This window comes from Mus caroli, unplaced genomic scaffold, assembly GCF_978045245.1.
Source record: "Mus caroli unplaced genomic scaffold, Mus_caroli_1 scaffold_5, whole genome shotgun sequence".
NCBI classification, from domain to species: Eukaryota; Metazoa; Chordata; class Mammalia; order Rodentia; family Muridae; genus Mus; species Mus caroli.
Window position 1 is genome coordinate 114,794,760 of NW_028227260.1, and position 72,089 is coordinate 114,866,848.

At 39.4% G+C, this 72,089-nt stretch overlaps 1 protein-coding gene across 1 annotated transcript; it reads left to right on the forward strand.

The window, feature by feature from the left end:
- The first annotated feature begins 25,928 nt into the window (after positions 1 to 25,928).
- Positions 25,929 to 38,058, forward strand: LOC147004764 (X-linked lymphocyte-regulated protein PM1-like). Its single transcript, XM_085837836.1, has 5 exons — positions 25,929 to 26,003; positions 27,518 to 27,646; positions 29,760 to 29,823; positions 37,816 to 37,915; positions 38,050 to 38,058. The coding sequence occupies exons 2-5, from the start codon at positions 27,541 to 27,543 to the stop codon at positions 38,056 to 38,058; spliced, it is 279 nt and encodes a 92-aa protein (XP_085693962.1). The 5' UTR covers positions 25,929 to 26,003; positions 27,518 to 27,540.
- The last annotated feature ends 34,031 nt before the right edge of the window (positions 38,059 to 72,089 follow it).

The following is a 72,089-nucleotide window of genomic DNA, read 5'->3' on the forward strand; positions in this document are numbered from 1 at the left end:
AACAGTATTAAAGGATTGCTGGCATTAGGAAGGTTGAGGACAACTGTAATAAATGATACAAATAAGCTACCAGATTCAAGGTAATACCAAGTGAGTTTAAGTAATAGTCCTCTGAAAATACTACAGGCCTTGATACAATGGTCAAGATATGATAACATATTTCCTAATAAACAGACTTGTTTTATCTAGTTGAAGTAAGACTCCACACAATAAAATTTTCTGTACCCTTGCTTTTTGTCTTGTTGACAGTGTCCTTTGCCTTCCAGAAGTTTTGCAGGTCTATAAGGTCCCATTTATGGATTAGAGTCTCAGCTATTGGTGTCTTATATTCAGGAAATTTCTCACTATGCCAATGTGTTTGATGATATTTTCCACATTCTCTTCTATTAAATTCAGTGTATTTGGTTTCATGATGAGGTCCTTGATCCACTTAGATTTAAACTTTGTGCATGGTGATAATTATGAATCAGTTTGCATTCTTCTACAGGCAGACTGCCAGTTAGACCAGCACCATTTGTTGATGCCTTATTTTTTTTCCACTGTATGGTTTTAGCTTTTTTTTTTTTTTTTTGTCAAAGATCAAGTGACCATAGGTGTATGTGTTTATTCCTGGGTTTTCATTTTTATTTCATTGACAAACCTGTCTGTCTCTGTACCAATTCCATGTGCTTCATTATTATTTTTATTATTATTATTATTACTTTTGCTTAAGTGATTCTTCTCGATGTTCTTTTATTGTTCAGAATTGTTTTGGCTGTCCTGTGTTTTTGTTTTCCCATATGATGTTGAAAATTGTTCTTTCCATGTCTGGGAGGAATTATATTGGAATAGTGATGGGAATTGTATTGAGTCTATACATTTTCAACCTAAAATTGTTAATATCTAAAAGAAATGCAGGGGGAAATGGAGTAATAACTAAAGGAATGTCAGACCAGTGACCCGCCCAACTTGGGATCTATCCCATGGGCAAGTACCAAAGCCTGACAGTATTATTGATGCTCTGTTGTACTTTCAGAGAGGAGCCTAGCAATGCTGTCCTCTGTATGCTATACCAACAACTGAATGAGACAGATGTAGATGCTTATATCTAACTACTAGAGTGAGGTCAGAGACATGTATGTAAGAGTTAGTGGGAGGATTGAAGGAACTGAAGGGGTTGGCAACATGGAAGACCAACAGTGTCAACTAATATGTACTGCTGGGAGCTCCCAGAGATAAAGTCACCAAATAAAGAGCAAGTAAATCTAGACTGAGGCCACCAATATATATGTAGCAGTGGACTGCCTTGACTGGCCTTAGTGGGAGTGGTTCTGCGTAATCCTGTAAAGACTTGCTGGCCCAGGGAAGGAGGACCCCCATGATGATACCCATCTCAGAGGCAAAGTGAGAGGGAAAAGTGTGAAAAACTGTGCAAGGGGGTGTGGGAGCAGGACAATATTTGAGATGTAAATAAAAAAATTGGTAACAGTAATAATAATAATAATTAATAATAATATGTTCTTTAAATAAAGATGAATAAAAACATTTTTCTGACTTCACTGGTTCTCAGAACAAAGGAAAAAAGAACCAATGAAAAAAGAGTATGAAAATATTATGGTGCCCTTCTAGTCCGGCCAGCACTGGGGTAGCTAGGGTGCAGAGTGGGCTGACACCCGCCATGGGATCTTAAGACCTCTGGTGAGTGGAACACCGCGTCTGCTCCAATCCAGTCGTGCAGGACCTGAGATTGCATTAGTTAGGGAAGCAGAAAACCTGGCTTGATCAGGGGCACAAGTCCCTTCCGGTCCCGTCAGCACTTGGGTAGCTTAGGTGCAGAGTCGGCTGACACCTGCCAGCTACCCACAAGACCAGTCACGGGATCTTAAGACCTCTGGTGAGTGGAACACAGCGTCTGCAACAATCCAATTCCGTGGGACCTGAGTCTGCATTAATTAGGGAAGCAGAAAACTTGGCCTGATTCGGGAACAAATCCCTTCTGGCCCTTCCATGCCAGCACAAAGGCACCTTGGGCATGGAGTCTGCAGACAACTGTTAGGTATAAACAGGACCCTCCACTGGATCTTAAGACCTCTGTGAGTGGTTAACAACTTCACCCAGGAAGCAGGTTCAAACACCACATATCTTGGCACCTTCCCTGCAAGCAGAGAGCCTACCTGCAGAGAGTACTCTGAGCACTGAAACTAAGGAGAGAACTAGTCTCACAGGTCTGCTGATAGAGGCTAACATAAACACCTGAGGAACAAGATCTAACCAGAGACAACTACAACAACTAACTCCAGAGATTACCAGATGGTGAAAGGCAAACATCAGAATCTTACTAACAGAAACCAAGACCACTCACCATCATCAGAACACAACACTCCCACCCGACCCAGTCCTGACACCTCAACAAGCCTGAAAAACTAGACCCGGATATAAAAGCATATCTAATGATGATGGTAGAGGACATCAAGAAGGACTTTAATAACTCACTTAAAGAAATACAGGAAAACACGGCTAATCAGGCAGAAGACCATAAAGAGGAAGCACAAAATTCCCTTAAAGTATTGCAGGAAAACATGACCAAACAGGTGATAGAATTGAATAAAAGCATCCAAGACTTAAAAGGGAAGTGGGCACTATAATGAAAACCCAAAGTGAGGAAACGCTGGAGATAGAAACCCTAGGAAAGAAATCTGGAATTATAGATGCAAGCACCAGCAAAAGAATACAAGAGATGGAAGAGAGAATCTCAGGTGCAGAAGATTCCATGGAGAACATTGGCACAACAATCAAAGAAAATACAAAATGCAAAAAGATCCTAACTCAAAACATCCAGGAAATCCAGGACAAAATGAGACGACCAAACCTACAGATAATAGGAGAAGATGAGAATGAAGACTTTCAACTTAAAGGGCCAGCAAATATCTTCAACAAAATTATAGAAGAAAACATCCCAAATCTAAAGAAAGAGATGCCCATGAATATACAAGAAGCCTTCAGAACTCCAAATAGACTGGAACAGAAAAGAAATTCCTCCCAACACATAATAATCAGAACAACAACTGCACTAAATAAAGATAGAATATTAAACGCAGTAAGGCAAAAAGGTCAAGTAACATATAAAGCAGGCCAATCAGATTACACCAGACTTTTCACCAGAGACTATGAAATCCAGAAGATCCTGGACAGATGTGTTACTGACCCTAAGAGGACACAAATGCCAGCCCAGGCTACTATACCCAGCCAAACTCTCATTTACCATAGATGGAGAAACCAAATTTTTCCACCAGAAAACCAAATTCACACATTATCTTTCCACAAATCCAGCCCTTCAAAGGATAATAACAGAAAAACAAACAAACAAACAAACAAACAAAAAAAAACAATACAAGGACGGAAACCACGCCATAGAAATAGCAACAAATTAATCCCTAAAGAAACCAAAAAGAAGACAGCCACAAAAAGAGAATGCCAACTTTAAAAACAAAAATAAAAGGAAGCAACAATTACTTTTCCTTAATATCTCTTACTTTCAATGGACTCAATTCCCCAATAAAAAGCCATAGACTAACAGACTGACTACACACACAGGAGTCAACATTCTGCTGCTTACAGGCAACCCAACTCAGGGAAAAAGACAGACACTACCTCAGAGAGAAAGGCTGGAAATCAATTTTCAAAGATAATGGTCTGAAGAAACAAGCTGGCGTAGCCATTCTAATGTAGAATAAAATCGTCTTCCAACCCAAAGTTATCAAAAAAGACAAGGAGGGACCCTTCATACTCATCAAAGGTAAAATCCTCAAGGAGGAACTCTCAATTCTGAATATCTATGCTCCAAATGCAAGGGTAGCCACATTCACTAAAGACACTTTAGTAAAGCTGAAAGCACACATTGCACCTGACACAATAATAGTGGGAGACTTCAACATACCACTTTCATCAATGGACAGATCGTGGAAACAGAAACTAAACAGACACACAGTGAAACTAACAGAAGTAATGAAACAAATGGACTTAACAGATATCTACAGAACAATTTATCTTAAAACAAAAGGATATACCTTCTTCTCAACACCTCACGGGACCTTCTCCAAAATTGACCATATAATTGCTCACAAAACAGGCCTCAACAGATTCAAAAATAATGAAATCGTCCCATGCATCCTAGAAGACCATCATGGACTAAGGCTGATATTCAATAACAACATAAATAATGGAAAGCCAACAATCACGTGGAAAATGAACAACACACTTCTCAAAGATACCTTGGTCAAGGAAGGGATAAAGAAAGTAAAGACTTTTTAGAGTTTAATGAAAATGAAGCCACAACATACACAAAGATATGGGGACACTATGAAAGCATTTCTAAGAGGAAAACTCAGCTCTGAGTGCCTCCAAATAGAAACTAGAGAGAGCACACAGTAGCAGCTTGACAACACACCTAAAAGCTCTAGAAAAAAGGAAGCAAATTCTCCCAAGTGGAGTAGACAGCAGGAAATAATCAAACTCAGGTGTGAAATCATCCACGTGGAAAGAAGAAGAACTATTCAAAGAATCAACCAAATGAGGAGATGGTTCTTTGAGAAAATCAACAAGATAGATAAACCCTTAGTCAGACTCTCTAGAGGGCACAGGGACAGCATGCTAATTTAAAAAATCAGAAATGAAAAGGGAGAATAACAACAAACCCTGAAGAAAACCAAAACACCATCAGATCCATGTACAAAAGGCTATACTCAAAAAAAACTGGAAAACCTTTAGGAAATGGACAAATTTCTAGACAAATACCAGGTACCAAAGTTAAACCAGGATCAAGTTAACGATCTAAACAGTCCCATATCCCCTAAAATATAGAAGCAGTCATTAATGGACTCCCAACCAAAAAAAGCCCAGGACCAGATAGGTTTAGTGCCAGTTCTATCAAACCTTCAAAGAATATCTAATTTCAGTTCTTCACAAACTATTCCACAAAATAGCAGTAGACGGTACTCTACTCAACTCATTCTATATTCATTACTCTGATACCTAAACCACAGAAAGATTCAAAAAAGATAGAGAACTTCAGTACAATTTCCCTTATGAATATAGATGCAAAAATACTCAATAAAATTCTCACTAACCGAATCCAAGAACACATCAAAACAATCATCCATCCTGACCAAGTAGATTTTATTCCAGGGATGCAGGGATGATTTAATATACCGAAATCCATCAACGTAATCCATTATATAATCAAACTCAAAGACAAAAAACACATGATCATCTCACTAGATGCGGAGAAAGCATTTGACAAAATCCAACACACATCCATGATAAAAGTCTTGGAAAGATCAGGAATTCAAGGCCCATACCTAAACATGATAAAAGCAATCTACAGAAAACCAGTAGCCAACATCAAAGTAAATGGTGAGAAGCTGGAAGCAATCCCACTAAAATCAGGGACTAGACAAGGCTTCCCACTTTCTCCCTACCTATTCAACATTGTACTTGAAGTCCTAGCCAGAGCAATTCAAACACAAAAGGAGATCAAGGGAAAACAAATTGGAAAAGAAGAAGACAAAATATCACTTTTTGCAGATGATCTGATAGTATATATAAGTGACCCTAAAAATTCCACCAGAGAACTCCTAAACCTGATAAACAGTCTCGGTGAAGTAGCTGGATATAAAATTAACTCAAACAAGTCAATGGTCTTTCTCTGCACAAAGGATAACCAGGCTGAGGAAGAAATTAGGAAAACCATACCCTTCTCAATAGTCACAAAGAATATAAAATACCTTGGCGTGATGCTAACTAATGAAGTGTAAGATCTGTATGATAAGAACTTCAAGTCTCTGAAGAAAGAAATAAAAGAAGATTTCAGAAGATAGAAAGATCTCCCATGCTCATGGATTGGCAGGATCAACATTGTAAAAATGGATACCTTGCCAAAAGCATTCTACAGATTCAATGCAATCCCCATCAAAATTCCATCTCAATTCTGCAACGAATTACATATAACAATCTGCAAATTCATCTGAAGTAACAAAAAATTTAGGATAGCCAAAACTCTTCTCAAGGATAAAAGAACCTCTGGTGGAATCATCATGCCTGACCTAAGGCTTTACTACAGAGAAATTGTGAAAAAAAAAAAAAAACAGCATCGTACTCTTTATAACGAAAGACAAGTAGACCAATTGAATAGAATTAAAGACCCAGAAATGAACCCACACACCTATGGTCACTTGATCTTCGACAAGGGGTCTAAAACTATCCAGTGGAAAAAAGACAGCATTTTCAACAAATGGTGCTGGTACAACTGGTGGTTATGATGTAGGAGAATGCGAATTGATCCATTCCTATCTGCTTAAACTAATGTCAAATCTAAGTGGATCACGGAGCTCCACATAAAACCAGAGACACTGAAACTTATAGAGGAGAAAGTGGGGAGAAGCCTCAAAGATATTGGCATAGGGGAAAATTTTCTGAATAGAAGAGCAATGGCTTGTGCTTTAAGATCGAGAATTGACAAATGGGACCTCATGAAACTGCAAAGTGTCTGTAAGGCAAAAGACACCGTCAATAAGACAAAAAGGCCAACAACAGATTGGGAAAGGATCTTTACCTACCCTAAATCAGTTAGAGGACTAATATCCAGTATATAAAAAGAACTCAAAAAGGTGGATTACAGAAAATCAAATAACCCCATTAAAAAATGGGGCTCAGAGCTAAACAAAGAATTCTCATCTGAGGAATACCAAATGGCTGAGAAACACCTGAAAAAATGTTCAGCATCCTTAATCATCAGGGAAATGCAAATCAAAACAACCCTGAGATTCCATCTCACACCAGTCAGAATGGCTAAGATCAAAAATTCAGGTGACAGCAGATGCTGGCAAGGATGTGGAGAAAGAGAAATCCTCCTCCACTGTTGGTGGGATTGCAAGTTTGTACAACCACTCTGGAAATCAGTCTGGCAGTTTCTCAGAAAATTGGACATGGTACTGAAAGACTCTAAGACTCCCAAAGGGGAGACACTCACTCAAGCCTCGGGACAGCCGCGCACCCAAGAAGACACTGAGACCGAACTTAAGATGTAGATGTAGAGGGTAAGATTTAATAAAGCGACAACAAGAAAGCACATAAAAAGCACATATACCAGAGGCTCTGGGGTCGAAACTCATACACCCAGCATGGTGTAGAGGAGAATCGACGACAGCCCAGAATTTTTCACAAGCTTTTATAGGAAAAAGCCAGGGGAAAAGTACAAGTTTTACGTCACCAAGGGGTCGTGTCCTATATTTTGGCAATGTACCTGATCTATTGGAACATTCTGGGGTAGTACCAGGAGGCCCCTATCTCAAAAATGTTCTTGGAACAGTCCTCAGTTAGGAGGGGTAGGACTAGGTTTGTTCCAGGAGACCCTTATCTAAAAAATGTTCCTGGAACAGTTTTCAATTGGGAGGGGGTCGGACTCTGGGTGAAGAGTTCAGGAATGTACTCTGGGGTGAGAAGTTCAGGAGTGTTCCGGGAACTCTCCAGATGGGAGGGGTAGGAGGACTATGAGTTGAAGAGTTCAGGTGTCCAGTAATTTTCCTCTTTCATTCCCCACTCCTTCTAGTAAATAGCTCTAATCTTAGAGCGGGGTTTTGGACTCCTGGAGGACCCGATATTGTTGCCTTAGTACCATAACCTGCACTGCATTTATTCTTTCTCTAATAAAAGCTACTAACTTATTGAATATGCAGGGGCCAAAAATAAGCAAAAGCATAAGTGTAATTAAGGGTCCTGGTATGGTGGAGAGGAGGGTGGTGAGCCAAGGGGACTTATTAAACCAGCTTTCGAACAATCCTTGTTGGCTTTCTCTTTCTCTTTTACGCATATCTAGGCGTTCTTTAAGTTTGGCCATAGAGTCTTTGATTACTCCTGAATGATCAACATAAAAACAACATTCTTCTTTTAGGGCAGCACAAAGTCCTCCTTCTTTAAGGAATAATAAGTCTAATCCCCTCTTATTTTGCAGCACTACTTTAGACAGGGAAGTTAAAGATTCTTCTAATTTAGTTATAGACTGTTCTATAGTTTTAAGATCAATATCCATAGCTGTACGTAATTCTTCATTGTATTGGGGGGTCTGAATTAAGGCAGCGGTCCCTGTACCTACTCCCGCTGCTACTCCCAATCCTAAAAGTACTGCCAGAGTTAAGGTAATGGGCTCTCTTCTCCAGCGGACCCGATGATCAAACTTGTCTAAAAAGGAGCTATCATCATGATACAGGAGTCTAGGAATAAGTTGAACTAAAATGCAGAAATCTTTGGAACTATTAAAAACAGATATAGATACACAAGGAGTGAGACCGGTATTGCAAGCCCATACTGTATCTATGGGGGGCACCAGATACCGACCACTTTTGTTAGACTGGATGTTCTGGGTCTGATTACAAAGGTGCCGTTTATCTTGAGGCGCCTGGCCTAAACAGAGCCCACTTCCTGAGACTGCTGCCAGAGTCAGCTTTCTGTTTTCTCCCCAAAGGCATTGAGAATGATCTGAAGTAGTATTATAAGTCCTGATCTGAGCAATTCCTTCATAATAAGGGGGCCTAGAGGCATAGCATAACCAACATGATTGAGTCATATTAGGATTAGTCCTATTTAACACCAAAAAAGCTCCTTGGACTAGACTGACCAGACGGCTCTCTGTGTCTAGGGGCGGTGGGGAAACTAAGGTCGGCCTCATGAGGGAAGTATTAGTCCCTAGGGAAGGTCTCACTGTGTTGGGCTGTGGAGTTGGTGGAGCTGGTACGGCCGGGACTTGTGGGGGAGCCGGTGCAACTGGGGGACCCTGTTCCATAAGGACTTTGTTGGGCCCTATGGGTGTTATTGCTAGGTCTCTCATTGTTAGCCTGATCGTGAAAATGAGCCCAGGGTCTCTTGGTGGACTAGATACACGCCAACCCCACTTATTTCCTTTAAGCCAACTTAAATGATTTTGTTTCCCTTTTTCAGTGAACTTTATAAGTAGGGGGTTGCAGTATTTAACTTTGCATGGTCCTGGGGGGCTGTTTTCAGTAGCACACCCATAAGCTCCTACGGCGGCCTCATCTGAATCCAGGACATAATGGAGGTCGCCATCGTTTGGATATTTATGGGGATCTCTTTCTCCTTGGTATGGCTTATCATAACCACTACCTCGCTTAACCGTGATTAGGTCCCAGGCAGAGGAAGGTTTCCAGTAGGCTTCCCCTGTTGTTTCACATGTCCATTTACCACAAAAATAATCTGATGCCCCTCCACATTCTTGTTGAAGCTTTTTGCTTTGACCCTGACCAGGGCAAACATAGAACTGTGCAGCTCTAAGATTAGCTCGGTAGAACTGCCCTGAACATCCATACGTGTTCCCTATTCCACCTGGAACACACCGCTGTTCAGGGGGTGGGTTACTAAGATCAGTATGGTCGGGGAGGTCCCAATTGGGAGATCCTGCTGCTAACTTACAGATGTCAGGGGTGAGATCAGGCCACCAAATCCAAGGGGGAAGGACTGCAGTGATTGCCCATACAATGTTTCCCTCCCCATTAAGCACTTCCCAAGACTGTTGAATTGGGGCATGAGGGTTGTGGTTCCCCAAGCTTAGGGTGGCACCCGCGACACAAGCGAAGTTTAAGAGGATTGTCAGTAGTTGCCACTGTCCAGTTGTCTTCATGGTTGCCTCTACCCTGGCTAGGAGCCTTCTTGACGTGGGAGGCGTGGATCCAGGCGGCGATTCCGTCTACTTTTACTGCCGTGGGAGTTGTTAACAGTACCAGATATGGTCCTTTTCACCGAGGCTCAAGAGTGCTGGTGCGATGTCGTCTGACAAGGACCGAATCTCCAACCTGGAACCCGTGGGGCACTGCCGTAGTCCCCGGTGCATAAGCTTCTTTGATCTGGTTCCAGATCTGTGTTCTGACAACTTCCAAGGCCTTTGAATGGGTAAACAAAGCAGAGGGTGAGGAAGAGTCAACACAGGGATCCAATATCCCGCCAGACTCAGTCAAGGGGGGCAGTCCCCCATGTAGAATTTCATAAGGGGTAAGGCTGAAACGTCCAGGTGTGTTTCGGACTCTGAGAAGCGCAAAAGGAAGGAGGGTCACCCAGTCTTTACCGCCAGTCTCAATAGCTAACTTAGTTAGGGTCTGGGCATGATGCAGGTGCACGTCATAGAGGATCTTAAAAAGAGTAAAACTGAATCAAGAGGGAGTATTTTTAGTACGTTTGAATAGGGCATAGGGAAGGAACACCACGTCTATGCCAGTCTCCACGATTAATTTTGTCAAGGTCTGTCTTAGAATTTTAAACTAATTTTTTATCTGTCCTGAGCTCTGAGGTCTATACACACAATGTAATTTTTATTTGACCTCTAAATACTTGGCCACACCCTGACTTACCTGGGCAACAAAGTAGGGCCATTATCTGACACTATTGCTTTTGGCACTCTGAACCTTGGAAAAGTTTCTTTAATTTTTCTTGATGACTATGTGAGCAGTCTCATCAAAACCACAAATTCAGCTTTCTGGGCTGAAGTCTCTTTAGGGAGGCTGCTGGCCTAGATCACTTGCTTTTTGTCCACCGCTGCACTGCTGTCCCCGCCTTCCGCTTACCTTTAACCATGAGGCTACTGCCATCCATGTACCAGTTCAAACTTTCAGGCCAAGGCTGATTTGATCTTTACCTGCCGAGGTAAGTAGCCCCCTCTGTTGGTAGATGGCCCCATGGATATGAGCTGCTTTCCATCTACTACTGCCGCTCCTGTGACAAAGCTGCTGCCATCTGTGTACCAGGCAGGCACACCTGGCCAAGGCTGATCAGTCAGATCCCTCCTTGTTCCAGTTTTTTTCAGCCAGGACATCAGCACATTGATATACAGGAGTGGAGTCATCCGCCAAGGAGCAGCAAACTCTGGTAGTGGGTATAGTCACATGTTGACCCAGAGTAAGCTTGTCAGCGTCTTTAACAAGCAGGGCTACTGGCTTTTTAGATAGGTAGGCCATTGGCCGCTTTCAGGGCCCCAGAGTCTGAGTCAAAACGCCGCGGGCTACTCTAGCCCGCTCATCAACATATAGGGTAAAAGGCTTAGTCAGATCTGGCAAAGCCAGAGCGGGGGCTGCAAGCAGGGCTGCCTTTATACTGACAAAGGCTTTTTGGTGTTCCTCAGTCCAGGTGAATGGGACTTTTTTTTTTTTAGTAAGTGGATATAGAGGGGCCGCCAATGTTGCGAACCCTGGTATCCAGAGTCTGCAAAAGCCCGCCGTCCCCAGAAACTCACGTACTTGGCGCGGGGTGGTGGGGGTTGGGATCAGCATCACAGTCTTTTTTTCTGGCCTCGGTGAGCCACCGCTTTTCCGTCTACGACATAACTGAGCTTTCTTGGCTGATACTCGGTACCCCAACTCACCCAGTTCATTCAGGAGCTTCTAGGAGGGCCAGAATTTTTTCTTTGTTTTTAATGTCTTTGCCTTCAGCCAACCGCAGGGCTTGGGTTAGTGCCAGGAGTTCAGCCTTCTGAGCCGAAGTTCCTTCTGCCAGAATGTCAGAGCAGTGATGAGTAGGTGAAGACTCAGCAGGTTAGCAGGGGAAGCGAAGGTCACTTGTTCTGTCAACAAAAAGCTCTGATAATGTATCCATCAGTCAGGGGAACAATTGGATCATGTGCCAAGTTTTGTCTCAGAGTCAATTTATCTGCGTCCTTGACCAGAAGCCACTATGTGCAGACAAGCAAGCCATTTTACAGGTATGCCACCGGTCTTTCCTAGGGTCCCAATCTCTGAGTAAGAACCTCTTTGGCAATACCTTTGTTCTCAGTCACATCTAGGAGTCCCAAAGTTGGGGACAACATTAGGGCAGTCTCAATAGCATCTAAGGCCATTCAAGGTTGTTCTTTATTTTTTATACGAAGGGCTGCTTTTTAATTCAGCAAAACCTGGAATCCACAGTTTGCAAAGGCCCGCAGTGTCCAGGAACCTTTTAAACTTGCTTTGCATTGGTCAGTGGAGGAATATGAAACACAGTCTCTTTTTAGCTGCTTCAACAGGTGAAGGGTTTAGTCATGAGGGGGGCTCCTCTTCTTTTTTTTTTTTTATTAGGACAGTCTCTCACCCAGTGTTCTTCTTTTTTAACAGTAAACACTTTGATCTTTAGCCAAAAGCTTTTTTTTTTTTTTTTTTTTTTTTTTGCCAGGTACTAAGTTTTCTAGTTTCCCTGACTTTTGTGGCCAGCATTTTATTTCTCTTTGCTCCTGTTTCCTAACTGTAATGGAGATCTCATATAATGTCTCTCTATATATATATATATACATATTTTTGTTCCTCTTCCTTGTCTTTGCTTACTTTGAATGTTATCTAATTATTATATTTATATTCTGTCACTTAACTTTTTTCATAGTTCGACTACCCTGGTTTATCTTTCTGTCTCAGCACATCTCTGATTCTGACTCTGGTCTCTGTCTTTGTCAGCCTCATTTTACTGGTTCCTCTTTTAAATATTTCTCATTTAGAGTATCTCTCTCATTTCAGACCTAATTTTTTTTTCTATTTTTACCTCTTTTTCACTGTTAACCTATCTTTTCTGAGTCTGCTGAAGCTTTGCTCTCAGCTCTTTTTTGCAGAGCTCTATCCTTTTCTTAACTTCTGTAACTTTTTATTACCTAGGTCAGATTGTTGGGGTACTTTCTAGTCCCACAGAGACGAGACCCTCATCAGAGCCTGGCAGTTAGACTCGCAGTGCTCCTTACCTTGGATGTCTCCCTCACCGGAGCTTAGTACAGACTTACTGCCAGCAGCTCAGGGCGATGCCTGAGAAGAGAAAACACATGGGGCAGAGAAGGGAGTGCAGCTCTCACATCTGGCTGCACCAGACCACTGATATTTCAAAATGAACACAATTTTTTCTGTTAACAAGAGACAGGATACAGGGGACAGGGGAATGAGAAGCAACTAGGGAACCTTGTGGCGTCCTCAGATCAGATGTGGCGACCCGCTGAATTTAAGCATATTAGTCAGCGGAGGAAAAGAAACTATCCAGGATTCTCTCAGTAACAGCGAATGAACAGGAAAGAGCCCAGCGCCGAATCTCCGCCACGCGCCGCGGCGGCACGGGAAATGTGGCGTAAACTCCTGGGAGTGGCAAACAAACACTGACAGGGAGGGGGGAAGGCAGCAATTTAACCATTTAATAGACACCCGGTGCTCTCTGCACTGTCTTTCCGCATGGCTTGGAGGCGGCGGCATGTGGGCATGCACCTGTGCGCAGACTCTGGGAGGAGCCAAATGAGGGGCAATTTAACCACTTGAGACACCCCCGTGCTCCCTGCACTGTCCTTCTTGGGGAGGGAGCACGCAGCCAGGCAGGCACAAGGGAGTGCGGGTAGACTCTGGGGGGGGAGCCAAAGGAGGGACGGCGGCCGCAGTGGGCCCCTCCCCAGTTGTGGCAGGCTTCACGGCCACTCCAGGGCGCCAGGCGGGACCGGCAGGCCGCCGCACTCGCCACCAGCATCTCACAACTCGCTCGCGGGGCACAGACAGCCCCTGTCGGTCGCCGCTGCCGTGCCTGCAGAAACCAGAACCTCAGCACCACTGCTGCCATCAAAGCCCCAACTGCGCCGCCAAAGCCCGAAATTTTTAGCCCAGCTCTGCATTTCAGAGCTCTTTTGAGCAGCCCAGGGCTCCCCAGCCGAGTGCGGACCGTGCGCCGCCTTTTTCGCCCCGCGATGGCCCCGCAGCAAGGCCGGCCGGCGCTGCCCGCCCGCTGCGAGCCGCCGGTACCGCCTCACCGAGAGCGCGGTGGGCAGGACCGGCCTGGTGGTTTTTTTCTTTTTTTTTTCTCCTTTTTTAAAACCATTGCTGACAAATTCTGTCCTGACGTCAGTCTAAGTCTACAGTCGACAAAGGGTTAACACACACACACAATCTGTCACGTGACCAAAACACAACCAGCCAAACGCCACTTTCTGACGGGGTCGGGTTCCACATTGACTCCCTTTCTTGACGGGGGTGGGACTCTACATCCACTCCCGCCCTGGCAGAAAGAACACTGTCCTGACGGGGGTGAGATTTTACATTTACTCCCGTTCTGGCAGATTGTCCTATTTCTAGAATAACAGCAGACACAACAAGAGCGGACACAAGACTGAGACAAAAAGAAACCAAAAACAGCGGCGACTTTCCGTCGCCCACAGGCAACTTACAGAATCAGATGGCCTTCCAAAGGCCGACAGATTGAGACCTACCTGGTCTCCAGAGGGGTCCACTAAGCGTCCTTAGTACTCCCCTTGTCCTCCTGGGACGTCTCCCAGGGCGAGCGGACGGTGGACACCTGGGCACGTCTACCCTTATCCACCCCGCACTCCTACCCGGAGTACGGTCTCAGGTACTTGTACCAAGCACTGAGCGTCGCGCAAAACCGAAACTGCGATCGCACCAGATACAGAACGGCCTACCTGGCCTCCAGATTGAGACCTACCTGGTCTCCAGAAACAGAACACAGACACCAGACCAAGAGAGAGCAGAAAATCTTACCTCTGAGTGAGTCCAGGACTTCTGGGTGGTCGCGCTGATTCCCGGCCAATGCACCAAATGAAAGACTCTAAGACTCCCAAAGGGGAGACACTCACTCAAGCCTCGGGACAGCCGCGCACCCAAGAAGACACTGAGACCGAACTTAAGATGTAGAGGGTAAGATTTAATAAAGCGACAACAAGAAAGCACATAAAAAGCACATATACCAGAGGCTCTGGGGTCGAAACTCATACACCCAGCATGGTGTAGAGGAGAATCGACGACAGCCCAGAATTTTTCACAAGCTTTTATAGGAAAAAGCCAGGGGAAAAGTACAAGTTTTACGTCACCAAGGGGTCGTGTCCTATATTTTGGCAATGTACCTGATCTATTGGAACATTCTGGGGTAGTACCAGGAGGCCCCTATCTCAAAAATGTTCTTGGAACAGTCCTCAGTTAGGAGGGGTAGGACTAGGTTTGTTCCAGGAGACCCTTATCTAAAAAATGTTCCTGGAACAGTTTTCAATTGGGAGGGGGTCGGACTCTGGGTGAAGAGTTCAGGAATGTACTCTGGGGTGAGAAGTTCAGGAGTGTTCCAGGAACTCTCCAGATGGGAGGGGTAGGAGGACTATGAGTTGAAGAGTTCGGGTGTCCAGTAATTTTCCTCTTTCAGTACTACTGGAGGATCCCGCAATACATCTCCTGGGCATATATCCAGAAGATGTGCCAACCGGTAAGGAGGACACATGCTCCACTATGTTCCTAGCAGCCTTATTTATAATAGCCAGAAGTTGGAAAGAACCCAGATGCCCCTCAACAGAGGAATGGATACAAAAATATAGTACATTTACAGAATATATTACTATCAGCTATTAAAACTAAAGAATTTATGAAATTCCTAGGCAAATGGTTCGACCTGGAGGGCATTATCCTGAGTGAGGTAACCCAATCACAAAAGAACTCAAATGATATGTACTCACTGATAAGTGGATATTAGCCCAGAAACTTAGGATACCCAAGATATAAGTTACCATTTGCAAAACACTTAAAAATCAAGAATAACGAAGCCCAAAATGTGGAAACTTTGCCCCTAATAGAATTGGGAACAAAACACCCATGGAAGAAGTTACAGAGACATGTTTGGAGCTGAGACAAAAGGATGAACCATCTAGAGACTGCCATATCCAGGGATCCATCCCATAATCAGACTCCAAACGCTGAAACCATTGCATACACTTGCAAGATTGTGCTGATAGTAACCTGATATTGCAGTCTCTAGTGAGACTACGCCGGGGCCTAGCAAACACATAAGTGGAAGCTCACAGTCAGCTACTGGATGAATCACAGGGCCCCCAATGGAGGAGCTAGAGAAAATACCTAGAGAGCTATAGGGATCTGCAACCCTATAGGTGCAACAACATTATGAACTAACCAGTACCCTGGAGCTCTTGACTCTAGCTGCATATATATCAAAAGATGGCCTAGTCGGACATCACTGGAAAGAGAGACCCATTGGACTTGCAAATTTTATATGCCCCATCACAGGGGAAAACCTGGGCCAAAAAATGGGAATGGGTGGGTCGGGGAATGGGGGTGGCATGCTAGACTTTTGGGTAGCATTGGAAATTTAATTGAGAAAAATACGTAATAAAAATATATTATAGAAACATAAAAAGACAGACTATGTGTGAAAGAGAACTTGGTTGGCAAGCTGGAGATATTGAAGTCTCAGTATATTTCTACTGTGTCAAATTTGATCATCTGTGGGGTAATCTATTCTTCACATTTGTCCATCAGAGTCCGTTGAAAATATAAAAAATGATCCCTTTTGATGGGCCATCTCGAGACGACCTTATCCGGGGATCCATCACATAATCAGCTTCCAAACTCTGACACATTTGCATACACTAGCAAGGTTTTGCTGAAAAGACCCCGATATAGCTGTCTCTTGTGAGACTATGCTGAGACCTAGCAAAAACAGAAGTGTTTGCTAACAGTCAGCTATTGGATTGATCACAGCGCCCCCAATAGAGGAGCTAGAGAAAGTACCCAAGGAGCTAAAGGAATCTTCAACCCTATACTTCGAACTATATTATGAACTAACCCTTATTCCAGAGCTCTTGACTCTAGCTACATATGTATCAAAAGATGGCCTATTCGGCCATCACTGGAAACAGAGGCCCATTGGACTTGCAAACTTTATATGCCCAAGTACAGGGGAACACTAGGGTGAAAAAGTGGGACTGGTTGGGTAGGGGAGTGGGGGGGGGAGTGTATGGGGGATATTGGGATAGCATTGGAAATGTATATGAGAAAAATACCTAATAAAATAATTTAAAAAATATGGCTTTTGTAATAATAATGATAATCATATAACATACATGCACAGTGTGTGTATAAATAGAACAAATTGATATGATTAATGATTATTAGTTTTTAGGCAGATAAGGTAACAAAAGCCCAAATAGATAGAATAGCATGTTCCTGGAGACATAAAAACCTGAGTATCATTGGCCTTAGGAGGATTGTATCATAATACATTGTGACTGGTACAAAAGCTATAAGGGGAATTCGGCTTGGTATAAAATAAAAATAGAAGATAAAAAGATAGTAGGGGATAAAGATGGCGTATCCACATACCACTCATGCCTTTTGCTTACTGAGAGATTAGACCATGATTGATAGAGTTTACACATGGAATGTCAATCTTCTCCAATTGTTAAAAAACACAACAGAAATAAGTAGGATTTAGTGGACTATTCATTGATAACCTCTGAGTTTGGAGATTTGATGAAATTTACTTTGGGAGTTGAATGTGTACTGCACACATACTAAGTGTATAGTTCCATGAGAGAGAAGAACAAATAATGCAAGAATAAAACCAAAGCTCTTGAACAACAAACTATATTACCTATTCTGCTTCTAAGTAACTAACAAAGTACACAGGCTGGATCTAGGCCTCTCAGCTTAAAGGTAGTAGATGTACAGCTTTGTCTTCATGTGGGTCCTGAAGAACTACAGTGGGGGTTATCTCAAAAGAAAGAACTATTTGAAAATTCATTGATAATAACAAGAAACCTAGGATAGTGGAAACTATTCTCAACAATAAAAGAACTTCTGGTGGAAACACATTCCCTGACCTCAAGTTGTATTACAGAGCAATTATAATAATAATAATTTTAAAAAAACCTGCATGGTATTGGTACAGAGACAGGCATGTAGATCAGTGGAATGGGATTGAAGAACCAGAAATGAATCAAAACACATGTGGTCATGTGTTTATTGACAAAGGTGCTAAAAAAAAAAAAAAAAAAAAAAAACCCAGTAGAAAAAAGAGAGTATTTCAACATACTTTGAATAAGAAGTTAGCTTGTAGAAAAATGCAAATTGATCCATTCTTATCTCCTTGAACAAAGCTCAATTCCAAATGGATCAAGGACCTCCTCATAAAACCAGATATATTGAAACTAACAGACAAGTACATTGGGAAGAGCCTTGGGCACTTGGGCACAGTGGACAATATCCTGAACAACAAGAGTTAACAAATATGACCTCATAAAATTGTAAAGCTTCTGTAAGGCAAAGTACATTGTCAGTAGTACAAAATAGAAACCAACAAACTGGGAAAAGAATTTTAACAATCCTACATCCAATAGAAGGCTAATATCCAATATATACAAAGAACTAAAGAAGTTAAATGCTAGAGAAAAATGACCCTATTAAAAATGGGGTACAGAGCTAAACAAAAAATTCTCACCTATTAAAAATCTAGTGGCTGAGAAGCGCCTAAAGAAATGTTCAATATCCTTAGTAATCAAGGAATTGCAAATCAAAACAAGCCTGATATTCCACCTCACACCATTCATAATGGCTAAGATCAAAACGCAGGTGACAGCAGATGCTGGCAAGAATGTGGAGAAAGAGGAATACTCCTCCATTTCTGGTGGGGTTGCAAGCAGGTACAACCACTCTGGGAATCATTTTAGTAGTTCCTCAGAAAATTGGACATAGTACTACCTAAGGACCCAGCTATACGACTCTTGGGCATTAACCCAAAAGATGTTCCCATTTGTAGTAATTTCACATACTCCACTATGTTCATAGCTATCTTATTTGTAATAGCCAGAAACTGGAAAGAACCCAGATGTCTTTCAACAGAGGAATGGATAAAGAAAATGTGGTATATTTACACAATAGAGTACTACTCAGTTATTTAAAAATTAATTTATTAAATTCTTAGGCAAATGGATGGATCTGGAGGATAACATCTTGAGGGAGGTAACCCAATCACAAAATATATGATATGCACTCACTGATGAGTAGATATTAGCCCAGAAGCTCAGTATGCCCATGAAAAAATTCACAGACCACATAGGTGTAGATGAGAAGGAAGAATTTCAACTTAAACATCCAGCAAATATCTTCAACAAAATATATAAGAAAACTTCCCATACCTAAAGAAAGAGATGGCCGCGACCATCCAAGAAGCATACAAAACTCCAAATAGACTGGACCAGAATAGAAATTCCTCCTGACACATAATAATCAGAACAACAAATGCACTAAATAAAGAAAGAATATTAAAAGCAATTAGAGGAAAAGCTCAAGTAACATATACAGGCAGACCTATTAGAATTACTTCAGACTTCTCACCAGAGACTATGAAAGCCAGAAGATCCTGGACAGATGTTATACAGAGAGTAAGAGAACACAAATGTCTGCCTAGTCTACTGTACCCAGCAAAACTATCAATTACCATAGATGGAGAAACCAAAGGATTCCATGACAAAAAAAAAATTCACACAATATTTTCCACGAATCTAGACCTTTAAAGGATAATAATAGGAAAACACCAACAAAAGATGGAAACTGCACCCTAGAAAAAGCATGAAAGTAATCCTTCAACAAACCTAAAAGAAGCAGCCGCAAGAACAAAATCCCAACTTCAACAACAAAAATAACAGGAAGCAATAATTACTTTTCTGTAATTTATCTTAGCATCAATGGACTAAATTCCCCAATAAGAAGACATAGACTAATAGACTGGCTACAAAACCAGGACCCAACATTTTGCTGATTGCAGGAAACCCACCTCAGGGACAAAGACAGACAGTAATTCAGAGTAAAAGGCTGGAAAATAATTTTCCAAGCAAATGGTCCCAAGAAACATACTGGAGTAGCTATTCTAATATCGAATAAAATTGACTTTCAACCAAAAGTTATCAAAAAAGACAAAGGGGGGAAATCATAGACATCAAAGGTAAAATCTACCAAGATGAAATCTCAATTCTGAACATCCATGCTCCAAATGCAAAAGCATCCACATTCATAAAAGAAATTTAGTAAAGCACAAAACACATATTGTACTGCACACCTCATGATGCCTTCTCCAAAACTGACCATTTAATCAGTCACAAAACATGCCTCAACAGATATAAAAATATTGAAATAATCCCATGGATCCTATCAGATTACCTCAGAAAAAGGCTGATATTCAATAAAAACTATAGATAACAGAAAACCCACATACACGTGAAAGGTGAAAAACAATCTACTCTATGATAACTCGGTCAAGGAGGAAATAAAGAAAGTAATTAAAGACTTTATAGAGTTTAATGAAAATGAAGCTACAACATACCCAAACTTATGGGACACAATGAAAGCAGTCCTAAGAGGAAAACTCATACCTTTGAATGCCTCCAAAAAGAAACTGGAGAGAGGATGCAGGAGCAGCTTGACAGCACAACCAAAAGCTCTAGAACAAAAGGAAGCAAATTCACCCAAGAGGAGTAGAAGGCAGGAAACCATCAAACTCAGGGCTGAAATCAACCAAGTGGAAACAAATAAACTGTACAAAGAATCAACCAAACGAGGAGCTGGTTATTTGAGAAAATCAACAAGATAGATAAACCCTTAGCCAGGCTAACTACAGGGCACAGGGACAGTATCCAAATTATCAAAACCAGAAATGAAATGGGAGACATAACAACAGAAATTTAGGAAATCCAAAAAAAATCATCAAATCCTACTACAAAAGCCTATACTCAACAAAACTGGAAAATCTGGATGAATTGGACAAATATCTAGACAGATATCGGGTACCAAATTGAAACTAGGAGCAGATAAACCCTGGAAATACTCCCATAACCCCTAAAGAGATAGAAGCAGTAATCAATAGTCTCCCAACAACAACAACAACAACAAAAAAAAAAGCCCAGGATCTGATGGGTTTAGCGTAAAATTCTATGAGATGTTCAAAGAAGACCTAATACCAATACTATTCAAACTATTATGCAAAATCAAAAGAGAAGGTACACTATTCAATTTGTTCTATGAAGCCAGAATTACAATTGTACTCAAACCATACAAAGACCCAATGAAAGGAAACTCAGACCAATTTCCCTTATGAATATCAATGCAAAAATACTCAATAAAATTCTTGCAAACTGAATCCAAGAATATATCATGATCAAGTAGGCTTCATCCCTGTGATGCAGGAATGGTTAAGTATACAGAAATCTATCAACTTAATCTACTATAGAAACAAACTCAAAGACAAAAACCACATGATCATCTCATTAGATGCTGAAAAAGCATTTGATAAAATGCTACACCATTTATAATAAAAGTTGAGGAATTCAGGAATTCAAGGCCCATACATAAACATAGAAAAAGCAAGAGACAGCAAACCGGTAGCCAACATCAAAGTAAATGGTGAGAAACTTGAAGCAATCCTACTAAAATCAGTGACTAGACAAGGCTGCCCACTTTCTCCCTACTTATTCAACATACTAGTTGAAGTCCTAGCCAGACCATTTCAACAACAAAAGGATAAAAAATGAATACAAATTGGAAAGGAAGATGGCAAAATATCACTATTTCCAGAAGATATGATAGCATATATCAGTAACCCCAAAAATTACAACAGAGAAATCCTAAACCTGATACACAACTTCAGTGCAGTAGCTGAATATAAAATTAACTCAAACATGTCAGTGGCCGTTCCCTACACAAAGGATAAAGAGGATGAGAAAGAAAATAGGGATTCGACACCCTCCACAATAGTCAAAAAATATAAAATTCCTTGGTGTGACTGTAAATAAGGGAGTGAAAAGTCTCGTATGACAAGAACTTCATGTCTCTGAAGAAAGAAATTGAAGAACTCAGAAGATAAAAAGATCTTCCATATTCATGGATTGGTAGGATTTATATAGTAAAAAATGTCTATTTGCCGAAAACAGTCTACAGATTCAATGCAATACCCATCAAAATTCTAACTCAATTTTTCACTGAGTTAGAATGGGCAATTTGCAAATTCATATGGAATAACTAAAACAAAAACAACAAAACAAACCAACAAAAATAACCAAAAAACAAAAAACAAAAATACAACAAAAAAACTAGGATAGCAAAAACTATTCTCAATAAGAAAAGAACCTCTTTAGGAATCACCATGGCTGAACTCAAGCTGTACTACCTGATAAAAACTGAATGTAACTGGTACTGCAAAAGACAGGTAGATCAATGGATTAGAATTGAAGACACAGAAATGAACCCACCCTGATATTCCACCTCACATAAGTCAGAATGGCTAAAAAATTCAGGTGACAGCAGATGCTGGCAAGGATGTGGAGAAAGAGGAACACTCCTCCATTGCTGGTGGGATTGCAAGCTTGTCCGACCACTCTGGAAATCAGTCTGGTGGTTTCTCAGAAAATTGGACATAGTACTACCAGAGGATCCCGCAATACCACTTCTGGGCATATATCCAGAAGATGTTCCGACCAGAAAGTAGGACACATGCTGCACTATGTACATAGGAGCCTTATTTATAATAGCCAGAAGCTGGAAAGAACCCAGATGCCCCTCAACAGAGGAATGGATACAGAAAATGTGGTACATTTGCACAATGGAGTACTACTCATCTATTAAAACGAATGAATTTATGAAATTCCTAGGCAAATGGATGGACCTGGAGGGCATCATCCTGAGTGAGGTAACCTAATGACAAAAAAACTCACAGAATATGTACTCACTGATAAGTGGATATTAGCCCAGAAAGTTAGAATACCCAAAACATAAGATACATTTTGAGAAACACATGAAAGTCATGAAGAACAAAGACCAACGTGTGGATACTTTTCCCCTTTTTAGAATTGGGATCAAAACACTCATGCAAGGGAGTTACAGAGGCAAAGTTTGGAGCTGAGACGAAAGGATGGACCATCTAGAGACTGCCATATCCGGGGATCCATCCCATAATCAGCCTCCAAACACTGACACCATTGCATATATCATCAAGATTTTGCTGAAAGACTATGCCCAGACCTAGCAAACACAGAAATGGATGCTCACAGTCAGCTTTTGGATGGATCACAGGGCCCTTAATGGAGGAGCTAGAGAAAGTACCCAAAGAGCTAAACGGATCTGCAACCCTATAGGTGGAACAACAATATGAACTAAACAGTACCCCCCAGAACTCGTGTCTCTAGCTGCATGTATATCAGAAGTTAGCCTATTTGGCCATCAGTGGAAACAGAGGCCCATTGGTCATGCAAACTTTATATGTCTCAGTACAGGGGAATGCCAGGGCCAAGAAGTGGGAGTAAGGGGGTAGTGAAGGGAACTTGTGGGGGACTTTTGGTATAGCATTGGAAATTTAAATGAAATAAATACCAAATAAAATAAAAACATGAACCCACACACCTATGGTCCCTTGATCTTTGACAGGGGAGCTAAAACCATCCAGTGGAAAAAAGACAGCATTTTCAACAAATGGTGCTGGCACAACAGGTGGTTATTATGTAGAAGAATGAGAACTGATCCATTCTTATCTCCTTGTACAAATCTCAAGTCTAAGTGGATCAAAGACCTCCACATAAAATCAGAGACACTGAAATTTATAGAGGAGAAAGTGGGGAAAAGCCTCGAAGATATGGGCACAGGAGAATATTTCCTGAACAGAACAGCAATAACTTGTGCTTTAAGACTAAGTATCAACAAATGGGACCAGAAAAAATTGCAAAGCTTCTGTAAAACAAAAGACACTGTCAATAGGATAAAAAGGCCACCAAGGGATTGGGAATGAATTTTTACCAAACCTAAATCTGATAGGGGACTAATATCCAATATATACAAAGATCTCAAGAAGCTGGACTCCAGAAATTCAAATAACCCATTAAAAATGGGGTACAGAGCTAAAAAAGAATTCTCAACTGAGGAATACCGAAGGGTTGAGAAGAACTTGAAAAAAAATGTTCAACATCTTTAACCATCAGGGAAATAGAAATAAAAACAAAACTGAGATTCTACCTCACATCAGTCACAATGGCTAAGATCAAAAATTCGTGTGACAGCAGATGCTGGCAAGGATGTGGAGAAAGAGGAACACTCCTCCATTGTTCATGGGATGGCAAGCTTGTACAACCACTCTGGAAATCAGTCTGGTAGTTTCTCAAAAAATTGGATATAGTACTACCTGAAGATCCAGCAATTCCTTTCCTGGGCACATACCCAGAAGATGGTCACACTGGTAGTAAGGACACATGCAGTAGTATGTTCATGGCAGCCTTATTTATAATGGCCAGAAGCTGGAAAGAACCCAGATGTCCCTCAATAGGGGAATGGATATAGAAAATGTGGTACATTTATACTTTGGAGTACTGCTCAGCTATTAAAACAATGGATTCATAAAATTCTTAGGCAGATAGATGTATCTGGAAGATATCATCCTGAGTGAGATAACCAAATCACAAAAGAAGTGACTTGAAATGCACTCACTGATAAGTGGATACTAACCCAGAAACTTACAATACCCAATATACAATTTGCAAAACACAAGAAAATCAAGAATGAAAATCATCGCGTGGATACGTCATACATCCTTAGAATAGGGAACAAAATACCCATGGAAAGAGTTACAGAGTCAAAATTTGGAGGTAAGGCAAAAGGATGGACCATCCTTAGACTAACCCACCTAGGCTTCCATCCCATAATTATCCACCAAAAGCAGACACTATTGCACATGCCAGCAAGATGTTGCTGAACACACCCTGATATAGCTGTTTCATAGGAGGATATGCCAGTGCCTTGCAAATAAAGAAGTGGATGCTCACTGTCATTTATTGGATGGAACACAGGGCCCTAATGGAGGAGCTAGAGAAAGTATCCAAGGAGCAGAAGGAGTCTGCAACCCTATAGGTGGAAAAACAATATGAACTAACCATTATCCCAAGAGCTTGTGTCTCTAGCTTCATATGTAGCAGAAGACGGACTAGTCGGCCATCACTGGGTAGAGAGGCCCCTTGGTCTTGCTAACTTTATATGCTGCAGTACAGGGGAGTGCCAGAGCCAAGAAGTATGAGTGGATGGGTAGGGGAGAAGGACAGGGAGGGGGAGCGTATAGGGAACTTTCGGGATAGCATTTGAAATGTTCATGAAGAAAATATCTAGTAAAAAATTGAAAACAATCAAAAAACAAAGAAAGAAAAGGAATACACCTCACAATAAAGTTGGACAAGGCATGAAATAGTACAAAAGGAGTTATAGAGAAATATGAAAATTAAAAATTATCATTGGGCATATGTGTATGTACAGTGTGTGTGTGTGTGTGTGTGTGTGTGTGTGTGTGTGTGTGTGTGTGTGTGTGTGTGTGTGTGAATGTGTGTGGGTGTGTGTGGGTGGGTGTTGGGTCACCATAAATTTAAACACACAGGATGCATGCCTGGTACCAGAAGAGGCCAGAGGAGTGCAAATAAGTGCACAAAACAGTGCTTGGAAAAATGACTCAGCTGTTAAAATCACCTGTTCTATGCAGATGACCGGGCACAAAACACCCATATCTTGGATCACAATTTATGCACAGCTAAAGTTTCAGAGAATCAGTGCACACTTCCAGACTCTATAGGCAACAGAGGCATAAGTGAGAGAGAGGACCAGAAGGGTCAGGCACATTCTTGTAAGCAAGGTCAGTACTAGGAAGGTGGAGACAGGAGGGTACCAGGGGATAGAGGGGATAAGGATGCTCCCTTCTGATCCCTTAGGACAGAATAAACTCTTGTGGTGTGCGTAAGTACATTCAGAAAAAGTCCACACACATTAAATGTTATGCACATTAATAAATAGAAACAGAAATTGCATACAAGAGCCTCTACATTTGAAATAAAGTAGTGTCATTTGCATTGTTTCGTATGTTTCACGTTTGTTCAAGTTTTTCAAGTCTGTATGGACTTATGAACCTAGAAAGTGTCTTAAAGCCAGTAGTAGTTCATTCCCACCTCCTGAAAACTCCCTTTGAAGCAATGGTGCCTGGTACTCCATGTACACATGCGCAGGATATATTCAGCCAATCAGGACAGTCCCTGGGTGAGACCTGTTTACTCCAGCTTGCGTCACAAAGGGTCCTCAGAAGCCTCTGTCCAGGCATCTCTGCTGACAACGGTTTTTTACCGTTGAGGAGCTGAGCACGGAAGGGTGCTGTTGTGAAGGAGTTCACCTCTGAGATAACCTGTAAGTGATAATTTGCTCTGATCAGGGTTGTTGGACAGTTAATCGAGGTGTGTCACGGTGTGGCATATCAGGCCCAGGTGGTTACTATGTGAGGAAAAGCCTCCTGGTCCCCATTTCCTATGGCTTCTGATTGTTAAATGAAGGTGGAGGACCATATTCATGGCAGAGGATTGAATAGGTCAGGGCCTTAGAGGATTGTGAACCCTTGGAGGACACAATCTTGGGTCCTGGGGATAGGATCAGCGAGCTGGCTGCAGGATTGAGGGTCGAGGGAGCATGGGTCTGTGAGTGAGGAGCCTTGGAGCTTGTCCTGTGTGCTGTAAGGAGCCTTAGGGTCCAACTTGGTGCTTGTCCTGTGTGCTGTCCGGGATCCATTAGAAATACACTGAGGATTCCTCCCTCTTCATTGTCTTCTCTATGGTGTGTTCCTTTGGTATACACTCTATGGACATTGCAGAGAAGGGAGTGGTGTAGGAAGAATGAATGAAAAGAAGAAGAGGAGACATTGCAAGAGATTAATAAGTAATCTGGGAAGGATTCTGAGCACCGATCCTCCTGTCTAAGTCGCCCAAGTATTGGGATTAAAGACTTGCACCACCAAGTTCAGCGTTTTCTCTCAGTTTTATTTCTGTAGAAAGGGATCTTCCTTTGTAGCTCAGGCTGGCCTGGCTTGGGCAAGCCTTGAACTAAAAATCTGCAGATGTTTGAAATCCTCGGCTTCCCCCAATCCCACGTTTCTCCAATATAAGGATTTTCTGTGTGGGTGGTGGCGGCGAGTGTTTGTTGTAGACTGAGCATTGGGTCTTCTTGACATGAATATATAGTTACCATGCTCGTTATCTTTCTGAATAGTACTGTGAATTTACTTTAAAACTGAGATACACTGAAAAACGTAATTGCTGATGTTTTGTTTAAAAAGAATCTTTGGGATATAGGATCAAAATTCAGATGCCTCAAAGTTTAAATGCAAACACATTTTGCTCATCATTTTTGGTGGGAAGGGGAGGACTCACACATTAAAGGCTGGCCTGTTTTTGCCTTTTTTTAAACTGAGAAATGGTAGATTGTTAACTTGGGTTCTAAAGAAGGTTTTTAAATACGTAAATTAAAGAAGATTTTAAAACAAAGTTAGGAGGGAGAGGGACATGATAAATGGGATACATGGAGGAAATTGTAAGGGAATACATATATATATATATATATATATATGTATGGGTATATATATATATATATATATATAAATATATATATATATATATGTGTGTGTGTGTGTGTATGTGTGTGTGTGTATACATATGTATATATATATGTCATTATATTGAATATGTATTCAAAACTCTATGATAAAGACAAATTATTAAAAATATAAGTGTTAAAAAACAAAAGAAACAATCTTTCAATGAGCTAAGATAATTATTTGACTTTTTGACATTTTTAACTATTTAAATGATACCTTTGGATTCAGATTGCTATGTTTTTATTCTTTTTTCCTTTTTATTTTTGTAACTGAGAAGACAACTGAGTGCTTAAGAGAAAAATGGCAAAGAAAATGTGGGTGGTACCAAAGAACGGTTACTTATTACTTCTTGACTATGATGAAGATGAAGATGACATAAATGTTTTGGATGAGGCTCATTCTGAAGGTATAGTATATCCAGTCTTTGGTATTGATTGTGTCCTGCAGTTTCTTAGACTTTTACCAACTCACCTGCAATGGAACAAGTCTTTTCTAAGAGATTTCATATACTTAATTTCTAATTTTACCTATATCTATATATTCCTATACCTGAGTTTTAGCCGTGCATATACCTACTCTTGGCACTGTAGTCACAATATGTTGAGAAACAATAACTTGCTATGATTTTACCCCAGGAAAAGACCTGAACATTGTTCCTATATGTTAGCAAAACATGAATTTATTTCATATAACCTGCAAATGAATTGTTTCATTCCTTTTTTTCTATTATATATTTTCTTTATTTACATTTCAAATATTATCCCCTTTTCTATTTCCCCTCTGAAAATCCCCTCTCCTCTCCCTTCTCCCCCTGCCTCCAACACGCCCACTCCCAAATCCTGGCCCAGGCATTCCTTAATACTGGGCATAGGACCTTTACTGTACCAAGGGTCTCTCCTCCCATTGATGACCTACTAGCCCATCCTCTCCTACATATGCAGCTGGAGCCATAAGTCCTAACATCTGATTTATTTGATTGGTGTTTTAGTCCCAGGGAACTCTGGGGGTACTGCTTAGTTCATATTGTTCCTCCTCCTATGGGGCTGCAAACCCCTTATTCTCCTTGGGTACTTTCTCTAGCTCCATCATTGGGGACCCTGTGCTCAGTACGATGGATGTCTATGAGCATCCATTTCTGTATTTGTCAGGCACTGGCAGATCCTCTCAGGAGACAGCTATATCAGTCTCCTGTCCCCAAGCTCTTGTTGGCATCTTCAACAGTGTCTGGGTTTGGTGGTTATTATGGGATTTTTCCCTGAGTGAGGCAGTCTCTGGATGCATTCAGTCTCAGCTCCAATCTTTGCCTCTGTAACTCCTTCCATGGGTATTTTGTTTCCCATTCCATTCCCGCCAGAAATTCATAAAAACAAACTGAAGACCAGTCTTCATTTTCCTCTACCTGGTGTTGAAAGGCCAGATTGCCCAAATTTGTCTATATAGGATCCAAACAGCCTCAAAATCCTGAGGCTCCTCTCAGCCTCAGAAGTACTGGGACTTCAGACATAATTCAGGACAGGCTGTGTTTATTTGTGTGTTGTTTTGGTTTAGGGAAGTAAGCTCTAACTCTCTATCTCAGGAGTGTCTGAAACCTCGTGTGCAGCTTGAACTGGCCTTGAAACTGAAGTCCTCAGCCTTACAAATGTACTGGGGCCTGAGGATACATGCCTGTTTTATTTTTTTTTTTAATTTTTTTCTTAACTGAAGATTAAACACAGAGCTTCTTGCTGTAGCAGTAAAATATATGTCCAGACAGGCAGAACTTTATAATTTAGATTAAGGAAGCCCAAGATACTTTATTCAACTTAATTCTTTTTTTAAAAAATGTGTACATATTAAAGTTAAGGTTTATAATGGCTATCTTTGAAGCCAACTATTCTGTTCCATGTTTAAATACTAAAGTCTTTAGTATTAAATCAGAGGGTAATAGAAATATGGTTTTATCTTTAAACCCTTCATGCAATTATGAAGTGCTGCTTTTGTAAAATTCATTCCTTAATGTTATTTTATATTTCAATTTTATTAGTTTAAGTGATTTTTTTGATTCAAATGGCTTGAGAAAATTTATTTTTTTATTTTAAATCTGAAAACGTAAGTTTCTCAGTGGAATGGCAGCGTTTTGCACGTTCTGTAGAGACACCAATGGAAAACTGTAATTTGTTAAGTGGTGAACAGCAAGATGGGAATGCTTCAGAATTGGACCTTATGGAAGATACCAGATATCTTATGTTGGGCATTGATGTTACACTTCCTTTTTTCTAGTTATTCTTCTTAGGACTGTAATGAAGATCAAAAATCTCATATTGCATCTCTTGTCTTTAATCACAACATGTAAATAAATAGCTTAAAATATATTTCTAGATGACAATTAGACATTACTTGATTTTGTTTAACTTCTAGACAAATCATAGATCTGCTTTAAAACCTAATGTTGGCACTATGCCTGAATGATCACAAAGCATTTCATTAAAATTTTCAAAATAACATAATTGTTTTAATATCTTGTTTTATTACCAACCCAGTACAGAATCCAGTAACTCATGATGATGGGAATGCAAATCCTGAAAGAATAGTTGGAGATACACGGTAATATGTTCAAACTTATTATTTCCTTCTTAGTGTAAGTTCTTCCAGAAAAGTTTTATTGATTGTATAGCAAGTAATCTATATTAATAATTAGAATATGATATATATTATAAACAATATTTCCGTAAGATTAATCCTTAATTTGAATGGTTTTCTTGGAGGGTGTATTGCTGTGGGTCAAACTCTCATCGTCCTGCTGTAGGACAAAAGCTGAGCCGTCAAAAGGTATCCTTACTTTTTAAAGCTTTAATTACTTCATAGATCTCCAGTATAAAATATTCTGGGAAAATTTGAAGGTACGTTTTTTGGATATATAATGTGTTTAAAACTATATAGTATTAACATAATTTACATATTAGGAAATATTAGTTAATATACTATATGACATCTTAATGAATTATTCCTATTTATATGTAGTATTTTGTGAATATTTTTATTTTAATTTATTTATTATTCTCTATCATCTTCCTTTACATTTCTAATAATAGCCCTTTCTTGGTTTCACCCCAGAAACTCCCTATTCCATAACCCATCCCTTTGCTTCTATGAGGGTGTTCACCCCCCACCCACTCCCACCTCCCCATCCTGGCATTTGCCTACACTGGGGCATTGAACCTTCACAGGATCAAGGACTTCTCTTCCCACTGATGTCTGACAAGGTCATACTCTGCTATATATGCAACTGGAGCCATGGGAACCCCTCTTTTGTTGGTGGATTAGTCTCTGAGTGCTCTGGGGGGGTCTGGTTCGTTCATATTGTTGTTCTTCCTATAAGGTTGCAAACCCCTTCAGATCCTTCAGTCCTTCCTCTAACTCCTCCACTGGGAACCCATTGATCAGTCTGATGGTTGGCTGTGACAATCAGCCTCTGTTCTTGCCAAGCTCTGACAGAGCCTCTCAGGAGAAAGCCATATTAGGCTCCTGTCAGCAAGCACTTGTTGGCATCCACAATAGTGACTGGGTTTGGTGTCTGTATATGGAATGGATCCACAGGATGGGCAGACTCTAGATGGTCATTCCTTCAGTCTCTGCTCTGTACTTTGTCTCCATATTTCCTCCAAGGAGTATTTTGTTCTGCATTCTAAGAAGGACTGAAACACCCACACTTTCCTCTTCCTTCTTCTTGAGCTTCATGTGGTCTGTGAATTACATTTTGGGTATTCTGAGCTTTTAGGCTAATATCCACTTATCAGTGAGTACATACCATGTTTGTTCTTTTGGGATTGGGTTACCTCACACAGGATGATATATTTTAGATCCATCCTTTTGCCTGTGAATTTCATGAAGTCATTGTATCTGTACCATTACCATACATTTTTATCATTATTTCTCTATAATACAGCTTGAGGTCGGGGATGATTCCCCCTGAAGTTCTTTTATTGTTGAGAATAGTTTTTTTGATATCCTGGATTTCTGTTATTCCAAATGATTTTTCAAATTGCTCTTTCTATCTCTATGAAGAATTAAGTTTGAATTTTGATAGAGATTGCATTGAATCTGTAGATTGCTTTTGGCAAGATGGCCATTTTTACTAAATTAAGTGTGCCAATCTATGAGCATGGGAGATCTTTCCATCTTTTGAGATTTTCAATTTCTTTCTTCAGACTTGAAGTTCTTGTCATACAGATCTTTCACTTGCTTGGTTTGAGTCAAACCAAGGTATGATAATTTGTGACCTTGTGAAGGGTGTTGTTTCCATAATTTCTTTTTCAGCCTGTTTATCCTTTGAGTAGAGGAAAGCTACTGATTTGTTTGAGTTAATTTAATATCCAGCCACTTTGCTGAATTTGTTTATCAGGTTTAGGAGTTCTCTGATGGAATTTATGGGGTCACTTACATATACAATCATGTCATCTGCAAATAGTGATATTTTGAATTCTGCCTTTCCTATTTTTATCCATTTGACCTCTTTTTGTTGTCTAGTTGCTATGGATAGAACATCTAGTGCTATAGAATACTACTATATTATATACTACTGTGAATAGGTAGGGAGATAGTGGGAAGCCTTATCTAGTCTTGTCTTGTCTGATATTAGTGGGATTGCATCAAGTTTCTCTCCATTTATTTTGATGTTGGATACTGGTTTGCTGTATATTGCTTTTACTATGTTTAGGTATGAGCCATGAATTCTTGATCTTTCCAAGAATTTTATCATGAAGGGTTGTTGAATTTTTGCAAATGATTTCTCAGCATCTAATGAGATAATACTGTGGATTTTTTCCTTGCCATTGTTTACATTGTGGATTTCCATATATTGAACCATCTCTGTATCCATGGGATGAAGACCACTTGATCATGAAGGATGATCATTGTAACATGTTCTTGAATTGGGTTTACCAAAAGTTTATTGAGTATTTTTGCATCTATATTCATAAGTGAACTGGTCTCAAGTTTCCTTTCTTCATTTGGGTCTTTGTATGTTTTGGGTATAAGTGTAATTGTGGCTTCATAGAACAAATTGAATAGAGTTCCCTCTCTTTTTAATTTTGCGTAATAGTTTGAAGAGTGTTGGTATTAGGTCTTCTCTGAAGGTCTGATAGAATTCTGTACTAAACCCATCAGATCCTGGGTTTTTATTTTGGGTGAGGGGGTTGGGAGACTATTAATGATTGCTTCTATTTCTTTAGGGGTTCAGGGAGTGTTTGCAGGGTCTATCTGATCCTGATTTAAATTGGTACCTGATATCTGTCTAGATAATTGTCCATTTCATCCAAATTTTCCAGTTTTGTTGAGTATAGGCTTTTATAGTAGGATCTTTTTTTTTTTTTTTTTTTTTTTTTGATCTCCTAAGTTTCTGTTGTTATGTCTCCCTTTTCATTTCTGGTTTTGTTAATTTGGATACTGACTCTGTGCCCTCTCTTTAGTCTGGATAAGGGTTTATCTATCTTGTTGATTTTCTCAAAGAACCAGCTCCTGGTTTGGTTGATTCTTTTTATAGTTCTTTTTGTTTCCACTTGTTTGATTTCAGTCTGGAGTTTGATTTTATCCTGCCTTCTACTCCTCTTCGGTGAATTTGCTTCCTTTTGTTCTAGAGCTTTTAATGGTGCTGTCAGGATGCTAGTGTATGCTCCCTCCAGTTTCTTTTTTGGAGGCACTCAGAGCTATTAGTTTTTCTCTTAGGAATACTTTCATTGTGTCCCATAAGTTTGGATATGTTGTAGTTTCATTTTCATTAAACTCAAAATAGTCTTTAATTTCTTTCTTTATTTCTTCCATGACCAATTTATCATTGAGTAGACTGTTTTTCAACTTCCACGTGTATATGGGTTTTCTATTTTATTATTATTATTATTATTATTATTATTATTATTATTATGGGGGTTAAGACAGGGTTTTTCTGTTTATCCATGGCTGTCATGGAACTCATTTTGTAGACCAGGCTGGCCCTCAAACCAGAAATATGCCTGCCTCTGCATCCCAAGTGCTGGGATTAAAGGCATATGCCACCATGCCTGGATTATTTATATTATTATTGAAGATCAGCCTTAGTCAGTGATGACTTGATAGGATTCATGGGATTATTTAAATAATTTTATATCTTTTGAAGCCTGTCTTGTGACACATTATATGGTCAGTAATGGAGAAGGCATCATGAGGTGTTGAGAAGAAGGGACATTCTTTTGTTTTATGATAAAATGTTCTATGATATCTATAGATATAGACCTCTGTTAAATCCATTTGTTTCAAAACTCCTGTTAGTTTCACAGTGTCTCTGTTTTGTTTCTGTTTCCAGGATCTGTCCGTTGTTGAGAGTGGGGTGTTGAATTTTCCCACTATTATTATAGGGTACAATATGTGCTTTGAGCTTTAGTAGAGTTTCTTTTATGAATTTGGGTTTCCTTGCATTTGGAGCATAGATGTTCAGAATTGTGAGTTCATCTTTGTTGATTCATCCTTTGACAAGTATTGTGACAGTCCTTATCTTTAAAAAACAAAAACAAAAAAGAACAACAAAAAATTATTTTGGTTATAAGTTGATTTTATTCCATAGTAGAATGGCTATTCCAGCTTGTTTCCTGGGAATATTTGCTTGGAAAAGATTTTCCAGGCTTTTCCTCTGAGGTAATGTCTGTCTTTGTCACTAAGGTGGGTTTCCTGTATGCAGCAAAATCCTGGGTTCTGTTTATGTATCCAGTCTATTAATCTATGTCTTTTTATTGGGGAATTGAATCCATTGCTATTAAGAAATATTAAAGACCAGTGACTGTTGGTTGTTTCCTGTTACTTTTGTTGTTTGAGGTGGAATTATGTTTATGTTGCTACCTTCTTTGAGGTTTGTTGAAAGAAGATTTCTTTCTTGATTTTTGTATGGTGTAGTGTTTCCCTCCTTGTGTTGTAGTTTTCCATCTACCTTTGAAGGTTTGGATTCGTGGAAAGATATTGTGTGAATTTGGTTTTATCGTGGAATATTTTGGTTTCTCCATCTATGGTAATTTTGAGTTTTGCTGGGTATAGTAACCTGGGCTGGCAATTGTGTTCTCTCAGGGTCTGTGTATCATCTGTCCAGAATCTTCTGGTTTTATAGTCTCTGGTGAGAAGTCTGGTGTATTTCTAATAGGTGTGCCTTTTCATGTTATTTGACCTTTTTTCCTTACTGCTTTTAATATACTATCTTTATTTAGTGCATTTGTTGTTCTGATTATTATGTGTCAGCGAGAATTTCTTTTCTGGTCCAGTTTATTTGGATTTCTGTAGGCTTCTTGTTTGTTCATGTGCATCTCTTTCCTTAGATTGGGAAAGTTTTCATTTATTACTTTGATGAAGATATATGCTGGCCCTTTGATTTGTAATCTTTTTTCTCCTCTATACCTATTTTTCTTAGGTTTTGTCATCTCACTGTGTCCTGGATTTCCTGGATGTTTTGGGTTAGGAGATTTTTTCATTTTGCATTTTTTGACTGTTCTGTCAGTGTATCTATGGTATCTTCTGTACCTGCGATTCTCTATTCTATCTCTTGTATTCTGTTGGAGATGCTTGCATCTATGTCTCCTAGGTTTTCTTTCTCCAGGTTCATCTGTCTTTGTGAGTTTTTAAACTCTATTTCCAGTTTTAGATCCTAGATGGTTTTTGTTCAATTCCTTCACCTGTTCTGATGATGCCGACTAGTTTTGGTTTCTATATTTATATTCTTGCACTTAACTCTTGCTATCTAATTTTCTTTGGTGCTACCTTCCCTTGCAGTCTCTGACTGGAGCCTGTCCCTTCTGTAATCCTGGTTGTGTCAGAACTCATTGGAGTCCAGCTATCTGGGATCCTGGGATCCTGCGATCCTGATATTCTGGGTGTGTCTGAACTCCTGGAAGTCATGCTGCCTCTTGGATCCTGAAATCCTGGTGTGAACAATCTAGTGAGATCCTGCTGTGTCAGAGCTCCTGGGAGTTAAGCTTTTTCTTGGTGTTGCAAGATTTGGTGGGGTGCCAGAGCCCTATGTTTTCTCTAGACACAGTTGCAAGCTGCAAGGAACCCGTGCCTCTGGCTGGGAGGATGATTTTGTTTCCCTGGTTCTTGTGGGGGTCCCACATACACAGGGTGTTGGGAAAGATGTCGTGCCCTCAGCTGTGATCTTCTGTCAGAACTCCAGTGTTCCTGGGTGTCTCTGATCTCCTGGGAGTTGAGCTTCCTCTGTAATCCTGTGATCTTGGGCATTTCAGAATACCTGGGAGTCATGCTTCCTCTGGGTGTTTTAAGAGTGGGTGCAGAGCCAGTACCCCAGGTCTGATCCAGGTGCAGTTTCAGACCAGAAGGAATCCATGCCACTGGCAAGGCAGGAGTTCCTGTGTCCCTGGATCCTTAGGGACTCAAGTTACTCCTGATGTTGATGCCATTGCTGTGATCCTGGGTGTGTTAGAGCACCTGGGAGTTGAGCTTCCTCTGGGTATTGTAGGACTAGTTGCAGAGTCAGCACCCAAGGTCTACTCATGACACAGACTCTTGCAAATATTTTTGATTTAGCATCATGGACTTACTTTTTCCTGTGGTACAGAAGTGAAAATGGTGCTTTTTGCAGAGGTGTGACATTAATTAAACTTAATTTTTATTTTTTTGTATGTGTGTGTGTGGTGCATAAATACAAATGTGGAGGGCAGAGGAGGATGTTGGTTTTCGCTCTATTACTTTCCACCTTATTCCCTTAAGTCAGGTTCTGTCACTGAACATCCAGTTAGACAAGCAGCCAGCAAGTCCTAGCAATTCTCACTTTGCCTACCACAGTGCTGCTATTGTAGAAGCAACCATCCATGGTTGGTTTTCAAGATGGGTACTAGATTCAAATTTGCAAACCTCCTCCTTTCACAGTAAACCCTCTTAACTATTGAGGTATCTTCATAACTGCTTTGAAGGGATTTTAGAGGAAAAAAAAAGATGTAAACTTTTTTATACTTCCATGTATTCAAACCTAAGTGATATGTATACAAAATTCTGTACATTCAACAGTTTTTCATTGACCTAGTATTAATTTTATATTAAGTCATTTTCTTTTCTAGGACTCCTCTGTGCTTCTTTATTTGACACAGTGCAAAACTGAATTCTTTAATGTAACCCTTATTACTTTTTTTAAAATTTTATTTTATGGGTATGTTTGTTTTGCTTGCACACAGCTTGTATGTCTGGTACCTGAGGAGGCCAGATGAAGGCATTGATTCCCCTGGAACTGGAGTTATAGGTTGTGAGCCATCTTGGAGGTGCTGGGAATCCAATCTCAGATCTCTGGAAGGGAACCAGTGCTCTTAACTGCTGAATCATCTCTCCAATCCCCTCACTGGTTTTTGTTTTGTTTTGTTTTGTTTTTTCATAAAATGAATTATGTAACTGAAAGTAAAAGATAGCTTTACTAACCAGTGAGAGAATGATACTCAGATCCAAAAGAATCTGTTTTAAATTATATGTAATTGAATGTTACATTAGCTTTCTTAGAAGACAATAATTTTTCTTTGAGATATGGTCTCACTATGTAGTTCAGGCTGGCCTGAATTTTGCTATGTAATCTATGTTGTCCTATACACTGGAAAACTCCTGCTTAAGCTTCCTAGACTAGGATCATAGGCCCAAAATATCTTACATGGCTTAGGAAATAATGCTCTTAATACTTATTTTTCAGACATATTTGTATATTAGTGTTTTGCTTATAGGTATATATGTGCACCACATATGTGCCTGTTGCCCATAGATATCAGATGATTATTTGAGATACCTTGGACCTGGAGCCACATAAAGAGAAAACACATGGAAACTTATATCAAAGATTCTTTCAAAGAAAGCAACCAGAAATTAGAATGACTTTGGCAAATGAACAAATGGGAGAGGTAGAGGTTTTAGTTTGGTCGGGTCACATTTGTATCATTTAAAAAATTATAAATGGCTAAGTTTAAAAAAAAAGCCATGTGTGAGATTTTAGTAAAAAATATGTGTCTTTGATTTTGTCTAAGCATTTAACCCTATAACTTCATGCCTTCGAGGAAACTAAACCTAATTTTCAGAAATCTGTGAAAATTTTTATTTTCTACTTTAAGTACCTGTTAATTAGATTTTAAAATTGATTTAATTTCATTGTGGAAACACAGAAGTCTTGCAAAAATCTTAGAAATGTAATTTATGGTTTATTATAACAATATGGAAAAGGATCAATTATATATGCAGACAATTTATATATTTTAATTGACTTATGTTTTGCAGTATGTCTTAACTGAATAAATATAGGAAAATAAATTAGACCTTATATTTGGTAGAAATTAATGAAAAAATACTTTGAAATACGATTAATTTCCTAAATTAAGATGTATATGTATTAAAACCTCTTTAATTTTAAAAAGCTAAAACATAAAAGAAGATGTCTCTGATAATCTGTTAGGGAAAAATCTGTAATGATTTCCCATTAGATAATTTTGTACTGCTGTTTTTCTTTTTATAGTATGAAATGGTCTATTTAATTTGTTTTGAGTGTTCTTTTTTCATATTGGTATGAAATGTGACTGCTTTCATTACTTTGCTTTACAGCGAGGTGATCAACCACAAATTGTGTGAGCAGAATATAACTACATTTCAGAAGTTTGATATGGATATACAGAAATTCAATGAAGAACAAGAAAAATCAATGGTTAGTATCATAACTAACTTTATAATTAACCTAGTATAACTAAGTATCAGGTAGGAATGGAGAAACTAGCCTTGTGTTGGGCACATGAACCTAAATTAAGTTTCATTATCTATCTATCCTTTGTTCTGTTCTAGTCCTACTGAATTGTAAACCAGAGAAGTATGATCACATACTACTATATCAATGAAAACCACTAGGTATTTTATGGTAGTCAAGATCATAAATTTTCAAGAGGCAGACATTTGCTGAAAGATGAAAAGAGGATTACCACTTTTTACAAAAGTGAGCACAGTATGTCAGCCTCAGGTACAGTTGATAGGAGAGTGAAAGCTTAGTTACTGGTGTCATCTGGACTCTGTTGTTAATATTAGAAAGCCAATTCAAACTGGTAAATCAGTTCTTACCATCATAACTTAGTACAGATTTAGTAACAACAGTGGATGGAAACAACCTGTTTCCATCAGGCTGTCTCAACGACCCTAGCAGAATATTCCTGTGGAAGAATATCACCAAACTATCTTAGATCATCTCTCCATTACTGTACCAATGACTGTAGTCATCACATGGTTTCCAAGTAAGACCTGAGATGATGACCATATTAACTACATTTTTATTTGATGGTTTAATAGTTTCAGAAGTATTAAATATGAAAGGAACAGGAGATCCATTCCTGCCTGGGAAGGCATTGAGGAAGCTGCCATTATATGTCAGTTCAAGAAAGAGATAGGGACTGAAGATAAAAAAAAAAAAATACTCCAATTGAAGGCAATTTTTATACCTTGATCTCTGGATGAAATTTCAAGGGGGAGTGATCATCAGTGTAAATGAGGAATCTAAAGACAGACCCCCAGAGAACTTAAATATTTGTAATTCTGCATGTGGCAAGGGGGGGGGTTGAGAGGGAACCAGCAAGGGAAGAGAACAATTGGTAGAAAGAATACTACCATAAGTGAAGGAAAACTTTTAAGGAAGAAAAGTTCACTAACTGTGTCATATGTTGCTAATGGGCCAAATAAGATAGATTTGCAGGGCTGGAAAATGGTTTATTTGGTAATCTTTCTCAGTGTAGGCATGGAGACCCGAGCTTATATTCCCTGAGTAGGCATGCATGCACAGACCACCACCACTACCACCACCTACACAACCACCACCAACAAACTAGCAAAACTAAAAACAAACCACCACAACAATAAAAGTTAGTGTGGTGGTGAGCATTTTAGAACCACCAAACTCAGATTTAGTTCAGAGATAAGAAGATTCCCAGAGCTTCCTAGCCACCAGGTGTAGCCTAATGGATGAGCTCTAGGTTCAGTCAGATCCTGTCTCCCAAACAGTAGGGTGCAACCAAAGAAGACACCCAATATTAATCCTTTGTCTCCATATATATGCATGTGTATGATTTTTAAATGGAAAATACGCAAAGTGGAGGTCATTGTACTTAATCAGGATGATTTGAGTGGAAGTGTGAGGTTAAACTGATCACAATATATAAAGGACAAAATAGGAATGTAGTGTCCCAAGGAGAAAAGGTATAAAGAGCTTGTCTTAATTTTTTATAAAATGCAAATTACCATGGTTGTGTGCCAACATAAAGAATACAAAGAGAAATGTATATTACTACTTCCATGTGTTACTTGAGATTGAAACCTAGAGAAAACCAATCTACCACTAAACTTTTTCCCCAGACATCTCTTTACACTTTATTTTGAGGCAGGATGTCTTTAAGTGATCAAGACTAGATCTTGTGATCATTGTAACTCAAACTTTATAAAAGTTAGTTTTATAGGCATTACATTGACAGCCAGCTGGAGTCATAAATTTAAAATAGCAGTTACAATTGCTGAAACTCTTGACAATAGTTGAGACAAGTGAAGATGTTGGACTTAGAAAAGAATAGTGTAAGGCATCCTTAAGAATGGAAGAGAAAGTTGAAGACGTGGAACATACACTTTAGGTTGGGGGTACATACAGAGATGAGGTAGTGAACCAACTCTTGGGATTGCTTCTGCTATTTAGTAAAAGGAGGCCATTGTATGATAAAAGCATTAACACTAGCTAGAGTTAAGCTTCCAGGGTTATGATTTTACCAAGTTCATGTTTACATGGTGCATGCCTATAAACCTAAGTACTTGGAGGCTAAGGCCAGTCTCTGCAGCATGGCAAACACTTTCTCATAAAAAAAAAAGTTTTATTAACCCACAATTGGTAGTATATTTGTATTTCATGTTACTTAAAAATATAAGTATATTTAGTCATAGTTGTTAAAATGTTAAATCACGTAGAAAACTATTCCTTTTAAGTTTCATATTGAATTATTTTTGCTCACGTAAACATTTTAGTATTGGAGATATATTTAGTGGTTGAATCTTAGCCTAGCATTCATGCTGCATGGCAGTAACAACAAAATGAACAGAATTGTTATAGTAATGTTTTCCTTTTACATTTGTAGAGCAATTATCAAAAAGAACAACAAGCATTAAAACTGTCCAAATGTAGTCAGAGCCAGACCCCGGAAGCAATTAAAGACATGCATGAGAAGTCCATGGAGGTGTGCATGGAGGTATGCGCATAGTCAATAAAATGTCCTTAGGAAACTAAATATGTTTTAGGAATCAAAAAGTTTAACTACTTGCTATTTTGAATTATTTCTGACTGAAGTGACTGATATTATCTGTAAAATCCTAATGACTTTGTAGGAATTATTGAAGACATGAAATGATAAACTGGGAATTTGTCCTCAGATGTACCTCATAGTTTATTAACAGTATAATTATCTGGCTTAACTATATATAGCACGTCTATACATCATTTGCACAGAATCTTTCCTATTTGTATGCTTGGGAGTTTGTTTAGTAAGAAGTGCTTTTCTGTTTTAGGGTTTGATGAACTTGGAGAACAACAACGATGATATGCTTTTTGATGTAGATGGTGAACTGAGAAAATAAATGTCTGTGTTTAAAAGAGACATTATGAAGCATACTCTGAAGTACTCATCTACTTTCCCATCTTCAGACTAATGAAGCATACATATTTTTTACTTGCTGGTACATTTGTAACCAAATAAAAAAATTGCTAACTTTTTTTTCCCCTATGTAACTGAGTTTGAAAGACTCTTTAATCCTTGTTATTCTGATGATTCTAAGAAGGAAGTTAAACCCCACTGATGTGATTATAAAGTCAACTAGGAGGTATACCTCTAGAGTCAAAATAGAACTCCTTTATTTTTAAACATCTTTAATCATTTTCTTGTTTAAGTGTAAGAGCCTCTTTATATTAACTTCCAAACAAAATCTAAATGAATAAGTGAGTGGCAAATATTCCTTTGTACCGAACTTTCACACACTAATGTAGTGAATTGTTTAAAATTTATTCTTTAATCTTTTTTTAAAGTCCAGACTTTATCCCCCTCCTTGTCTGCCCTCTGACTGTTCCACATGCCATAACTCCTTCTGCCATGCCCCCCACGCCCCCACTCCCCATCTCCAAAAGGATGTCCCCACCATCCTACCCCCACCCCACCAGACCTCCCTACTCCCTGTGGCCTCAAGTCTCTTGAGGGTTAGATGCACCTTCTCTAACTGTGTCCAACACGGGAGTCCTCTGCTGTATATGTGTTGGGGGCTTCAAATCAGCTGCTGTATGCAGTCTGGTTGGTGGCTCAGTGTCTGAGAGATCCTGGGAGGTCCAGGTTATTTGAGACTGTTGGTCCTCCTACAGGGTCGCCCTCTTCCTCAGCTGCTTCTAGCTTTTCCCTAATTCAACCACAGGGGTTCCCATCTTCTGTCCATTGGTTGCATGTAAATTTCTGCATCTGTCTCTTTCACTTGCTCGTTGGGTCTTTCAGAGGGCAGTCATGATAGGCCCATTTTTGTGAGCACACCATAGCATCAGTAATAGTGTCAGGCCTTGATGCCTCTCCTTGAGCTGCATCCCAATTTGGGCCTGTCACTGGATCTCCTTTTCCTTAGGCTTTTCTCCATTTTTGTCCCTGTCCTTCTTTCAGACAGGAACAATTCTGGGTTAAAGCTTTTGACTGTGGGATGGCAACCCAATCTTTCCACTTGATGTCCTGTTTCTCCACTGGAGGGCTCTACAAGTTCCCTCACCCCACTGCAGGGCATTTCATCTAAGGTCCCTCCCTTTGAGTCTTGAGATTCTCTCACCTCTCAGGTCTCTTGTACATTCTAGAGTGTCCTGTGCTATTCCTGTCCCGCAGGAATGCACACAGAACACAAGTCAAGACATTTCGTGGTTACACTGTATTCATAATCGTGAGGTAGAACAAAGAAGGATAGAAAAGTGTTGCTATATATACCCACAGGTGTGACATGTTAATACTACTGGCGGTTCCACCCACAGTCTCAAATGTCCCAGGGGACAGACTAGTGACTTGGCAGGCATTTGCTCCTGCACATGCGCACAACGGAGCTTAGCGCCATCTAGTGACGGCATGTATTATCACGGCTTCCTACACTAGAGGGTTTTATAACCTCCTACCTATCAAACATGCCTCTTTCCATTCTTTTTGCTGGTCCTAAGCGCTTCAGTTCTTTTCCCCACCCCCGCAATACCTGATCATTTTCCTCTCTTCCCCTCCTTGTCCCCTTTCACACCCAGGTCCCTCCCCCCTCCCTGTTGTGATTTTTTTTAACCTTCATAACATTTCTAATTATTTTTATTGATAAAGATAATTGAAATTTATTTTTAATCATTATCTTATTAGTTCCCAAAGGTATGAGATACAAATATAGAAGGTTCATTGGTTTGATTTTATTTCATTTCATTTCATTTTTGTGATAGCCACTTAGTCTGTTGTTTATTGTCCAGGAAGGTCTAGAATGTTTAGGTTCAAGGTGATCCCAGCATTCCATGTAGGTGCTATTACAGGTATGTGACAACATATCTGGCTTACACTGTTTTTAAGAAAATAGTCCCACAAAAATCTCCTATAAACATTATAAAATTAACACTGTCAGCTCTGAGAGATGAGAATATTTCCTGTTCACTTACAAAATTCATTGAAAGAAAGTGTATTTGTTTCTTGAAACAAACTAAACTGCTAACTGTGAGGCAGGATAAAAGGACTGATTAGTCCCCTCTCACTGTTTCAGGCCCAGCCCCTTCTCTCTGTTCCCATTGTTCTTCTTTCTGAGATCTCTGTCTGTCTTTGTTCCCAGCTTCCCCTCTATCTGTTCTCTGCCCTACATTTTCTGACCTAATGGCTTTGCTTCTGTCTGTCTGCCTCTATCTCTTCCCCAGTTCCTCACTCCTCTCCCCTCCCCCAATAAATCCATTTTATACCAGGTCTGTTGCATGGTATAATTTCTCAGGGGAACACCTGGCATTAGCCCTCCAAAGGTACTCCCTTGCCATGTTATATTTCATAACACTAACACATTAAATGTAACTGAAAAAATGTATAAATATTAGTTTGAGACATGGATTTTTGTATTCTCATAAAGGCATCAAAACATCATTTCATTGTGCTTGGCCTTCAGATAAATGACACCTAAACTTACCTAATGATTAAGAATGCTTCACATGTGTCTCAAACATAAATGATCAAGAATGCCTTCTATTTTGATGGTCAGCAATCATATAGAAGTTTGATTTTTAGATTCATTCTTTTTTTTTTAGTATTAGTATTTTGTTTATTCAGGCATATTCAACATCTTGCAAACTTTATATGCCTCAGTATTTGGGGAACACCAGGGCCAAGAAGTGGGAGTAGGTGGGTAGGGGAGTGGGGGTGCAGATTTGGGGGATTTTGGGGAAAACATTTGAAATATAAAGGAAGAAAATACCTAATTAAAAACTGAAATAAAAAACTAAAAAAAGAATGCTTCACATGTGTCTTCAAACATAAATGATCAAGAATATCTTCTATTTCGATGTTCAGCAAACATATAGAAGTTTGATTTTTAGATTCTTTTTTTTAGATTTAGTATTTTATTTATTCAGGTAGATTCAACATATATATATATATATATATATATATATATATATATATATATATATATATTCCAACATACTATTATGTGTATTGAAAATAAATCATAATTAAAACTCACAAATATGCACATACTGTGTCAGTGGCCTGTTCATTGTGTTTAGATTCATTCTTAAGCTGTTAATCTTTATTCCTCATTATTTCAAATATTCATTTATAGATAGAAAGAATTGAAATATTTGTTTTACCAAATATTCAGTATTTCAACATTTCTTTTAAATCAATCATACTGTTTTTCTAAATTTACTTAAATGAATTAATCATTCCAGATAAGCTGCTGAGTGACTTTCTCCATTTCTGTCCATCTTATTTTGAGATAGTTGTTCTCATTGAACTTGGAGCTGGCCCTTTCAGCTACACTGGTACTTCAGCAAGCCCCGGCATCTATCTCTCTCCACTCCTCCAGGGCTGGGTTACACACAAGTGCTGGCACACTTAGCATTTACTGTGAGTGCAAGCACTTTACCCAGTTAGCCAACTTCCTAGCCCCTATCCAACTATTTTTTAATTAACATTAAACAGTTTTTATATTAAGGTAATACCCTACTTTGTGAGCTGAATTTTGGAATTGTTTTTCTTCTTGAAACAATGTATATCTATCATTGCCCTTTGACACACATAAATGCACAACCTTGCTCCAGTGGCTAGAGCACTGTTCATTTAAACCAGCGATAACAAGCAGATGCAACAGGAGTAGCAGCAACTGCCCCAGGTCCTCTCAGGAGCTCTTGCATTTATACCCTCTCAAGAGTCCCTAGAATTTCAAACATAAACTATGTGCAGCTGGGGACACACGTGAGATTAAAACAAAACAAAACAAAAAAGTACTCATATAACATTACTGGGTTTTTAAAGAAAGCGAAATTCTCACACATTGCTGTTCATCACTGAAAGAAGTCAGGACTGGAACTCATGCAGGTGAGGGAGCAGGAGCTGATGCAGAGGCCATGGAGGGATAGTCCTTACTGGCTTGCTTCCCCTGGCTTGCTCAGCCTGCTCTCTTATAGAACCCAAGACTAACAGCCCAGAGATGATCCTACCCACAAGGGGCTTTTCCCCCTGGTTCACTAATTGAGAAGATGCCTTACAGTTGGATCTCATGGAGGCATTTCCTCAACTGAAGCTTCTTTCTCTGTGATAACTCTAGCTATGTCAAGTTGAAACAAATCTAGCCAGTACAATTGACCCCTTGTCAACTTGACACACAAACACATCACTAGTAAGCCTCAACCCTTGCATTCTTATTCATCCCCAAGATATAAATAACTTTAAAAGTCCCATAGTCTTTACATATTCTTAAAATTTCAATCTCTTTAAAATATCCATCTCTTTTAAAATCCAAAGTATTTTTACAATTAAAAGTCTCTTAACTGTGGGCTCCACTAAAACAGTTTCTTCCTTCAAGAGGGAAAATATAAAGGTACAGTTACAATCAAAGCAAAAATCAATCTCCAACCATCCAATGTCTGGGATCCAACTCACAATCTTCTGGGCTCCACCAAGGGCTTGGGTCACTTCTCTAGCCATGCCCTTTGTAGCACATGCGTCATCCTCTGGGCTCCAGACAACTGTACTCCACTGCTGCTGCTGCTCTTGGTGGTCATCTCATGTAACTGGCATGTCCAAAACACTGCATGACCCCTTCAGTCCTGGGCCTTCAATTGCAACTGAGGCTACACCTTCACCAATGGCCTTTCATAGCCTCTCACAGTGCCGAGCCTCAGCTGCTGTGCGTGATCCCTTCATGCCTTCAAAACCAGTACCACGTGCGAGACCCTTACATATTACCAAGTCCCGCTTCAGCAGGAGTACAATCTTGGCTATCTCTGGAGCACACCCTCTTTGTGCTTTCAGAAAACACTTCCCAGAAGATGTCACCTCAATAATGCTGGTCTCTTCTTAATTACCACTAAATTCTTAGCTCCAGCTAACCAGCATCAATAGTCCCAGTAATGGAAAGTTTTTGCTTTAGTAGTTCTAGTATCTTCTTAACCACAGCTGATTCTTCAGCCCCAGCTAACCAGAGATACAAAATCTTCACAATCAAAACAGCAATGGCCCTGAAAGTGTCTTTAATATTCCCTCTGAAATTTCACAATCCAGACCTCCATCTTCTGTACTTTTCTCAACATTATCTTCCAAGCTCCTATACAACATCTGACAGAGCTCTTAACAACAAATGGATCTTCAAGTCCAAAGTTCCAAAGTCCTTCCACAGTCCTCCCCAAAACATGGTCAGGTTTTCTCAGGAATACCCCACTCCCAGTACCAATTTGTCTTAGTCAGGGTTTCTATTCCTGCACAAACATCATGACCAAGAAGTAGTTGGGGGAGAAGGGTTTATTCAGCTCACATTGCCACATTGCTGTTCATCACTGAAAGAAGTCAGGACTGGGACTCAAGCAGGTCAGGGAGCAGGAGCTGATGCAGAGGCCATGGAGGGATGTTCCTTACTGGCTTGCTTCCCCTGGCTTGCTCAGCCTGCTATCTTATAGAACCCAAGACTAACAGCCCAGAGATGGTCCTACCCACAAGGGGCCGTTCCCCCTTGATCACTAATTGAGAAAATGCCTTACAGTTGGATCTCATGGAGGTATTTCCTCAACTGAAGCTCATTTCTCTGTGATAACTCTATCTGTGTCAAGTTCACACAAAAGTAGCCAGTACAGTTTAACTCCCTAAAACTTCAATTGGGGCTAGGTGTGGTAGTAGCACATGCCTTTAAACCTAGCACTCCAGAGTCAGAGGCCTCTGTTAGTTTGATGGTAGCCTGGACTACTACACAGTGTGTTCCTGGTTACACTGATCTACATAATGAGACCCTGTCAAAACCAAAACCAAAACCAAAACCAAAACCAAAACCAAAACCAAAACCAAAACCAAAACCAAAACCAAAACCAAAACCAAAACCAAAATAATACTTCAGTTGTTGTGGAAAACTGACTTACCTAGTGGAAGTGTGATTTAAACTTCTGCTGGAAGCACCACATACCTGGGCCAAAGATTTTATAATGCAGTGGATTAGGAAATCCAATGCTTTGGTTCCCAAACCACTTTGAACAAAACCTCTATCCCTTGTCTAGTTTCTCTCATCTCTGACTGGCCTGAAACAGTGTCAATGCAGATATCAGGTACCATGCCCTCTGTGGACTATATCAGATATGTGAGGGACACAGCCTAGATTATACTTCTGCTCAACCCATCAGGATTGTGTGTGTTAGGGTCTAGCTGTACAGTTTTCTTCCTGTTCCAACTTACCAGAGGGGACCATTTAGAAATTATAAGTACAGGAAATCTCAAAGTAAATGGTGTGCCCTACAAATTGGCAACTATAAATAAAATTAATGGCCATCTGAGTATAAAATCCATTATCATGGTCCAGCTACCTGGACAGAGGATGGGTCCGGAGGCTACCATACTCCCATGGATATGTGAAACCATGTTATCAGGGTAAGGCACAGTTGAAATTATTATTATTATTATTATTATTATTATTATTATTATTATTATTATTACTTCTACTATATTATAATGTGACATATAAAATTATTATTAACTGTACAATCCAAGTACAGTTGAATTTATTACTAATATAACTCCCAAAGCCCTTAATATATTGTTGTATAATAGTGTCCTCAGAGGATCGAAACCTTCCACCCTGCAGGAATCTCCTTAAGCAGGGAGATAAACAACTCAAAAGAGCTTCAGGAAGCTCTTTAAGCAGGAAGGCAAACACCTCCAAACAGCTTCAAGGAGTCCCCCAAACTTAAAACAGTCATTAGGCTCCTCCATGCCAGAGGAAGGACTAAAAGCTGAGAGTCCTTCTCAGATGCAGAAAGCTGAGCTACAATTGAGGAGTATCTTGGAAGATGAGACTAGTTTCCCGAAAGAAGTAGAAACCAGCAGAGCTGGAGCTACCTTGCCTGGAAGAGGTATAGACCCACTGAGGCACGTGGAAGACTCTCTCCAAACTGTTGTGCTGCCTGCAGGCCGTGCAGTGTGCTCCAGGTCCCCGGCTTTGTGAGCTCTCGCCCATGCTGTGGTGGGCTTTGGTGATGCAGCTGCCTTTGAGTCATTTCTGCTCCTGTAAGTAACCCCTTGCACATATTCCTTTAAGGAATCCCAGTAAAATTCATTGGTCCACCAAGTTGGACTTCAGTGACATTTTTAATATACTCAGGAATTCAAGGCCCATACCTAAACAATAAAAAATATACAGCAAACCATTAGCCTATATCAAACTAAATGGAGTGAAACTGGAAGCAATCCCACTAAAATCAGGGAATAGACAAGGCTGCCAACTTTCTCCCTACCTATTCAATATAGTACTTGAAGTCCTAGCCAAAGAAATACCACAACAAAAGGAGATCAAGGGGATAAAAATTGGAAAGAAGTCAAAATATGACTATTTGCAGATGATATGATTGTATATATAAGTGACCCTAAAAATTCCACCAGAGAATTCCTGAACCTGATATACGGCTTCATTGCAGTAGCTGGATATAAAATTAACTCAAACAAATCAGTGGCCTTTCTCTACACAAAGGATAAATAGGCTGAGAAAGAAATTAGTGAAACAGCACCCTTCACAATAGTTACAAAAAATATAAAATACCTTGGTGTGACTCTAACTAAGGAAGTGAAAGATCTGTATGGCAAGAACTTCAAGTCTCTGACGAAAGAAATTGAAGATCTCAGAAGATGGAAATGTCTCCCATGCTCATGGATTGGCAGGATTAATATAGTAAAAATGGCTATCCTGCCAAAAGCAATCTACATATTCAATGCAATTCCCATCAAAATTCCAAATCAATTCTTCACTGAGATAGAAAGGTCAATTTGCATATTCATCTGGAATGACAAAAAACCTAGGATGGCAAAAACTATTCTCAACAATAAAAGAAACTCTGGTGGAATCACCATGCCAGACCTCAAGCTGCACTACAGAACAATTTTGATAAAAACTGCATGGTACTGGTACAGCGACAGACAGGGAGATCAATGGGACAGAATTGAAGACCCAGCAATGAACTCACACACCTATGGTCACTTGACCTTTGACAAGGGATCGATCTAAAACCATGAATTGGAAAAAAAGACAGCATTTTCAACAAATGATGATGGCACAAAGGGAGGTTATCACTTAGAAGAATGCAAATTGATCCATTCTTATCTTCTTGTACAAAGCTCAAGTCTAAGTAGATCAAAGAACTCCACATAAAACCAGACTAAATTTTATAGAGGATGAAGTAGGTAAAAGCCTGGAAGTTATAGGCAAAGTGGAATCATCCCTGAACAGAAGAGCAATGGCTTGTGCAGTAAGATCAGGAATCAGCAAAAGGGACCTCATAAAATTGCAAAACTTCTGTAAGGCAAAAGATACTGTCAATAAACAAAAAGACCACCAACAGATTGGGAAAGGATTTTTTTCTAATCCTAAATCTGATAGGGAACTAATATCCAATATCTACAAGGAGCTCAAGACACTGGACCACAGAAATTCAAGTAACCCCATTAAAAATGGGGTACAGAGCTAAACAAATAATTCCCAAGTGAGGAATACTGAAGGGATGAGAAACACCTGAAAAAATGTCCAACATCCTTAATCATCAGGGAAATGCAAATCAAAACAACCCTGAGATTCCACCTCACACCAGTCAGAATGGCTAAGTGTGAAAATTCAGGTGACAACAGATGCTGGCATGGATGTGAAGGAACACTCCTTCATTGCTGGTGCCATTGCAAGCTTGTACAAACACTCAGGAAATCAGTCTGGCAGTTCCTCAGAAAAGTTGACATTGTCCGACTGGAAGATGCAGCAATACCTCTCCTGGGCATATTCCCAGAAGATGTTCCAACTGGTAATAAGGACACATGCTCCACTATGTTCATAGCAGCCTTATTTATAAAAGTCAAAAGCTGGAAAGAACCCATATGTTCCTCAACAGAGGAATGGATATAGAAAATGTGGTACATTTACACAAGAGAATACTACTCAGCTATTAGAAACAATGTATTTATGAAATTCTTCAACAAATGGATGTATCTGGAGGATATTATCCTAAGTGAGGTAACCCAATCTCAAAAGGAACCACTTGATATGCACTCACTGATAAGTGGATATTAGCCAAGAAACTTAGAATATCCAAGATTCAATTTGCAAAACACAAGAAAATCAAGAAGTAGGAAGACCAATATGTGGATACTTCATTTCTCCTTAGAATTGGGAACAAAATACCCATGGAAGGAGTTACACAGACAAAGTTTGGAGCTAAGATGAAAGGATGGACCACCTAGAGACTACCCCATCCAGGGATCCATCCTATAATCAGCCACCAAATGCAGACACTATTGTACATGCCTGCAAGATTTGGCTGAAAAGACCCTGATATAGCTGTCTCTTGTGAGGCTATTCCAGTGCCTGGCAAATACAGAAGTGGATGGTCATAGTCATCTATTGGATGGAACTCAGGGCCCCAATTGTGGAGCTAGAGAATATACCCAAGGAGCTGAAGGGGACTGCAACCCTATAGGTGGAACAAAAAAATAACTAACTAGTGCCCTCAGATCTTGTGTCTCTAGCTACATAAGTAGCAAAAGATGGCCTAGTCAGCCAGTATTGGGAAGAGAGGCCCCTTGGTCTTGCAAACTTTATATGCCCCAGTACAGGGGAATCCAGGGCCAAGAAGTGGGAGTGGGTGGGTTGGGGAGCAGTGCATGGAACATGGTATAGGGTACTTGCAGGATAGCATTTGAAATGTAAATGAAGAAAATATCTAATAAAAATTTAAAAAAATTAAAAACTATTGTCTTGAGTGGGGTAACTCAGTCACAAAAGACCATGCATGTTATGTACTCACTGATAAGTGAATATTAGTCAAAGAACATGGAATACCCAAGATACAACTCATGGAGCCAATGAAGCTCAAGCAGAAGGAAGATCAGTGTGAATGCTTCAGCCCTACTTAGAAAGGGGAACAAAATACTCATGGGAAATAGAGGGTGAAAGGGACTGGGATGTAAGAGAAGAGGGGTAGGTGAAAAAGAGGGAAGAATCATATATCAGAGGAGATGGAGGAAATGTAATGTGGGTCGGGAACCTGAATAGCAGTGTATAGCAAATGGGGATGGGGAACTGGATGTAGCAACCCGAAAGTCCCCAATGCCAAAAAGCAAAGGACTCACAGGACTCCAACAGGATTACATTAGCCAAAATACACCACAAAAGGGGAGAGAGAACCTTTAAAGATCATATCCAGAGGTTGGCATGGTTGAGGGATGGGACCCCACACTCAGTTCCAAAATTTTAATCCATAATTCCTCCTTTCTATAGGAAATACAAGAAAAAAAAAAAGAGTGGATCAAGACTGAAGGAAACGTTATCCAGAGACTACCCTATCTGGGGATCCATCCCACATGCAGACGCCAAACCCAGACACTATTGCTGATAAAGAAAGAAGTGCTTGCTGACAGGAGCCTGATACAACTGTCTCCTGGGAGGGTCTTCTACATCCTGACCAATACAAATGTGGATTCTCACAGCCAACCATTGGACAGAGCAAAGGGAAGCCAGTGGAGGAGTAAGGAGAAGTACTCAAGAAGCTGAAGGGGCCTTATCTGGCATCAATGTGAGAGGAGGCCCTTGGTTTTGTGAAGGTTTGATGTCCCATTGTAGAGGAATGCTAGGGCAGTGAGGCAGTAGTAGCTAGGTCAGAGGGGGAGCACCCTCATGGAAGTAGGGTAAAGGGGGTTGGAAGAGGGTGTTTGCAGAGGGGAAACCTGGAAAGGGATAACATTTGAAATGTAAGTGAATAAAATATCCAATTTTTAAGAAAATCAGAATGACACAAAAAGACACTGTCTCCACACTGGGAGCCGGATTAAGCATTTTAACTCCAGTCTGCTTATCATAGGTTTCCTTCCCTCTGGGTCAATGTCATAGGAACACCCTTTGATTATAGGACATTAGAGGTCTCATTTTTTTCTTGACAGGTAGAAAAACAATAGTTATCACAAGTTCAGGGCAAATAGAAGCCAACAAAGCTCTTAGTTATCCTAGATTTAAGTGGGGCAATTCCAACTGGAATTATATTTCTATTAACAGGAGTATAGTTAATAATATTTTTATGAGACAGGGTCTAATGTATCTCAGGGTGGGCTTCAAACTAACTATGTAGCTGAAGATGACCTTGAGTATTGTATGTATGTATATATATATATATATATATATATATATATATATATATATATATATATATATATATATATATATATATATATCAATCCTGGCTTTGTTTCTGCCCCTGGTACCCCCTCACAGTTCCTCATCATATTCCTCCTCCCCCTTGCCCCTCTTCCAAGAGAATGCTCCCACACATACACTGGAACTTCACCCTCCATGGGGTCTCAAGTCATTTGAAGATTAGGCCCATATTTTCCCAGTAAGGCCAGACTAGGCAATCCTATGCTATATGTGTGTCAGGATACTCCAGCCAGCTCTGGCATGCTGCCTTGTTGGTGGCTCAGTTTCTGGGAGCTTCTAGGCATCCAGATGAGTTGATACTGCTGGTATTCCTATGGGGTCACTCTTCCCTTCAGCTTCTTCCATCCTTCCTCTAATTGCACCATAGGGGTCCCGACTTCAGTCCAATTTCTAGGTATAAGTATCTGCAACTGAATTATTCAGCTGCTATTTGGGTCTCTAGGAGGCCAAACAATGCTAGGCTCCTGTCTGTCAGCAAACCATTGCATCAGTAATAATGTCAGGATGATGCCCTCCAGGTCCATCCATTTGGCTAGGAATTTCATAAATTCATTCTTTTTAATAGCTGAGTAGTACTCCATTGTGTAGATGTACTATAATTTCTGTATCCGTTCTTCTGTTGAGGGACATCTGGGTTCTTTCCAGCTTCTGGCTATTATAAATAGGGCTGCTATGAACATAGTGGAGCAGGTGTCCTTCTTACCGGTTGGGACATCTTCTGGATATATGCCCAGGAGAGGTATTGCTGGATCCTCCGGTAGTACTATGTCCAATTATCTGAGGAACCGCCAGACTGATTTCCAGAGTGGTTGTACAAGCTTGCAATCCCACCAACAATGGAGGAGTGTTCCTCTTTCTCCACATCCTCGCCAGCATCTGCTGTCACCTGAATTTTTGATCTTAGCCATTCTGACTGGTGTGAGGTGGAATCTCAGGGTTGTTTTGATTTGCATTTCCCTGATGATTAATGATGTTGAACATTTTTTTCAGGTTCTTCTCTGCCATTTGGTATTCTTCAGGTGAGAATTCTTTGTTCAGTTCTGAGCCCCATTTTTTAATGGGGTTATTTGACTTTCTGGAGTCCACCTTCTTGAGTTCCTTATATATATTGGATATTAGTCCCCTATCTGATTTAGGATAGGTAAAGATCCTTTCCCAATCTGTTGGTGGTTTTTTTGTCTTATTGATGGTGTCTTTTGCCTTGCAGAAGCTTTGCAGTTTCATGAGGTCCCACTTGTCAATTCTCGATCTTACAGCACAAGCCATTGGAGGGCATCATCTTGAGTGAGGTAACACAATCACAAATGAACTCACACAATATGTATTCACTGATAAGTGGATATTAGCCCAAAACTTAGGATATCCAAGATATAAGATACAATTTGCTAAACGCATGAAACTCAAGAAGAATGAAGACCAAAATGTGGACACTGTGCCCCTTCTTAGAATTGGGAACAAAACACCCATGGAAGGAGTTACAGAGACAAAGCTTGGAGCTGTGATGAAAGAATGGACCATCTAGAGACTGCCTTATCCAGGGATCCATCCCATAATCAGCTTCTAAACGCGGACATCATTGCATACACTAGCAAGATTTTGCTGAAATGACCCAAAGATAGCTGTCTCTTGTGAGACTATGCAGGGGCCTAGCAAACACAGGAGTGGATGCTCACAGTCAGCTATTGGATGTATCACAGGGGTCCCAATCGAGAAGCTAGAGAAAGTACCCAAGGAGCTAAAGGGATCTGCAACCCTATAGTTGGAACAACATTATGAACTAACCAGTACCCCGGAGCTCTTGTCTCTAGCTGCATATGTATCGAAAGATGGTCTATTCGGCCATCACTGGAAAGAGAGGCCCATTGGACTTGCAAACTTTATATGCCCCAATATAGGGGAATGCCAGGGCCAAAAGAATGGGAATGGGTGGGTAGGGAAGTGGGGGCGCTATGGGGGAATTTTGGGATAGCATTGGAAATGCAATTGAGGAAAATATGTAATAAAAATATTAAAAATTAAAAAAAAGAAAGTTGCCTTATACAATGTCACATCATAAATATAGTTAAAATATTTCTTCTGATTTTAGTTGTTACTTTGTCACTTAATAAGCAACTTAATAAAACTTCAAAATATATAAAAAAAAAAAAGGTAATAATGTCAGTTCTTAGAGCTGGCCCTTGAGAGGAATTCCAATTTGGGTCTGTCACTGGACCACCTTTCCCTTCATCTCTTCTCCATTTTTGTCCCTCAAGTACTTTTACACAGGAACAATTCTGGGTCAGAAATTTTAACTGTGTTTTGGTAACCCCATCCATCTGCCTGAAGCCCTATCTATCGAATGGAGGTGGATGCTTTTTAAGTTCCCTCTCCCCATTGTTGAGCATATCACTAAGTCCTGAGAGTCTTAACTCCAAGGTCCATGGTACTTTCTAGAGTGTTCCCCCACATGGAACCCACCCCCAAACCTGCATATTTCCACTCATTCTGCTACTGCTTTGGGCTTCGTTCCTGTCCCACCTAACTGATCCTGTCCCATTTCTGTTCCATCTCCCCACTCACACCCAGGTTCCTCCCTCCCCCTGACTCCTATGATTATTTTCTTCACCCTCAAATGTTATTGAAGTATCCTCATTTGTGCCTTTCTGTTGTTAAACTTCTTAAGTTCAGTAGGTTGTATCCTAGGTATTCTGTATTTTTTGGCTAATATCCACTGACTAGTGTGTACATACTATGAATGCCCTTTTGGGTCTGAGATACTTAACTCATGATGATAATTTCCAGTTCTAACCATTTGCCAGAAAAACTTATGATTTCCTCATTCTTAATAGCTGAATAATATTACATTATGTAAAGAAACCACATTTTCTGTCTCTACTCTTCTATTGAGGGACATCTGGGTTCTTTCCAGCTTCTGTCTATTACATGTAAGCCTAATGTGAACATAGTGGAGCACATGGTGTGGCATATTTTGGATATATGCCCAAATTAGTCGAGCTGGTTCTTCAGGTAGAACTATTTCCATTTTTCTGAAAAATAGCCAGATTGTTTCCCATAGTGTTTCTACCAACTTGCAATCCTACCAGCAATAAAGGAGTGTTCCTCGGGTTCTACATACTCACCAGCATGTACTGTCACTTGAGCTCTTGTTCTTAGGTATTCTGATTGGGTTAGAGTGGAATCTCAGTGTTGTTTTGATTTGTAGTCCAATATAACTAAGAACTTTGAACATTTCTTTAAGTGTGACTTTGACCCCATTCAGAAATACATCAAGAATATCATCCATGATGATCAAGTAGGCTTCATCCCAGGGATGTGGGGATGGCTCAATATATGAAAACCAATCCACATAATCCACCATATCAATAAATTGAAAGAAAATATTCACATGATCATCTCATAATATGATGAAAAGGCCTTCAACAAAATTCACCACCCCTTCATGTCAAAAGTGTGAGATCAGGAATATAAGGCACATACCTAAACATAATCCAAGCAGTATATGGAAAGTCAATGGACAACATAAAATTAAATGTAGAGAAATTTCAAACATTTCCACTAGATTGGAGACAAGTGAATGCACCCCACTCTTGCACTATTTATATAATATAGCATTAAAAGTTCTACCCAGAGGAATAAGACAGCTGATGGAGTTCACAGAGATGCAAAGTAGAAAGGAAGAATTCAATGTATCACTATTTGCAGATGATATTATTGTAAACATAAGCAAGTTTATAAACACCTCCAGCAAAACAGCTGAATATAAAGTTATTTCAAAGTAATACATAGCCTGCCCTCCTTTGATAAATGATAAATGGGACAACAAATAAATTAGGAAAATACAACTCTGTACAATAGACATGAACAATATAAAATATCTTTGTGCAACTCTAATCAAGCATGTGTAAGGACTTAAAAGTGAAGAACTTCAATTCTCTGAAGAAAGAAACTGAGGAACATATCAGAATTGGAAAAATCTTCAATGCTCATGGGGCACTAGGAGTAACATATTGAAAATGACCATCTGAACAAAAGCAATTTATAGATTTAATGCAATCCCTATCAAAATTCTAACACAATTCTTTCCAGACATTGAAAGAACCATTCTAAGATTCATACAGATAAACAAAACCCAGGAGAGCTAAAACAATCTTAACCACTAAAAGAATTTCCAGAGGTATCACCATACCAGTCTTCGATTTATAATACAGAGAAATAATATTAAAACTGCATTCTATTACTATAGAAATAAACTGGTGGATCAATTAAATTGAATGGATGATCCTGAAATGGCCCCACAAACCTACGGACATTTGATTTTTGACAAAGAAGGTAAAAGTATACATGGAAAAAGGAGGCATCTTCAACAAGTTTTGCTGGTCTAACTGGATGTCTGTATATAGAAGAATACAAATAGATCCACATCTGTCGTGCACAAAACTGAAGTCCAAATGGACCAAAGACCTCAACATAAATCAGATACACTAAATCTCATAGAAGAGATAGTAGGAAATAGGTTCAACACATTGGTATAGGAAACAAATTCCTGAACAGAACACCAATACTTCAGTCTCTAAGATCAAGAACTGAAAAATGGGACCTCATGAAACTGGAAAGCTTCTGTAAAGCAAAGGACATAGCCCATAGTACAAGTCAGCAACCTACACATTATGAAAAATTTTTCACTTACCTGACATCCCATAGAGGACTAATATCCAAAATTTACCAAAAACTCAAGAAGTTAACCTCCAGAAACCCAAATAACGTAGGTGAAAAATTAGGTACAGATAGTTCACTGCAGAAGAATCTTGAATGGCCAAGAAGCACTTAAATAAATGTTCAATGTGCTTTGTCATTAGGGAAATGCAAATCAAAACATTTCTGAGATTCTATCATACTATAATCGTATGGGCTAACATCACAAATTCAAGTGGTAATACATGTTAGTGAGGATGTGGATCAAGGGGAACATACCTCAAATGCTGGCGGAACTGCAAACTTCTGCATCAACTTTGGAAATCAATTTGGTGTTTCTTAGCAAACTGTAAATAGTTCTATTCAAGAGCCAGCTTAACACTCCTGTGCATATACCCAAAAGATATTCCACTGTCCCCAAAAGAACACTTGTTCAACCATGTTCATAGCTTTATTCATAATAGCCAGAAACTGGAAACAGCCTAGATGTCCCTTAACCGAAAGATGGATAAAGAAAATGTGACACATCTACACAGTGGAGTACTATACAGGTATTAAAATCAGAGACATCATGGATTTTGTAGGAAAATAGATGGAATGGAGAATATCATCCTGAGCTAGTTAACCCAGACCCCAAAGGACATGTATGGCATGTAGTCACATATTAGTTGAAATTAGTCTTAAAATACAGGACAAACTTGATGTACTCCAAAGACCCAAGGAAGCTAAACAAGAAGAAAGGACAAATTGAGGATGCTTGAATCTCACTTAAAAAAAATTATGGGAAGCAGATGGGCAAAATTAACTGGGTGAGAGAAAGAATGGGTAATGGCATGGCAGTGTTCAGAATCCAGTGTGGGAAGGGGCAGGGTAGATGTCTAGATGACCATGAGAATGGAGGGAAAACTGAAACTTGCAGGGGTATAGAGTGTAGGGGTGTGACATGTTGAGGATGAGACTGAGACCTGGGAAAGTGAAGGTACTCAAATATCAATGTGAGTGATCTTAACTGTGACTCACAATATTGTGCTATGGAATCTGAATGGTCCACCTCTTGTAACTATGTAGGAACTCCAGTGAAGCTATCGTCACACCAACACATCTTCAAACTTTGGACCTAAAATTTATTCTGTCTATGAGAAATACATGGACAAGGGATAGAGAAAACACTAATGCAATGGCAAAGCAATAACTTCCCAAACTAGAGACCCATCCTATGGGCAACAACCAATCCCTGACAGCATTAATGATACAGTGATAGGATTGCAGACAGAAGCATGTTGTCCTCTAGGAGAATCTACTCAGCAGTTGGCTCAGACAGATACAGACACCCACAGCCAAATATTGAATGGAGCTTGGGTCTCTTATGGTAGAGTTGGGGGAAAAATTGAGGGCCCCAAGGGGGATAAGAACTCTAAAGGAATACCAACACATTCAAACAACTTGGATCAGTGAGATTCTCAGATACTGAAATAGCAACCAAGTACCATACACAGGCTGAACCTGGGGCTTGCACACATTTGTTGCAGAGTGCAGGTCCAACATCAGTATAGATTCCATGGTGTTTTTTGCAAGATAAATCTGTGATATCATCGTAGACTCAGAGGGTAGAAGAGATCATGCAAATAAATTTCTTCTCCAGTGGCGGGATGGATCATTGACATCAATAGCAAATCTGGTGTCAAAATGGGTATTTAATGAATATGGTCTGCATTGAGGGCTGCATGCATGCATCAAGGAATTCACTATAGTCACCTGTGGCAGGTAGGATCTCAATAATACCTATGTACACCATCTTTTTTGCTGGTGAAAGCTGATATTATTGATATCAGTATAGCTTCCAGTTGCAAGTAGGATCACACACATATCTGAGGTGGAACTCAGAACACTCCACATGAAGTAGGTAGCAGCATTGTTCATGAACTTCAAGATAGATTCTTATGACAGTAGGGCACACAGACATCACCAAGCTCTTGAGAGCAAACACTGACTTGGGATATCAACATGTTTACCACAGGCAGCAAGATTATGTGACATCAAGATATTTTCCTATGCAATTGAGATCAATGGTATAATCAATAGGGTCCAAAGTGACAGCAAGAATCCCTAATCTTCTTGTGGCTAATGGCAGCCATCATCTGGGATAATCCATGTTGTTTGTTGCCAGGAGGTATCATTGGCTTGTACACATTTTCAGAGGACATATAAAACCATAGACAGTAATGTCTAGTCCAGTGGCAGGATAGGCCTTTGACATCAAATTGGTTAGAGCTGGCAGTACACATCATATACTTAACATGGTGTCAGATGGCAGAAGTGTGGATTGATGATATCAGTATATATTTTGGTGGCAATTGGAGTAGCTTGTATTAATGTTCCAAGTGGCAGCAGAGAACATGGACATCCATGGATCATCCTGGTATCAATCATTGTGGACAGAAAACAACGGTATCTTTTCCCACATTATATCAATGAAATCAATATAACATATCTTAGAACACTTCACAACATGACCTTAAGCAGCAGTATTGACCTTAAACTTCAGAATAGACTCTGGTGGCCACAGGACTCCTTGATATGAACAATTCCATCAGAAGCAACACAGACTATGCATTTCAATATAGATGCTAGTGCCATCATTGGTTATGGACATCAAAATACTTTCTGACAATACTTTGAATTAATGATACTAATATGATACTCATTTGCAACAGGGGTCACTGAAATCAAGGTTGCCCGTGGTAGCACAGATCTTGGAAAAAACTTGGTTACTGTTTCCAGGTGTATCTTTGACATCAGCATAGATTCAGAACCTGGGAATTGTATTAACATAAGCATTTTCTCCATTGCCAGGATGGATCAATGATATCGTGTTCAGTTCTTCTGGTTGCAGTAAGGAGCATATAAATTATTAAAAAAACAGGAGGGGCTATTTCCATAAATCATGGACATTTCATAGATTCCTGTGCACCATAATACCTTGAGAGTAACAATAATCACTGTCGTGATTACTGATGTCAGAAGGCAGCACTGACATCAACACTGCTACATGTCACATGTCAGGTCATAGGCATGAAAATCATAACTGATTGTAATACAGTACACTTAAGTAAACATGACTTAGGCAACAGTATTTACCGTGAGCTTCAAGACAGAGACTTCTAGCAGTAGGGATAATAGATTTTAACAAGATCTTCAGAGGCAGCACTGTCTATGGATAAGAACAGAGTTACATGTAGCAATATGGATGGCTACCATCATAATATTACAGTAGGCAGTTAGGATCATCATGGTCCAAAGTGGCTGCACAAATCTCTAATATTGTTTGCTATTGTGAGCAAGAATTGTAGATATAGTATGGTGTCTGCAGACAAGTGTATCACTGATATTGAAAAGGTTGAATTATGGACATAAATCTTTTCTCTGGGGGCAAGAGGGATCAATTACATCAAATCTCTTCTTGGAGCAGCAAGGATATTACCCACAACAAGGTCTACAAAAAAAAAATGCATTCATGTATCAGATACATCAGCACAGTTTTCAGCAGCAGGTAAGCTCTCAGACATCAAGCTTATCCCCAATGCCAGCTCAGAACATTCACCTCAATGTATAACTTTGTACATCAATATGAACCTTGGAATTCAGTCTGTTCTCATGCAGCAAAACAGATCATTGACATCAATAGGGTCTTCCAAGGAATAGAAACGATGGATACCCTCATGTTTCCTGGGTTCAGCATATAGCAGTGACAGCAACATAGGTTCAGGTTGTAAGTCACATCAGAGGCTTGAAACAAGTTTCCAATAGGAAAAGATACTACTAACCTCATTGGGATCTTGGGCAGAAGTTCTGACCATGCATTTCATAATTGATGCTTTTGTCCACAGTGATCATAGACATTACCAAACTCTTCAGAGTCAACACTGAATATGAATTTAAATGTGGTTACAAATGGTACAATGGGAGAGTAAAATCAACATATTTATCTTAGCAAATAGGACAATTTCTATCACAATCTGGTCCAAAGTGTCAGTAGGTATCATTAACATCCTGGTTGCCTCTGGCATCAAAGTTCTTGGATATACCATGGCATCTATTGCCAGGAAGAATCAGAACATCGTGATTGTTTCAGAGAACAGGGAGAACCATGAACAGAAATCACATCTATAGTGTCAGAATGGATCATTGACTTCAAAATTATTACAGCTAAGTGTATATATCTCATAAAGGACATTCCCACAGGTGAGAGAAGCATGCTTCACTGACATCAGTATCGATTCCAATGACAGTTGGGTCACTCATATTAATGTGGCCCTAAATGTGAGAAAGGATCAATGACAACATTGTTGCTTTTGCTATCAAAGAGTATAGACATAGAATGATTTGTCTTCCGATGATGTATATAATAGTGAACTCATGGTCCACAACAGGGGCTACATGCATACATCAGGGATATCAACAGAATTTCCGGTGGCCCGTAGGATCTCAGATATCAATGTGATCTCCAGTGTACCTCAGAACCTGTACCTCAATATGATGTCCAGTGTCAGTATGGACCATAAAATATGGGATTCCCTTAAACAGCAGCAGAGATCATCCTTATGATCAGGGTCTCCATCACCTTCAGTAATAGAAACAATGAAATCCATCATGACTGCTGGTCAAACCAGTCATTACCTGTATCAACATAGTATCAGGTTTCAGGTACCATCCCAGGTGTCCAAAGTATCTCCAGTAGCAGCACACAGCACTTACCTCATTATGGCATTTGGCAGCAATATTGATCATGAACTTTACAATAGACTCTTTGACTAAAGGATCATAGGCAGGACAGAATTCTTCAAAGACAAGACTATCTATGAATCTCAACATGTTTACCAGATGCTTTATGGATAAATAATGTCAATACTTTTATCTTGAAAATTGGGAAGTTGGGATCTCTGATGTCATTACCTGTTCCAAAGAGGCAGTAAGAATCCCTCAGGACCTGGTTGACAGTGGCAGCTTGGAACTGGTATATACCACCTCGTTTGTTGTCAGGAAGTATCAAGGCCATCAAAATATTTAAGAGGCCATGAATGACTGTACAGAATCTTCTTCTCTGTTGGCAGGATGGATCTTTGACATAAAAATTGTTGCAGCTGAAAGCACACTTCTCATAAATAACAGCAGAAAAATTTGGATAGCTGATATCAGTAAAGATTCTATTGGCATTTGGAGATGCTCATATTTATGTTGCCCCATAAGTTAGCAGAGATTACTGTGATCACAGCTGCTTGAGGCCTGAATTGTCATGAATATAAAAATGATATCTTTTGACACTATGTGTCCTCAGTATAACAGAATATGGAACTCAACATGACATGGGGGAACAGTATGACCTAAATTTTCACCTTATGTTCAGATAGTCTCATAGATCCTGGACATTAACAATCTCATCTGAAGTATCATGGACTATGGGTGTAAACAGGCCACTGAAGGCAGCATACTGGATATCATCATATTTTCTGTAGGCACATTAAATGAATGACATAAATATAGACCTTAGTGGTAGCAGGGATCACTAATGACAAGGTGGCAAATGACAGCATGTAACTAAGGCCATATGGTGGAATCTATTGCCGTTTATATATCAGTGACATTAGCATAGATTAAAAGGGCAGAAAAGTTATGATCATAAACCTCTTATCAGGTAGCACTATTTATGTTGACAGCACAATTCCAGGGGCAGTAACAACCATGTACATTACATGGTTGATAGCAGGCAGGAACATCAACAGAATTTCTTGTGGAAAATAGAATCTCAGACAACAATCTGATCTACTGTGTCACCTCAGAACACTTATCTCAACATGACCTCTACCATCAACATGAACCTTGTAAGTCAGCAGGTTCCCAACAATAAGAGAGATCATGGCCATCACCAGGTTTTTCATCAGCAATAGAAAAAATGAGTTCTATCATTATTGCTGGTCACAGCATGCAGCTTTCAAATCAAGGTATCTTCAGGTTTCAGTTAGGATCACAGGCATCAAACTAGTCTCCAGTAGCAGCAAACAACACTTACCTCATTATGAACTTAGGCAGCAATACTTACCATGGACTTTACAACAGATTCTTATGTTTGATTTATCACAGACCTCATGTAGCTTTTCAATGACCACACAGACTATGGGTGTCAAAATAGTTACCAGTGACATCATGGATTAGTAATGTCAATATATTTTCCTTGGTAGTCAGGATCACAGATGTCATCAATCTTGACAAAGTGGGAGTAGAAATCACGCCTAATCTGTTTGTCTATAGCAGCATGGCTCTCTGATATAACATGGTGTCCATTGCCAGTAAGTACAAGGGACATAAAAATACTTTCAGAGGGTTTCATGTAAACAAATCTCTTTTCCAGTTGCCTGATGCATCGTTACATCAAATTGCTTATGAATGGCAAGACACTTCTGGGATTTTATACAGAAGAATAGATAAGTGACATCAGTAGTAATTCCATTGGCAGTTAATGAAAGTTATATTAATTTGGGCAGAAGAGTCATCAGGGATCACTGACTTACTGTCTGCTACAGGCCTGTAGTATCATGGGCATACAGTGGTATCTGATGCCTATATATATATATATTGGCTCAACATAACATACTTCAGAACATGTAACTCAACATGACCTAAGATAGCATTATTGAATGAACTTCATTGAAGATTCTGATGGTCTCAGGGATTCTTACCATTTACAGTCCCTTCAGGAGCAACACAGACTATGGATTTCAACATGGCTACTAGAGGCAGGATTTATGATTTACATCATCCACTTTCCTGTGGCAATTGTGCATTAGTGAAGTCAATATAGTTCCAGTGTCAGCTAGGATAACTGACAATAATTTTGCCATTGCGAACAATAATCTCAGACAATACCATGGGGTCTGTTGCCAGGTATATATTAGTGATATCAGCATTGATTCAGAGGGCAGAAGAAATTAGGGTCATAAAATGCTTTTCCAGGAACAGGATAGTTCACTGACATCACTACCTCTTTTGGTGGTAGTAAGAATATTGTACATTTCATAGATGATAGCAGGTGCTACATGAAAGCATCAGGGACGTCAACAAAATTACCTGTGGCAGGTTGGATCTCAGATGTCAATCTGATCTCCAGTGCTACATAAGAACACTTACCTCAACATGACATCAAGTGTCAGTTTGGATCTTGGAATTCAGTATATTCTCTAGAAGAAGCACAGATCATAGACATGACCAAGGTTTCCATAAGCAATAAGAATTGAGTTCATCATGATTTCTGGTTGCAGAATACAACACTGACCTCAACATAGCTTCAGGTTGCAAATATGTTCAGTGGCATCAAACATGTGTCCAGTAGCAGCACACAGCACTTATATCATTATGGCCTTAGGCACCAGTACTGACAATGAACTTCACAACACATTATTCTGGTTGAGTTATCACAGACATCATGCTGTCTTCAAAGACACTGACTGAGGATCTCAACATGGTTACCAGTGGCAGCATGGATGAGTGACATCAATTTCCCAATTCCCTTGGCCAATTTCCCTAGCAGTTGGGATCACTGATACCAATTTGTTCCAAAGTGTTAGTAGTGATCACTCACTGCCTGGTTGCCTGTGTGAGTAGGAATCTGAAATATACCATGGTATCTGTTGCCAAGGATATCAATACAGTTTCAAAAGGTAGATATGACCATGTAAAGAACTCCCCTAGTGGTACTTTGAATCATGATATCAAAATGTTTTCAGGTAACAGGATACTTGACATAAATTTGACAGAAGCATTGATAATTGACATCAATAATGAATCCATTGGCAGTAGGAGACAGTGATATTAATTTGGTCCCATAAGGCAGAAGATATCACTGACATGGCTGCTGGATGCCTGAAGTATATGTAACAAGCAACAGTGTCCATTGCCACACTATATGTGACCTCAATATAATATATCTCAGAACATATAATTCAACATGATATGATGCAGCAGAAATTATCTAAAACTTCACCTAAAACCCTGCCTGCCTCAGGGATCCTTGACATTAACAATAATCCAAGAAGCATCATGGACTGTGGGTTTCAACATGGCTACTTGAGGCAGAATGGATGATTGATATCATCATAGTTTCTACAGGAACTTGGTAATAGTGATATTAACATGGTAACCAGGGGCAGCAGGGATCACAGGCAACCAGGTTGCAAATGGATGGGGTTGCAATCCGATGGGGTGTTCAGACATTTATATATCAATGACATCAACATCAATTCACAGGGCAGAATAAGTCATTGTCATAACTACCTCATTTAGTTGCAGGATAAATCCCTGATATCAACATTATTTCGGGTGGCAGTAAGGATCTTGAACATTACTTAGTCAACATTACGCAATGTATTCATGTATCAGTGACATCAACAGAATTTTAGTGACCATTAGGATCTCAGATATCAATTTGATCTCCATTATTGAGAACACTAACCTCAATATATTCTAGCATTTCACTATGGGCCTTTGAATTCATCAGGTTCTCAAGAAAAAACACAGATCATAGCCATCACCAGGGTCTCAATTAGCAACAGGAATAAAAGACCCCATGATGATTGCTGGTCATAGCTGCAGCACTGATTTCAAAATAGCTTCAGGTTTCCAGCAGAATCACAAGTATCAATATTTATCACATGTTCGATATTGTGGGCTACACACATACTTGAGGAATACCAACTGATGTTCCTGTTGCAGGTAGGTTTCCAGATATCAATCTGACCTCCAGTACCAAATAAGAATACTTCCCTCAAAACGAACATGGACATTAATGTGGACCTTGAGGTTCATTATATTCTTAAGCAGTAACACAGATCATAGCCACCATGAGGGTTTCCATTAGCAATAGGAATAATGGACTCCATCAAAATTGCTGATCACAGCATACATCACTGGTGTATCAACATAGATTTTTGTTACAAGTAGAATCATAATAATGAAAATACCATGCATGTTTCACATCAGGAGCTACATGAATGCATCAGGGACATCAACAGAACTTCCTGTGGTGGGTAGGATCTCAGACATCAATTTTATATCCAGTGTCAGATAACAACACTTACTTCAATATGGTATTGTGTATCAGCATTTACCTTGGAATAGAGCAGTTTCTCTAGAAGCAACATTGCTCATAACCATTACCAGGGTCTCCATTAGTAATAGGATCTTCATGTAATAGATTCCATTATGCTTGCTTATCACAACAAACAGCAATGATATCAGCAAAGCTTCAGCATGCAGATGTGATCACTGACATCAAAGGGAACTTCAATAACAGTATACAGCTCTTTTGTCATTATAAACTTAGGGAGCAGTACTGACAATGATGTTCACAATAGACATTTATGATTGGGGCATCTCAGATGTCATGGAGCTCTTCAAAGATAATACTTGTTGCTACACCATTCCTACTACAATCTCTGAGTATAAATCTCAACATGGTTACCAGTGACATCATGGATGAATGACTATATGGCCTTTGGGATCTCTGATATCATTAATTAGTCCAAAGTAGGAGCAAGCTTCATTTTGCTTTGGGGTCTCTGGTGTCATTAATTAGTCTAAAGTAGGAGCAAGATTCACTTGGCTTTGGGGTCTCTGGTGTCAATAATTTGTCTAAAGTGGGAGTAAGATTCACTCCTAACCTGGTTGCCTATGACACCAGGCATCTGGCATACAAAGTGGAGTCTGTTGCCAAGAAGAATCTAGGACATCAAGGTAATTCAAGAGGCAGGATGCATAGTGACATCAAAATTATTATAGATGGCGAGAATCTTCGCACTATTTGAGCAGAAAAATGGATAACGTACATCTGTAATAATTTCATTTTTAACATCTGCGGCTATATCCATTCATCAGTAAACATAAAGAGAATTTCCTGTATCAGGTATGATCTCAGACATCAGTCTGATCTTCAGTGCCAACTAGGAAAACTTACTTCAATATGAATTCAAGCATCAGTAAGGACTTTGGAATTTATCAGATTCTCAAGCAGCAACACAGATCATAGCCATCATCAGCATCTCCATCAGCAATAGATATAATGGACTCCTGCCCAGTTTCTGTTCACAAAATGCATCACTGACATCAGTATAGCTTCTTCTTACAGGTAGGACCACAAACCTCAAAATACATTGTTTGCTCAAAATTGAGGGCAAAATTGATGAATCAGGAACATCAACAGAATTCCTTATAATATGTAGAATCTCAGCCACTGATCTGTTATTCAGTGCCAGCTCAGAATACTTACCTCATAATGATCTTGGTTATCAGTATGGACCATGGAATTCAGCAGTTTCTCCAGAAGCAGTACAGATCATAGTCATCACCATGATCTCCATCAGCAATATTAAAAATCGACTCCTTCGTGTTACTGGTGACAGCATGCAGCACTGACCTCAACATAGCTTCAGGTTTCAGGTAGGATCACTGGCATCAATGGTTTCTTCAGTAGCATCACACAACACTTACCTAATTATGACCACAGGCAGTAATACTGACAATGATGTTCACTATAGACTCATTTGGCCTTGGGTTCTCAGATATCAGGGAGCTCTTCTTATACAAAACTGACTATAGATCTCAATATGGTTACTAGTGGCATCATGTATGAGTAATATTAATATATTTTTCTTGACTGTTGGTATTTTTTATGTCATCAGCAGATTCAAGTAGGCAAGAGGGTTCATTCATGTCCTGGTTGCCTGTAGCAGCATGGATCTCGAATATACCATGGTGTATGTTGCCAGGAATAACAGGGATATCAAGAAAATTTCAGATAGCTGGGATGACCATGACTGAAGCCTCTTGTCTAGTGACAGAATGAAATAGGACATAAAAATGTTTATAAATGGCAGAACACTTATGAATGTGGCAGAATTATAGATAATTCACATCAGTAATTATTCTAATGCAGTTCAAGACTGTCATATTAATGTAGTCCCATAATGCAGCAGGGATCACTGACATGATTGTTTCTAGAGGCCTAAAGTATCATGGCCATGCATTCTCTGTTGCCAGTATATATGTGACCTCAACAAATCATATCTCAGAACATTTAACTCAACATGATCTGAGGGAGCTTTACTGACTGTGAATTTCACTGTATATTCTGATGGCTTCAGGGATCCTTGACATTAACAATATCTTTAGAAGCAACATGAAATGTGGGTTTCAATATGGCTACTGATGGCAGCATGGGTAATTGTGATTGTCATATTTTCTGGGGATACTTTGGAGAGTCAGGTTCTAATGAGAAAGATTAATGTAGAAGGAATATAGAAGAAGGTAAGATAAACTAAGGATATCTGCAAAAGTCATAAGAAATCTCACTACTAAGTAACTCTGTAAAAACCTATACCTCAAATAAGCTATAAGTAAATGAGCATGTACAGTTTAATTAGAACTTTACAGTTTCAATTTACTTATTAAACCAATGTATGCAATTGTTTATGTATCTTTTATTTCAAATTATATAACATTTTCTATTTATATATGTTTTGCTTCAAATAATAAAATTAGGTTCATATTACTGCTAAATATTACCCAAATATGCATGTTGTTTTTCATGTGGGGATTTATTGATACTGTATACATCTAGCTAAAAATAATAACAGTAGGTTATCCCCTATGTCCTATCACACCCTGAGCTACTGCTTTTTGGTCAATTTTGCATTAATGAGCATGTTTCCTCTCCTGTGTTGTGAGCCTTGAATCTAATAAGAAGCCTAATATCTATTGACTAAAGTTATTTAATTTTCTTATTCTTACGTCAAGGGTGTTTACGTTCCATTCCACGTTTTATCCTTTCTATTCCTTACATATCCCTGTAGGAGTAAATGTCTCCTTCATATTTTATGTGTTTTTTTTAACCCAATATTAGTTCCTTTCCAGCTGCTATGATAAAATAACATGACGAAGGCACCTTACAGAAGGAATATATTTTGACCATAAACTTTCAGATAGAAAAGACTTCATGATGGTAGGATTGTATGTCAGCAAGTGTCAGGAATAGAATGAGGAGGATACACTGAGCCCTCTTCTTTCACAAGCAAAAAGAAGGGGACTAAATTGGAAATCCAGCAGTGTTAAGTATTCTCAACACCAGCCTCCAGTTATACACTTCTTCAGGCATCACCATAAATAACTGCACCTTCGGAAATACCAGCACCAAAAGAGGATGAAGTATTCAAATGTTTAAGCCTATAGGAGACATTTCTTCTTTAACCCACCATATTCAGGCTCTGCTGTCATTAGGTGCATGCTTCATATCCATAAAAAAAGAAAAAGCTAACTTATATCTCCCAAAAGTGAACACCAAAAAAAAAAAAAAGTGGTTTATAATCATTAGCCAGCAATGGGATGTTCTAAAGATCTCACCCCTACATGCTGGGCTTTGCCTGGCTTGATGTTGAATTTTTCTTCAACATATAGTTATAGTCACTATCACTTTACATGTACAAATACCTTATTGTTTCTGGAAAACAGACTTTATTTGTAGTCATTCACTACTTTTGGTTCTTGCTATCTTTCAACTATTTTCTCCATGGTGACCTCTTAACGTTAAGAAAAGAAGGTAGTGTTGTGATTTAATTAAGAAATATTTCCAATCATCTTTAGAATTTATACAATTGGGTCCAAATGGTTAGTGTTGCTTGCAAGTTTGGAATAGGGGTTAGGAAGACATATATTATTGCAGGCTGTATATCAGGAAAATAATCATCTCACTACCACCAATTGATTCTCTCTGCTTTCTGCTTTCAGTTCATGATGTGAGCTCTCACTACCCTGATCTAACATGTATAAACAAATGGACGTATGAAGCAACTTGGTTTATCCACTCTAATATCCAAAAAAGAAAAAGAAAAATTGCAAACCAAAATAAATTAATGCAAACACAAAAAAGACACTTCATATTCATTAAAAAAAAAAAAGTTTCATGGATGGACCATCTAGAGACTGCCATATCCAGGGATCCACCCCATAATCAGCTTCCAAACAGTGACACCATTGCATACACTAGCAAGATTTTGCTGAAAGGACCCAGATATAGCTGTCTCTTTTGAGACTATGACGGGGCCTGGCAAACACAAAAGTGGATGCTCACTCTCAGCTAGTGGATGGAACACAGGGCCCCCAATGGAGGAGCTGGAGAAATTACCCAAGTAGCTGAAGGGATCCGCAACCCTATGGGTGGAACAACATTATGAACTAACCAGTACCCTGGAGCTCTTGACTCTAGCTGCATATGTATCAAAAGATGGCCTAGTCGGCCATCACTGGAAAGAGAGGCCCATAGGACATGCAAAGTTTGTATGCCCCAGTACAGGGGAATGCCAGGGCCAAAAAACTGGGAATGGGTGAGTAGGGAAGTGGGGGGGGGAGGGTATGGGGGACTTTTGGAATAGCATTGGAAATGTAATTGAGGGAAAGATGTAATAAAAAATATTTTTAAAAAGTTTCACCAAGGTAATCTTTTAATTTTTAGCAGCTATGCCATAAAAGCAAGGGTACTGGCATTTGTCAACAAAATGAACAGCACTAAAACTTAAATTATACAAATTCTTATCACACTGTTAAAGGACTGATAATGCCAAAACTACTCGAATCCATTCACAAAATATAAACAAACAGAATATTTCCAAGTTCATTTTATGAGGCAACATTTATCCTGACACCTAAACCACACAAATACTTAACAAAGAAAGTATATCACAGAACAATTTCCCTCATGAACATTAATGCAAAAATACTCATAATAAAATACTCACCAAACAAAAAGACATCGATATCACACATCATGTTATTGTACATCTCCTCCCAAGATGCAGAGGTGGATCAACATACAACAATCAGAAATGTAATCCATCATATGAATAACTGAAACTGTCATGGTTCCCTGTGAAACAGGAAAGATTCTATAAGGCAGAGAACAACACTGAGTGGCAAAAACAGTAACCCACAGAATGGGAAAATATTTTCATCAAGCCCAAATCTGACTGAGAGCTAATGTATAAGAAACCCATGGAACCAGATAGTAAGAAAACTAAAAATACAATTGAAAATGGGTAATCTCATCTAAAATGAGAATTCTCAAGAGGATATCAAGTGGCAAAGAAATGCTTAAAAATTCTTAATGTCTATAGCCATCAGGAAAGTGCACTTTAGAACAACTTTGTGATTCCATCTTACACCTATCAGAATGCCTAAGTTCAATCCACAAGGAATAGCAGATGGTGGCAATCATTTGGAACAAGGGGAATGTGTCTCCATTGCTGATGGAACAGCAAACTAGTACAGCCACTATGAAAATCAACATAATGGTTCCTCAGACTATTGGAAATTGTTCTGTCTCAAGATCCAGATATTCCTTTTTGAGAATTTACCTAGACTACTCTCTATATTACCACAAGGACACTTCCTTATTCATCTTCATTGCAGCTGTACTCATAGTGGTCAGAAATTGTAAACAAACTAGATGTCCCTCAACTGAATAGTGAATAAAGAAAAAGTGGTGAATATACACAATGGAATACTATTCTTCGAGGAAAAAAAAAAAGATACCATCCTTAAATTTGAAGACAAATGGATGGAACTAGAAAAGATTATACTGCATGAGGTAACCCAGACACAGGAAAACACCATGGAATGTACTCATTTATATTTGAACATTAGTTTTTCTTTAAAGGAAAATAATACTAAAATCCTCAGATACAGTGAGCCTAAGCAAAACAAGAAGAGCTCATGGAGGGGGAAATTATGGATCTCCTAGGAAGGGAAACAAATTTTGTGGTAGATTTGAGTCAGGTGAGGATGAAAACAGGAGGAATGAGTGAGTGCATGAGAGAGATGGAGGAACAGAGTACTGGGAGAGAAACTGATAAAAATACAAGAAAAATGAACACCATTGAAATCATTTGACAGTAATGAAAAATGAAATGTCATTAAGGTACTTTGAAAACCAAAGGATACTTAATACTACACTTACACTAATAAGCACTGATGGAAATTCAATTGAAATAATAATTATCTAAATTTAATTTTTAATAAAGATATGTATCTTAAGGTAGCAGGTTCCACGAATAAATAATAAAGCTTATCTTGATAAAAACCAAACCAACATAACATATATTATTATATTCACC

What these genes read in the sequence shown, in the direction of transcription:
- LOC147004764 (XM_085837836.1), top strand. Translation starts at nt 27,541, where the DNA reads ATGGCAAAGAAAATGTGGGTGGTACCAAAGAACGGTTACTTATTACTT. An exon ending in GGATGAGGCTCATTCTGAAG is followed by an intron (nt 27,647 to 29,759) that starts GTATAGTATATC and finishes TTACCAACCCAG; the next exon opens with TACAGAATCCAGTAACTCAT. An exon ending in AGAATAGTTGGAGATACACG is followed by an intron (nt 29,824 to 37,815) that starts GTAATATGTTCA and finishes TTTGCTTTACAG; the next exon opens with CGAGGTGATCAACCACAAAT.